At 45.1% G+C, this 72,089-nt stretch overlaps 1 protein-coding gene across 1 annotated transcript; it reads right to left on the reverse strand.

The window, feature by feature from the left end:
* Nucleotides 1–7,870: 7,870 nt before the first annotated feature.
* On the reverse strand, nucleotides 7,871–56,150 carry Adss (adenylosuccinate synthetase). Its single transcript, XM_084583877.1, has 13 exons — nucleotides 55,835–56,150; nucleotides 41,314–41,416; nucleotides 38,981–39,091; nucleotides 37,996–38,053; nucleotides 36,963–37,008; nucleotides 33,472–33,533; nucleotides 30,167–30,248; nucleotides 28,404–28,527; nucleotides 20,071–20,225; nucleotides 18,795–18,919; nucleotides 15,879–15,976; nucleotides 13,119–13,268; nucleotides 7,871–10,352 (listed from the first exon to the last, which is right to left on the reverse strand). Exons 1-13 carry the CDS (start codon nucleotides 56,030–56,032, stop codon nucleotides 10,300–10,302), a joined length of 1,365 nt encoding a protein of 454 aa, XP_084440003.1. The 5' UTR covers nucleotides 56,033–56,150; the 3' UTR covers nucleotides 7,871–10,299.
* Between the last annotated feature and the right edge of the window lie 15,939 nt (nucleotides 56,151–72,089).

Consider the following 72,089-nt stretch of genomic DNA (forward strand, 5'->3'; position numbering starts at 1 on the left):
AAATTTGCAAACCTCTTTCGATTAATTTAATCATCTCAATCCTTCATCACATACCCTTAATTTGGTTGGCCCTCATTCCAGGAGCCCGTTGGCTTTTTCCGTCACTCTGCCAGGTTCAGTAGCAAGCGCTGGTCCACCAGGTGTGAGCTGGGCAGCACTGCCTCTCAATTATTACTTGTTGGATCATTTATTATCGCAGTATCTGTTTCTTTTTTTCTGGCATGCCCATACCTCGTTAGTTAGCCACTCCACCACAGAAGACGCAATGCGGAGCGCGCGGATATTTATACAAGTATTTCATTGAAACAGCCTTGGAATGACCATTTGCTCCATGTTTAAAATTTTGTCTGGTTCAGCGTATAATTTTCATGTTAATCTGGAATGTCGCTGCTGTTTTCAATAGATTAATAACGGCGCTTAATAAATATTGTCCGGAGAATGGTGGGGGACTCTGAGTAAAAACTCTGGGGCAGCGGTGTGAGCGCTTTCGTTTGCAACATCTGCAGATTGCCCTGCAGGGTCCAGAACAATTATGGACTGTAAATAATCTCGTCTACTTTGGAGTGTTCTCCTTTTTTTGTTTTGTTTTTATTAATACTTCCCATGGCATAATCCGGACATGCAGTCATGTGAGAGCTTCTGGGAAATTATTTCCAAAGCAATCGGCGCCTCCTCCGCTTGAGCGATTCCTATGTTGCATCGAACTGACGCCCCATTTGAGCTAATTTCTCTCCCGCATAATTCCGTACTATAGTTACCCCGTCGGCCGGTCTCACCGCACCTAGATAAATTACCTCTTCCATTCATCGTGAGGTTCTCCTAGCGACTTCACCACCGCTCTTCTTTGTTTATGAAATTCCGCAAGCATACTTCAAGGAATGGGCCACACTTAGATTTTGACTCGATGTTGCTCTTCAAAGTTTTCCCCGTCATCCGCGAACATAATGCAAGCAAGTCCTAGTCTATCCAGTACGCCTCTTCCCGTCGTCCTTCATTATAGACGTATCCTTCGTTATATCGAATGGCATTGGACAACCTCGCTTACATTGTTTTAAACGCCCGTGTTTCGTAGCCTTCGTGTTCCCGCGCGTTAACCGTAATACCGCGTTATCTTTTATATGTTCTGCGTGTTAGAGTCTAACCTATTCTCATTTTTCATTTCATATATGGAGCATGTGTAAGGGATCCCGTTGACAAGTTCTGTATTGCCTTATTGATATCTTTTACTCTAAATCTGCGTATTTGGTTTGCTACCCTACTAATTATTCTTGCCACTTGCGAGGTTGTTACTTGCAATCTCCAAATCACTTCCCCGTTATTAGCCGCTGTTAACAGACCTAATATTTTTACCAGCTGTACTTTTGAGTTTGTGCTCTCCTCACAGAATTTAACAATTCCGATTTCATTGTTAAATTCTGTGAGGATGCAATTCAGTCCACGCCCGTATTCTTGCACTGCCTCCGCCTGCATTCTCCCGGTTGACTCTCCGGCTCCAAGCTGTAATCGTCAGCATCCAGCGCATGCCTCATGTCTTGTATGGTGGTCATACACTAGGGCAATCTTGAGAAGCAAAGCGGACAGCACTGCCCCTTGCGGGGGGCACTTTCAAATATGACTTGCTCTGACTTGACCAATACGTTTTGTACAAATGTATTGAGCCTAACTCTTCAGTTCGAAAGAAAAATCGCATAATTGCACGTCCTTTGACCTCAATAGCTTTTCATTACATGTTTGAGCATGATACATGTTTTCCGCCAGTGCTCGGTCCCTGACGGAGCGAAGCGGCAAAACCTACGCGCAGCGCAAGGCCCTTTGTCGAGCCTACGCAGCCAGAAGCGGCCGCACGTGCACACGGAGCAGGAGAAGGAGGAGGGGGAATAGTCGCGTAGAGACGCGCGCAAAGCCGGTGCTCTTTGCCAGTGGGGTTTGTCATTTATTTTTTCGGTTCCCCGTCTGACGAACAGGGTCGTTGGAAACGTGTTTTCTATCGGTGCTTTCGAAAGCGAGAAATTATGATTATGCGCGTCGCTCCAGGTCCTGAAAAATGATCGCCGCGAACATTGTTTTGAAAAAACACTTATTGGCAAGCTCTGAGACAAAGTATGGACGCGAATTCGCCACTCGAATGCGAGAGGCAAGCGACAGGTATTTTAAAGGGCAACTCCGGGTTTTTTTTGACATTCGAATATTCTAATAAAAAGTTTACTGTAGAATCTCCTCTGTGTCCTGACGGATTCTACAAAATTTGGGCGCCGTACGATAATCTGTTCGCGCGCAACACGACTTTAAAATATACTGTTTTCATGGCTTAAGTTGAGACTATTTATGCCGGAAACACTGAGTTTTTGACGTCACAAACAGTATACCGGCGTTACTGTCCACTTCCCGCACGATTATGAACTTGTGAGGCTTATATTGAACTACCTCAGACATTTTATACAATGCTTCATGATTTCCATACTTAATTTTCACCATCCAACGCACGTACGAGTGTTTCTCTAATACTGAGTGTGACGTCACCATTTCGTCACCCGGGACGTCGTTTCTGGCCGTGAAAGCAGTTTCGGTTTCGATTTGCTGTTTTTTTTAATGCTTCTAATTGTAATTTCGAAAAACGGATTTTTGCGTTCGAGTCAGGACGTACCGAGGATTGTAATTCAACCAAAAACACAGAATGATGGACAAAACACCGGAGTTGACCTTTAAGGGTACCGAGGCAGCACCTTTTGTATTGCTAAGGTGTGGGAGAGTAAATAATAATGCGAAAGTCCCGATGACTCTGTCCATGTTGTTCAGAGAATCATTGATACACTCGTAGAGAATCATTGACAAGCGTGCACACACGCGACGAGTACTCCAGGCGCGAGTTGGGGAGCTTCCCTTCCGTTTGTGACTACGCACTTGAAGAGGCCCATTCAACTCTTTGGGGACAAGTTTTAGGTAACCCCCCAAAAAGGTCAACGAAAATAATCATTGCCATCTACGATGACCCATTCACTTCAGCAGGGTGACGACTACACAGGATGCTTCCGTCGCCGCGGTGTCTGTCTTCGGCACGTTTTCGCTTGCTCCTTACAATGGCAAGAAAACACACCACCTTACCCTTTGGCTTTTGCCGACAGCGGCCGGGGGAAGTTCGCTGCTGCGACACTGCTGTCCGAAATCAATGACCTATCTACCTTTAACGATCCCCGGTTCCTAACGACCTGGGTCATTTATCAGAAGCAGGGATATGCCATTCCTGCGGCAGTTTTCTCTTTCCACGAGCCGAAGAGCGAGGAAATGGCTGACGACTTTCCATGCAGACGAGGACATCTCTACACGGAAACCTTTGTCTTCTCAGTTCTACACCTACTCTGCGCAATCTCTGGCTCAGTTATCTCGTCGAGCGAGTGCGCAGTTTTGAGCTTCCGAAGCAGGATAGCGTTACAGAGAATAGCGTATGAGGATAGAACGATTGACATATCTGTTGTTTGCGGCCGATCGACTCGGTTCCGCGATGGACACTGCGACACCGCCAGGGACAAACAGCGGTACGATGCTTTAAGAAAAAGGACTGACAACCACCACGTATACTGCTTACCACTAAAGTTGTACGAAAAGCGCGCCGTAATTTAGCCATTGCGTTTTTTTTCTTTGCCCGCTTGGAACACGGGAGCGGCCAAAACGCGGCAGGAGGAGGGGAGCAACAAACGAGCGCGCGCACTTAAACAAGCGCTCGAAAGTAGCGCAGAGTAGACGACGCGCCCGCGCTGCGTTGTTGTGGCTGTAGGAAGAAGGAAAAGAAAATGCACGGGCCTGCTGCTGGCTCTGTAGCTGAGCCACCTCCGCTGCCTCGTGCAGACAGAAGAGAAAATAGAGAAGAAAAGGAAGAGGGCGAGAAAGATGCGCGCCGCAACAGCCGTCGTCCACCACCGAAGCGGTGGCGGGTGCAATGACGGCCTACAACAGATAAAAATTCGGTGGCAGGCTAGCCCCCGCCGCAAGCGGCGGTGACCTACCTGTCCCAGCCCCATCAGGGGAGATGTCTCCGCGCTGCGCGTAGGTTTTAAGGCGAAAGCCTTACACTCGCTCACACACACTCGCGGCGTAGGTCCGTCCGTGTCTTGGAACGGTGCCAGCTGTGGCCTCTCCCCCACACATCGGCGCACTCCTCTCCCCTTAGCAATCACGTGTGCCGGTGTGGGGTGCAGCTGCGCATAGCAACCGTGACATTACGTGTCAGTGGGCGGGGCGCGCGCGCGTCGGCACCAAGTGCTTTCAGCAGGTGCGGCGACGCTCCTTTACAGACGCCTGGGTGCAGTCGAGTGAGACGCATAGCGCCGAAGCGGCCTAGTGACTGTGCGGAGAAGCGGCGACGGAAACCTGATTCCCCCAACACGAAACGTGAGAAGAAGAATCAGTTTGGTTGCCATCGGTTCCGGCCTTTCCTCCAATCAGAAGACTCGAGGGCAGGGAGACAGCGACACTTTTGATAATGACGCAAACTCGGAGTACGGACTCAGAGACAGACGCAGTAAAGCAGGAATTAGAGGCGTTTCAAACAAACGCTCTCGCCTCATCGCATTTTAGTTGTCTAAAGAGCCACACAAATTTTGCCAAGGTCTCCACGGAGGTGCCGTTAACGCGAAAATCGCCACATCTGCACATGTGAATGACACCACCAAATAATTTTTATTCCATAATTAAACTCAGCCTTCGGTCGTTTTGAGTTTTCTAATCACGCCTTCTGTGTTGGAACGTGTCACGCCATCCGCAAACACTAGTGACGCGTCAAGCAGCATTCGAAACGGTACGCCTAATCGCAGCCGCAGGAGGGCGCGAAATTAAGGAAACCGGAGCTACATCCGCAAACACCAGTGACGCGCCAAGCAGCATTCGAAACGGTACGCCTAATCGCAGCCGCAGGAGGGCGCGAAATTAAGGAAACCGGAGCTACTGAACTGAGATGTACTTTGGAGATAGGTGTTTCCAATCGTCGCCGTTACTGCCATAACACGCACAAGTGCATCTGCACCATTGTTAGTCAGATTCGGGAGTATTATATCCGTGATCACAGCACGGCTCCGCGAGTCGTCCCACGACGCCCTTCCACCAAACCCCTCACCACTCCTACACATCCGGATTAACCAATGCGAGACCACACATTTCCGGAAAACCGAGAATCCGACACCAGAATTATACATGATGCTGGACCGCGCTCTCAGTCCAAATTAACGAGGTTTGGTTTGTAGAATTACCACGATTTTACAATACTGCAGCATGAAAGCATTATCCGAGAAGCGACAGCAGGAGCGCATGCGTACGTGCTTCAAAATAAAGCAAAATCCCAGGGAGAACTTAAGCCTCCTTACATGCAGCAATGCAATAGCATTTCCCTCCTGGGCATGCAGTGGCACCACCGCTGTTACTAAGGCAATGCCTGGCATGCTAAGACATGTCTGGGCATGCAGTGGTGGCATCTACTTTGAGCTGTTATGACATCAGACACTAACCACGACTACGAGGAACCATGACTAAGCAGTGAGTTACTCATGGTCATAGCTATTAACCATACTTTGTCACATAATTAATCGTCACCGTTAGCCATAATCAGTGCAGTAGCCATGGTTAGTCTCAGCAGTCACAGTTGGTGTCATACTATTGGCTTGTCATGAGACTAATTATGACAATAACTGACCATGGATAACTATTACTAATTAAAATTATGATTAACCACAGCAATGGCTTTAGCAATGAAATTTAAATGGAGTTATCAGTTATAGATTTCATTGTTATCAACCTCTGGGTAATCCACAGGTACAAAGGACGTTTTCTGGTCACACCTGACACTTTGTTCACATGAAGCATGAGGGAATGCTATTAAATTAAAATTGCCAAACATGTATATTCTTTTAGCTGGCACATAATACTGGAAATTTTCTGAATTTCATATAGATTATCAAATTTAATTATTTAATTACATACAACACCTTGACAAAGCTCCAAACCCATTTTTGTTTAACCTCTTTAACAAATGGCTTGTCATAATGAGACTAATTATGACAATAACTGACCATGGATAACTATTACTAATTACGATTGACTAACCATGAAAATGGCTCTAGTAATGAATTTAAATTCAGTATTTATCAGAGATAGATTTCATTATCAATCTCTGGGTAATCCACTGTGCAAAGGACGTTTTCTGGTCACACCTGACACACTTTGTTCACATGAAGCATGAGAGAATGCTATTGAATTGGCACTTAATGGGTGAAATTTTCTATGAATTTGATACAGATTATCATATTTAATTGTTTAATTACAGACACCTTGACAAAGCTAAATAACCCATTTTTGTTAACGGCTGTGCACCGTTCTGGGCAGTTTCAGATGGTAGCATAGATTATGGAGGGCAGAATCGGGTGTATTGCTAAAATTGTACACGATTACAGCCTCAACTTGGTCGTTGAAGCAATACGAGTCATAGCAGATGACAACACCAATGGATTTCGGTGAAATTATCAAACAGGATCACAATGAATTTTTATGCAGCTGAAGCGAGCAGCTCTCGCTGAGCTTTGATTCTGTTCCACGAGCGCAAGTAGCACAGCGGTTCTCGCATTGGCCGTAAATAAACCTCTTTTCTGCAAGGACTACCACCATTACGCCTGCCTTTTTGCCACAGGCTGGCAATCATACATGCCAAGCTTGTGAGAACTCACAAGAAAAAATTACACATTTCGACCATGAGTGCTGCGGACTAGGAACGGCCATGATTTTTGCATATTTGCTCGGGAATTCAAAAAGAAGCAGACAGTAAAACTCAAATTGAACACTTATCCACAAACTATATGGGATTTATATTTCAATGCGCTTGCTTTTGTGACAACCGAAATTTAGAAGTGCGGACTTCAGCACTCTCGCCAGTTCATCAAAGACCTTTTGGCACAGGTGGGATGCAAAAGCAAGAAACACGATTCGTAGCAACATACTGAAAGATTTTTCATTAGGCACAGTTGTTCCACCACTTAATCATGTATGCATAAAGGAGGTGGTGGCCAAAAAATATGCCAGAATGACAAATTCATGTTTTGGCGAGGGAGTACATGTTCCCGGCCCTGATCAAAGCTACGGGGAGCGGAACTTCTGTCACGGTGTTACTATACCAAGTATAGATCTGAGATATCTGGCCCCAGTTATGGCTTCAGGTCAACCTTTACTTGAAGTATAGTTTTCAAGCCAACTACGCAGATCTGACCTTGTTTAGAATACCTAAGCCATAAGTGAACATAAATTCGTGGCTAATGACTATCACATGCTGTGTACGTTGCCGGAACAAGTGCATTGCAAAAAAGCGTGCAGAAACCAGCGGGTAGACGCAGAAGCAACTGATGTACTCCCGAGAGATTCCCGACAGCTAGCGCAGCTACTCTCCCGTTTGCTCGGCAGTATGAGCTACACTATCATTGTACTGTAGTAGAATCGTGATGTAATGATATGAATATTCCCGTAGTGATATAGCAGTCCACAGCACAATCCGAGAAATTTATGAAGGGACTATATTCAGTTGCGCAGTGAGCTGATGCGTTTCGGCTCCGTAGATTTGGCAGAAAGTTTCTCAGGAGTATAGGATCAGGCCGCACGCCATATGCCTAGAGATTCCCTTGCACTAACATTCAGGTCATTAAAATTGGAGACATATTGGAGATCGATGCACGGCAGTGGCTGATGATTACTTTTTTTCATCCGGTAGTGAACAACGGCAGCAAGGCAATATGAACTGTGCACGAGAAGCTGATGCTATAGCAACTCTATGACACTGCTGTACATTTCAAAGTCACCTATACCAGTAAAGTGGCTAGTACTACACACAAGAGACATCAAGGAATAAAAGAACAGTCTTTATATACACATCCATCTTTCCACACGTGCCAAGACCAAAGCTTCACAGCACATTTCCCTTAATAAACCCGCAGCACACACAGTGCACCCGATCCTCGCCTCACAACACAAAAAGTAAGCATGAAACGTCGAAAACCTCAGGTCATTTGTATGCAACGAGGACTTCGAAAAAGGCAACCATCACAGCTATTTTGCGACCTCCTTTCGAGGCAGCTGTAAGACGACGACAAGCATTGCATAAACTGTTCACGAGGTAATACTGTGGACAGTTGTTCTCTGAATTGACAAGGGGACTGCCCTTGGCTTTCTGGCCATACACAGTGTATGCTAAGCATTTAAAAGCATAGTGTCTACACCAGGGGTTCTCAAATTGATTTCCACGGAATCCCTGTGCTCTTTGGCACACTTCTAGGGTTCCATGAGCAAATGAATTCAATCAGTTCAACCATCACTCAGGGGCTCACTGCACCCCGATTGCTTACACCAAACAGCTACACTACAGAGGCAGTCATTATTTACTAAATTGGGGTGTTTTATGAGGGATCGAGAATCTGTCCTTTTCCACGTACTACTTATGGCAGAGAAGATTCGCAGCCTTTTGAAAGCCACTGATCTTCCTCCAGAGTTAGAACCAATGGCAACCCCTGGTGTAAACGACATAACTAAGTACCCAGCAGCAAAGAACACTATGGTAGTCAAATGGATGCCACAGGGTCAATGACAGCTCCTAAACAGGCTCTATGCAGTTTCTCACTGCATCCAATGACATCACAGTAGCATGGCAAATCATCTTTTTTTTCTCTCACTTTGACAACAATTAACATCACCTAAAATGGACAACACAAAGTGGGAAACATTGTTTACATGAGTGCAATAATTCGGCAACTGGCTATACTACCCTGGCGCAGTCTTCATAACTTCGTCGAAACAGCTCCTTTTCTTCAGACTGCAAAATGCGTCCAAAGGTTCATTCGTTGGACTGTGACGGCATCATCTTCGAAAAGTGGCAGCAGAACACACCAACACACAACTCCTCCACCAATATGTAGTTGTGGCAGGATGTCTAAAGTAAAACTAACCAAGGTATGCGTGTGCCTCTCCCGTGTCTTGATAAGTTCCGTCTATACAAGCATGACTTCCTCGCTCCTTTTCCCTCCGTACAAAGTCCGACACAAACCCTCTGCATCTTGGACTCGTGCGAATGACTCCGCGCAACAACATCAAACACAGTAAGAGGTAGCTAAGTACAACTTCAGAGATCTTTAGGGACTTCAAAAGTTACTCGAGTCCAACTCCACATATTGAAGAAACGGTAGCAGAAAAAAAAAAAAAAAATGAAAATCCAATTTTAGATCGATCTGTAAATGCCAGCTGTTGATAAAATGCATGCATGTTCTTTGCAATGGGAAATAAAATTTAGAAATTTTGAACAGCCTCTTTGAAATAACATTACATCGTAAACTTTTGCCATGCCTCACGCAAATGACCATTGAAAAAAATTGCAAGCTGCTGATGGTAAATGAATCATCACTTTTAAATTACAGACACCACTAAGAAAGGAAAGAGCTCTTACAAGGTACAAAATAGTAAAAATGAAACGCAGGCATCACTATCACTGACCTATTTCCATATGTCAACAGTGCGGCAAAGACAAGACGGTTTCTTGGTTGAATAGAACACGAAAATAATAACAGTATGCTCGGCTGTAAGGTACGTTTTGCACCATCACAGCTAGTGCAGTTATATCACACAAAGGAAGAAAGGAGCTAAAATGAAATGCAGAGAGTTAAACAAAGCAAACCCATCACACTTATTGTTAGCATCGAAGACAAGAGTTGGAAGCTGTGTAGTAACAAATTTTCATTCAAGGCTTCTCAGAGCAATGAAAGCACAGTTCTTGGCCGACCAATCGCCAACATAGTCATAAAGTGCCCATTAGGTTTTACTACCACCTGACCGATCTGTTCGCAGTGGCCCTTTGAACTGTGGCATGAAAGTTAAAAATTGTTAATCAAAAATGCTTCTAACAACCATTATTGGAAAAATTTTACTGTGAAAATCCTTATGTCAGAATAACTCTGTGTTCTGCGACATCATCTATTCACTGCACCAAAATTCTTTTCTAGGCTGAACACTGTGCAACAACGCCTATGCGTCCGTTCCTTCCAATTAGGCAAACAGTGCGACACTGTTTACTGGCGATGCAAGTTCCGTCGCCAACAGTTTGTTCAACAAGACAAAAGTGGCAAGTGTTTTCTCGTCAACGACAGGGATGGGGGGATAACAATGGGTGGAATTTCATTTCCGTTTAAAACAATTAAAACCAACAAAGGAAACGCAAAACAATACAATTCGCTCTTCAAGTGTATACAGTTCTTGCCAAATGACCGCCTCCTCCGTCTTGTCCGTTCATCAGGGAATAGTGATGATGGCCGCCCGGGATTTTCCAACACCAATCCATTTGACTGAAACGAGCAAGTTTGTGTACCAGAGTTAGAGAGTTGCAATTTTTTTAAAATCACTGTGCAACATAAAACAAGTGTTAAATGGCAAACTGTAACCAAGCACCACAGGTTTCCATTGTTGCAACATGATAAAATGATAGACCATGTTTCCACACAGAGGAGCTCCATCACAATGTATGATACTTTACGTTTTTAGACCGCAGTAGAACCTGGACGACAAGAACGTGGTTGACACAAATTTGTAACATTCTCCAGACAAAGAGCATTGCACAAAATTCCGGGCACCCTGAACACACTCCTGCGACACTATGAATGATTGATATGAATGCGCAAACCCCAATCGCACCCTAGGACACTAATTGCTGTGTGCACACTGCTCAGACCACAATTGCTGGTCGCAATTTATGCATCACGAGTAGGCAGCTATGGCAGCAGCTGTAAACAAGTTCAAGTCAGCCATAAACTGATGCATAAATATGCTTTGCGTGTAAGTTCTGTCCCATGTTAAATAACATAGAATTATGGTTATAAAATATTGCTACATTGTTGAGACACGATCAAAATCTTCATCAACAATCACCTTCGCCGATGTGACACATGCCGACATGGGGAGGGGGACAAGGCTTTGGACAGGCCAAAAATCGCAAAAAAAAAGGTCACTTTTTGCAAGTTCAGTTCAGTTCAGGCGTTCAGTCGTGTCCGAGTCTTCGTGACCCTATGGACCATGTCACGCCACGCTTTCCGGTCTCTCACTATCTTCTTAACATCACATAGCTTCATCTGCAATGCCTCGAGAATGCCATCTAACCATCGCGTTCGCTGCCTACCCCTTCTCCGGCGACCCTCAACCTTTCCCAACATCCCAACAGCATCCATCTCCTAATCACCAACTAAATTATTCCCTACATAGGCCATTATTTCGAGTTCATAAGGTGCGAACGAACTGAATTAAATCCTATCTCTGTTCATTTTCTCAAAACACAGGTTTTCAACAACTTGCTGGTTCACAAAAAGGATATCATTATTATTGCAGCATGCACCTTAATGATTAAACTATACAATGTTAGGAACAGATTTCTAATTTTGTGTGCTCTAATTGAAATGGTTCATAGATTCCTTTTTCCGACAGTAAAATTCAAGTTGTAAAATGACTAATGTTGCCTTAATATAAAAATGTGGTTCCCACATTGAGGTTCTTGTATACTATCTAACCACATGTTAATAATATCTTTTTGATTAGTGATTTCTTCTCTATTGTTTCTGTAAACAAAGGAGTGAAAATGTAGAACATCTTGAAAACTAATTGAAATATAAAAAAAGTGACTACATATCTGAAATCAGCATAAAAAACTGATTAAGAATGTGCATTTTCATTGCAAAATGTAAAGGAAAATGTTCCAACAGACCTGTCTCCCCTTAAAGGAGTAAAGACACCAAAATTTGGTGGCATTCTTTTTGTTAATGATGTGCAAGACATTCCTGTACAGTAAAAGCTCGTTAATTCGAATTTCTTAGCACCGGAAAAAAAGTTTGAATTATCCGATGTCCAAATTATCGAATGGCCTCGATAAAACTGACAAGAACCATTTGAATAACGGTAAATTTACTGTATTTACCCGCGTACCGAACCCACTCGAATAATGAATCTACTCACCCCCTACTCTTGCCGAACAATATGAAAAAAAAAAGAAAGTGTCAGTTGTTAACGCCTCTCTCCGGCATAGTCTACTGCCACTCCAATCATTGGAACGCGCGATAGCAGCAAGCGCATTTGAAGCAAACGATGTTAAAAGCCGGCGTCATGATTGCGGCTGACCGCGTGTTGTCATTGATGGCTGATGGGTGGAAGAATGAACGACTGTCGTAAAAAAAAAATTTTTCCCGCACAACTTGCAGCGCTTGTCCGAAGTCAGCCTTTCATGGCCGTTGCTTAGGACCGCACCAACAGTTCTTATCCGTATTTCAGAAATAACAGGATTCGAATTAAAAAGTATTTAGTTGAGAGTTTAGGAGGTTGCGTGAAAGAAAGAGCAGGCAGCCACCGCCGCCGCCAATCCCTACCCTCCGGCGCCGCCGCGCCGGTCACGGCGCTATTTAGGCTTTACTCACTCTTCCATGGTTTTGCCTGGTTTCGTCTTCTGTCCCCGTTTTGGACGTGCACAGCCTCTAACTGTGCCGCTTTTTCACTGAGGTTTCTTTTTTTTTTTGGCCACGCACTCTGCGCCAAGCCACCCAGACGTGGCAAAGTGTAGTTCGAATTTTCCATAGCTGAAACGAGTTATGTTCGAATTAACGAGCTCTTTTTGTACACAGACCTCTATGGAGCTTGGTCGGACCAAGTAGTGTAGTTCAAATTATCGAGGTTTGAATTAACGATAACCTCGATCTTTCAATGTATATGGATCACAGCGCGATTTTAGCCTATGATCACTAAATAACTTATAATTGAACTTTCTTTTTTGCTTGTTTTAGTTTCAGCAGCCGAGTGATGGCTGTGACGTCACAAGTCTAAGATCACGTGCGGCCTGAGAAAACAAAAGATATAATTGCCGACTGCTCACTTGTTGCGATACCTGTTCTTGAGGCAGGCTGGCGAAGGCATTGTAGTAAATTCAAACGACAGAAGAACGATGATATCACTGTTTTTTTTTTTTTTATCCCTCATGTAACCTAGACATGACTGACATCACAGCCATTGCTCCAGGTCATAGGCTCCCCTGTAAAAGACACGCCTACAAGAGTGCAAACGTCACAGTGCAAACTCACAGGGAACTCCAAGCAGCTCCTGCACAGTCTCAACGTATCGGCGGGCTTCAGCAGGCAGGTCCGCATACTTCCGGCACTCGGACGTCGACTGCTTCCAGCCCGGCAGGACGAGGTAGTCAACCTCAGCCTTGCACATCTCATCCGCGCTTGCTGCAAGACAACAAAAGAGAAGAAGAGAGCCCTTGCGTCAATGGGTCGCAACATATAAAAGGCAATCGCAGCTGTACGGTGCAAAGGGAGTGCTGGAATATGCGGTAATAATAATGTGAGGCATTCATTTATAGCAAAGCCCCCTAGTGAAGTTGGAGAAAAAGATTGAGAAATCTTAGGAGACCCTCCGAAAAAGCATTCAAACACGTGCAAATGGCCACAAATTATTCAGCAGCTAAAGTAGCAACACCGTCCTCCAGGTAACCGCAAGAGATGGTGTTGAAGCGAGGTTGGTTACGATATACGAGTATAGTCAAATCTCAATACAACGAATCATGCAGGAGCGCAAAGAATCGTTCATTATTTTAAAATATCGCAATGAAAAATCTTCGGTTATAAGCCAGGGGTCAAACCTAGGTATGAAAATGACGTACCTCGGCAATAGGCACGTGTGCGGTCAAGCAAAATCTCAAACGAAAACATTGCACTAACTTCAAAGCTGATTTATTTGAAGAAATCGGTTATTTTTCTTCTGGTGTGTGTAGTGCACACGACCACACACTACATTACAGCACTACAGTGCATCTAAAAGCACTTGCTGCTGAGCTAGTTGGTTTCGGCTCATAATTAAATAGTTTTAGGCGCAAAAAACAGACAAGACACATAGGTAGGTGACAGGACGAAGCGCCAACTTCCAACTGATTTTATTGCATGCAAAAAACGTACTTATATAGCTTGTCGTCGCACGTGTAGGTAGGCCACTTAAAGCTCAGGAACGACCTGATAAGGCATGCTCCAGGAATTTTTCACAATTGCACATTAATATTGATCTGTCGCTTACGCACAAGTTACCTTTCTTGGTGTACGGCTCGCCTTTTCTGCACTGAGAAAGTTAGGTGGCCGTTGCTCCCATACCGATCAAGAAAACGTGAAGGAACGAGGCTACGGAACAAAGCACAGGAGATCGTTCGTGAAATGTGCTGAAGGGGTTGTCTATGAAATTCCCGTCTTGCGGGCACTCCTACATTGGTCACACTGGCAGGTGCCTGAATGAGTGAACGAGGGAATGTGAAAGAAACGTAGAGCAGAACAAGGAAGGCACACATCTAACTAAGGACATTAATGAGTGCCCGTCCCGCAATTGTGAGCCATGCTTCACCGATGTGCGCATTCTGGGCAAAAGCAAAGATACGAATGCTAGAGAGTTGATAGAAGCATTTTTTATCAAAAAGGAAGGCAACTTGTGCGTAAGCGACACATCAATATTATTGTATAACTGTGAAAAAATATTCATGGAGGGCGCCTTATCAGGTCGTTCCTGAGCTTTAGGTGGCCTGCCTACGCATGTGACGACAAACTATATAAGTATGTTTCTTGCATGCAGTAAAATCAGTTGGAAGTTGGCGCTTCATCCTGTCACCTACCTATGTGTCTTGTCTGTTTTTTGCATCTTAAAACTATTTAATTATGAACTACAGCACATACTCCTTCCACACTGCGCAACACCTCACCGGGTACAAGACTGCACCGAGCGCCGAAAGTATGGACTTTGCCCATGCGCAAACAACATCAAAGCTGAATATGACCTCATCTTCAGTGTCCCCTGAAGTTTGAAAATCTTGTCTCGGCCTTTCAAAATGATCACGGCAGTCGATGGGGCAATGCTAGCTGTCTCCAGAGGCCGATTCACTTTTTTGCTGCGTCGATTTCTTTGGCACCTTCGCTGACTGCAGTCCATCGTCAGATGCGCACAAACTTTGCAATAAGATAACCCACAACAAAAAAAAAAAACTGCACGTGCGAATGGCACAAATGATTGACTGATGAACGACACAACACAGGAAGAAAAAAAAGCTGGCTACTGCATAATAAACCAGAGCCTCGTGGTGGCGCTAGAAGCTGGCACTAGATGTGCTGATGATGACAGCTACAGCCCACGGGCCATACACACAGATGTTTGTTTCACGCAATAGTTGCAACGCTGATAATTTTAGCCAAATTCGTCATGCTGATGTTCCTGGATTATAGAAGAAAAAATTAAATATTATGTATGTGATCCTGCAATATACGCTATATTGAAGTCCGTAATTCAGAAATATTTTTACACTGAAAACATAGAAAATTTGCCGGGGATATTAAAAAAGATTAGTTAATGTGGTGTTCGTAGTAACTAGATTTGACTACACCAGTTTATGGCGGATTGCAGCAGGCATGAGTCCCGCCTGACAAAAGATGGAGGAAGGAGCATATCACGTAGTGTCGTGTCATGTAGAGTGCGAAAGAGCGTTCTGCACATTTTTATCGTTTCTATTTTGTTTCCACAGTTTCAGTGAATAAACAGTTTTAGTTGTGGTTCAAATTAAGCCCTTGACAATAGAAATGCACCCATTCTCTTTGCTTTCACAGGATGCAACCTCATCATTCTGTGGTGGCCAATTAAAATTTGATTACTGAAGACATCCCCAAAGTAATATGCACTGGTGTTTCTGACATAATGCAAATAATATTTTGATAGAACAGCTAAATATTCACGGTCCAACAAGTCCAATTTGAGTGCACTTTGGTTATGACATATTTTTATTCTATGGTTATAACGTAAAATTCTCTTACCTGGCGGGTACTTGTACACCTTGCCACCTATCCGGTAGGCAGTCCCAATCTTGATCTCCTCAAATGTGTCCAGGATGTCAAGCTTGGTCAGGGCAAGCCTGGAGTTTAAAAGGGAGCGAAAAACAAGAACAAAAGGATAACATCTCAGTATGTTTTTAAACTTCTCAGTCTACAAGGACTAAATGGTTCAATGGCTTCAAATTATCATTCCCGATCAGATACTCTTTGATAATTGAACGACTCACCTTATACGCAGGCCGTGACGCCATGAAACTACAAAAACACAGTGCGATAGGTTGGAGCGATTGCATGCAAAGTGCTTTCTTGCAATAAATTTTTTTCTGGGCCATTTGTTTGCCTTTGTTTGACTAATTCAAAATCCCAACTAATTAGAAATTTGTTTGTGGTCCCAATGACTTCGAATTATTGAGATTTTAATGCATACAGAAAGAAGAATTTCATCTTTCATTAATCAGTTGTGTGCATGTGAACATGACTCCCTTTTTTACATCCTCAAATCTACACCTCTACCTCCATCCAACCTTTTACACAATACCTTTATATAACACCTCGTGGTAAACCCAATTGAAAAGCTCCGCAGTTCATGAAACAATAAGTTACAGGGGTGGACGTAACTCTGAAAAGCATTTAGAGTTCTGTGCCTAGTTCCGCTATGAGTTCTGCACTTCGTCTCTTATTGCCATTGCTTAGTTGACGTTTCTAATGATCGAATTCGGATCAAGTCAAATTTTTGGTGTCCAGAGACCAAATTTTGAGGGTGGCCTATCCCAATTTGGTGGTCACCACTTAATTGTCCACATTTAAATAATGTTCGACATCAATTTGGTCAAATTCTGAGGAAGTCAGTTTTTCTGGGGTCCAGGAGGCAAAATCATAGAGGTTCCCCATTCCCAATCTGGAGATTGCCACTAGACTGGCCATACTCGAAATTAGGCTGGAAATCAATTTCACTCAAATTTTGGACGTCCAGGGGGTTAGCTTTTGGGGGTGGCCTATCCAAACTTGGAGGCCGCCATCGAGTTGGCCACACTCAAATTAGATTACACACACTCTGGTAACACCACTAATGAGTGAAGACATACAATGGATGATTACTAGTTTGTGTGGACACTTGAGGACAGGGTCTGCCCACACCACTCATGAACCAAGAAAGGCTTTTGCATTAAAATTCGGCTCTTTCACAGTGAACCCTACTTGCACTCTGTGGCAAGTGCAGAGCTGTTTGTGACACCTTCTGTCACAGCAAGAGTTTTAATTAAAAAAATGGTCAAGCATTTGCAATAGCCATTATGCTAGTAAATTATCTCAGCAGCAGATGTCTGTAAATTCACCAACTAGAACAGGCTGCTATATTAAAGCCTTGTTAATATGTGCCCGCATACCAAATAATTGTGGTTAAAACGTAATTACGAGGATTCCCCAGCTCAGCCACCATTGAAACCCATGTACTGGCTGATCGCTTAAAATGTAGAGGCTCATGAAGTGCCTACTGCTTAATACGTATCCGCTGTCGCAGTTTTGCTGACTGTGCTGCAACGTGAAACGTGTTCCACCTTTCCGGAAAGCATTATCACATGAGGACTGCCGGCGATACAACACTGTGGCCATTTTGGCCATCCGACAAATGCAGCGATGTCCATGTCAATAGGGAACTCAGGAAGCGTTGGCTACACTGACGTGAACGCATCGCTGAGTAGTACCATCGCCAGCCCTATCGTGGTAACTACCACCATCATACTGCTCACGCGCGGTCGTGCTGCTTGCTTGTGCCAACTTCTCACTGCGGGCAGGTAGTGCGCGTTTTGTGGTGGTGTCTTTTGTTTGGTGCTGTGCGAAGCACTACGCAGTTGTTGCGTTAGTATGTGCGCAAACGGTCAGCACTATGTCGAAGCCTAAAGTTGATCCTTACTTATTCTACTCAAAACAACTACGAAGAGTGCACTAGCGCTTCCATGAAACATGCTTACACCCAGTCTCGCCGTTTTTGAGACTGCTGTTGTTGCTGCACGACTACCGCTGCGGCAACTGAAAATGACTGATTTCTTTTTGGTACCACACCAATACAATGCACGTACATACAAGTATTCGTGGAAAATTTGCTATGCCTGAATTTTTCTTATTTCAGAGTGTGAATAATGGCAAATTTGTACTGGTCGGTTAAGGTGTACTACCGGATAGCGAGTACTGTCGCTGTGTCTCCGCCAACTACGTATTAACGGGGTTTTACAGTAGTATATTTTGTCTGGACGTTCCCAGTGTGCATTCTCTGCAAATTTCTTATTTATCTGTTCAGGATTATCCAGGCAACATCCGATCAGCTGTGTGGTAACGACAAGCTGCCACAAATGCAATGCACCACCACAGCGACAAAGGAAGTGCAAAGGAGGCATCAAATTGTTGCCACTCGGTAATGTGAGGCCAAGCGCTGTAGCTTCAATTAGGTCACTAGAACGTCTCAAGCCCTTGGCGCACATTTTTCTGTCTAGGTGCTTTGTCCCACCTAACGTGCCCATACACAGTTCACCTTACAGTTAGCCAGCTTCAATCCTGCCTTTCTTCGCAACTCTTTTCCTGCGCTGATGCTTTTCCTGTGGGGTGTTGTTGCGGCAACTGAGAGACGCTCTTCGCTTTGTGCTTGCTAGAAGCAGGAATTTCTTTCACTGCTGGAACAAGTTCACAGGCTTCCTTCGTTCGCTCCAACTCGGTTGCGCAGCAAGAGTTGTTCACTGCATCCGAGACACAGTGCCACCCGCCTAATACACACTTTAACAGTAGACACCCCCTCGTTTGTAATGAGCAAGCATTGGTTACATATGTGGCCATTATAAACGGGCTAAACTGTAAACGAAATCCGGGGTACAAAGCAGGGGAGCTGGACGAAGGAGGATCACTTACGCAGTATATCCGTTGATCATATTGGAGTAACGGAGCAGCACAACATCCAGCCAGCCACAACGCCGCTTCCGCTTGGTCGTGACGCCGATCTCGCCGCCGATGGTCTGGAGGCGCTCACCAATTTCCTACACAGTGCAAGGGAGAAGAGCTCCCTGCAACATCTCGTGATCCACTTGTACGACCCCGATCCCTTTTGTTCTCAAGTTGCCACCACATGCATGCATCATCACCATCACCCCAGCGGCCTAATTATGTGGGCCCAGTGTAGGACAGACACATCTCCCATATCCCTCCAGTTGCCCCTGTCCTGTGAAAGCTACGTTGATCTCATGCCTGCAAATTTTCTAATCTCGTCTGCCCAACTCACTTTCTGCCACACCCTGCTAGGCATATCTTCTCTTGGAACTCGCTCTATTATCTTTATCTTTCGTCTCCGCATTACAAACCCTGCCTAAGCCCATTTCTTCTCAATCTCGACTAGAATGCCCTTAACTTGCCTTTGTCCCCTAATTCCCCACCCCTCTCTTCTAGCCTTTTCCTTTCCCAGCTGTTTGCAGTGTCCTGAATTAGATTTTAAATCTTGTTCGTTACTCTCTACATTTTTTCCCCCTCAGCTGAAAACAAGCAAATAGAACTATTACATACCACTGGTACTACGTATTATTCATACCAGTTACACTGCTAAAAAAAATGAAATTCTAGAAGGCACTTTGGACTACTAAAATGTGATGAGGCGAAAGCCATTATAGCACAGTGGATCGTAGCCCTCCACTACAGCACCTCTACCTCCCTCTCTTCCTTCACTACCACCTTTCTCCTTTTCTTTAGGGCATGGTACATGTGTTCACGGAGAATTGGGACAGATATCGCGCTTTTTCTATCCTGTAATCAATTTCGAACGCCGCTGATGCCTGCTGTACTAACACCTCCTAAACATCTGGGTCTACTTCCGTTCGCTGTGTGGTGCTGCATTCGAGGAAGCGCCTAATGAAAGCCACCGCATGGAAGCCTGGATCGGACGCCCGATGGGGTCAGCTTCGTATATGCACGAATCGCCTGGTAACGCCATCACCTGTCGTGATGGTACATCACGCGTCCCTTATCGAACACAACCAGCATTTCATTGAACAGATTAAAGTTTACCAGCGTTCTATAATTCGTTTATAGGAATGTAAAGGCGCAGTATCTGTCACTCGCGGAACCTCGATGACACTGGCACCAAGAAACTTGGATAGGGTACAAGCCCAGAAGAAGATGTATGCCCTCCTTCACTCACATTCTTCTGTTCGGTGGGGAAGGGGCCGTCACCAACGCGTGTCGTGTAGGCCTTGACCACGCCGTAAACATGGCCGATGGCGGACGGGGGTATGCCCAGGCCCGTACAGACACCGCCCACCGTGCAGTTTGAAGATGTGACAAACGGGTACGTTCCTAGGAAAAGAGAGGAAAAAAGGAAGCCACAGATGAGGCATAGACAGACGCGGCAAGCAAGCAAGAAACATAAACAGGAAGTGAAGCAAGGCATTTGACTGTCTTCAGAAACTAAATGAGCAATCAATGTTCATGAACAACAATCTAAACACTGACGACTTATGAGAATTTTGTTCATAGTAAGTACAGAATTCACTCGACTGTAATGAGAGTCTTTAACCGAAGGGTGAAAAGTCACCCTTCATGCCATTCATGCTTGTTACCAATGAAACGCGAAACAATATTCTGCCTGCTGTGATTGTGCTCTAGCAAAATAGACCCTGAAACAAGATCATGGTTGCGGTACAGCCGCGCAAATACAATCAACTTTCCTCGCTCGCTTGGTTTCTAAGGCTTAGAGGAACCAAATGCTGATCAAAATGTGTCACGAGATGGATTATGCTGGAAACAAAAGGGCCTGGCCACTTACTGCATAACCAAGAATGCAATATGCAAGAAATGAAGATTTATAATCTTAACTAAGCAACAAAAAATACACACAAAATGGGCCACCTTGGAGCAAAATGCTGCCATTACAGTAAAACCTTGTTACAAGAGACACTCAAGGAACCTGCAAAACATGTCTCTTGTAAGCAAAGTCTCTTGTAACCAAAAATTCTAAAAGCACTGTGTTGATCGATCAGTTTACTGCACATCAGCATATCATTGCATTCACACGCATTAACAGTAAATTGTTCAGGAAAGCTTAAAGAAGTTATTCATTCTAGTATGTATTTTTGTGAGTGCAAAGTGTATTCCTTCGCAAATTCTGGAGGTAAAGTACTTCACATTGCAAGCCGTCCTGCTGCTGTAATACCTTTGAGGCACTTTAAGATGCTAGTCACCCTCAGATGATTCACAAAGAGAAAGGCATTAAGATTCTAAGCATTCATCTTGTGATCAAATTTTAACAGTGAGGAGTTAAAAATGCTGAATGTCAGTCATGCATTTTGATTTGCTTCGTAGGTAACAGTAATGCGATGCAGTTTTGACTTTCCAATCATGGGGAAGCACTCCTCAGTTCCTGGCATACACAACAAACACTGATATGGAACAGAATTTAGCTAAGGGAATCTGAAGTGCATCATGTACGAGTTGGTATGTTCCACATTCATTGCATGAGCACACCTGGGTTATGTCTCTTCTAAATAGTGATGAATTTACTCCAGAGATCTGAAAAAGTTGTCCTTAGTAACCGAGTGTCTCTTGTAACCATGTCTCTTGTATGCAATGTTGTTAACATGGCAGACATAGGAAAACCAACCAAACCATTTTCAAATGTCTCTTATAACCGAGTGTCTCTTGTAACAGTGTCTCTTGTAACGAGATTTAAGGGGGGACACTGGTCTTCAAACTATTTTCCATATTTACCAATCAAAATTGATGCAACTTGGTGGGTTTGTGTAGTTTTTTGTGCAGATTCCAAAACTGAAATTATTTTCTTTGTGATCCAATTATTTCATGAGGTGATTGCACCAATTAGTCTAATTCTTACAAGAACAATTACAAAATGACCACTGAAGAAAAACTTCAGATGAACACATTGCTGGACACTAGAAAGAATAAGGAACACAATGTTGCAAGCAGTTTTTTGATTGAGCAATTATTTCTTGTTTTATTGCATAACAAAGTTCAAAGTTCAAAATATAGCATATAATGATCACAAAACAAAGCCATTTTAAAAATTCTGAACAAGAAATTAAAAAATCTACTTGCAACATTGTGTGCTCCACATATTTGGCTTCATGCTGAAAAAGAAATTATTACTCTATCTGCAATAGGTGCCGAGATATTAAGGCCGCAGAACTGCAAGTGGTCGACAATGCATGTTTTGAGAAATGAGCAAAAAAGAAACGGGATTATTTAACAGACATTCACTGGTGCAATGTACACATTTACATTTTAAAATGGCTAGAACCTCCAGGAATGTAGTCTCTTTGCTTTTCAACGTCCAAGTGTCGCCTCTTTCATTTTAATTTGCACATTCAGTTGTCACTTTTTCGACTGCGCGAGTCACATGCAGGGAGAGACTTTTTTTTTTACGTACGTCGTTTTGCTACGTCCTCGCATCAAGACCACGGTGAAGAACGTTTATTGCGGAAAAGAAATGTAATTTAGAGCTGTTTGCTGCTTCCCAGTGCTCTGCATTGCACTGGAAGCAAGTGCATTCACTAAGGACTATGAACGAGGTCTGATCGGCGCAAACGCGCGGCGAGCTCTACGAAGACGACGTGTCCCGAAGTTTACGCATTGGAGAATAAGTTTGACGGCGATTTCTTATCTCCGTCCACATTTTTAAATGCCAATATCGCCGCCGTATGTTTTACGTTTCGCCAATCTCGGCAAACTGTTATCTGACGATCGTGAACTCCGCCGCCTCGCGAAGCGGACTGTCCGCCGCACTGCCGTCATCATCACGAAAACAATCCGTCTACCGCTTCGTTGCTGGAGTTGGCGCGAATTTAAGCTTTTTTTCTGTTTTCAGCTTATCTTTCTGCTCATCTGCGGCCTGCGATATCACCGTCGCAGCGGGTGCGACCGCTGGCAGTAGCAGTCTCCCGTGCTGGGGAACGCGCTAGGCCTACTTCAGGCTCGTACACACGATCGTTCGGCGCACGACCTTCGTCGGCCTGAGCGCGCACAGCCGGGGCAGGGCATCACTTGAGATGATTAATCAACTATTGTTTTAACTTTTTTCACGAATTCTTGCCGTGAACGCACCTCGCGGTTCGGAACCAAGTGCGGCCGGCGTCACATCTCCGCCGTCTCCCCACGGCTCGGGCGCGCCGAGCAGACGCCGTCAGCCAGCTCCACCAATGCGGTGACGCCTTATCGTCACGTGCACCCCGAAAGCCAATGGGATTGCAAATGCCACATTTTCTTTTTTGCTATATTTTATGCGACCAATGGGCGAATGTAGACAGCAGAGGCAGCAATTTGAAGACCAAAGGCGGCTCTTTCGAATGAGACCAAGATGGCTACGGTGCCGCGCACAAAATGGGAGCTGCGCCTCACGGAAAATGATTGTTTTGGGGGTCGTTTTCGGCCCAAATTTGGGCGACATCGATTATATAAATTGGCATTGTGACTAAAATACCGACCCTAGAGATGAAAAACTTAGCAGTAGATAAAGAGCTACTGATTTCGCATATCACATTTTCTAAAAAGTGATTTTTTCGCTATTTTTTGGTCCGAAAGACCCGTGTCCCCCCTTAACTGTAGTATTGGTGTAAACTGCCATGTGTCTATATTAAAAGACTCTCCAAAGTGTTCATCAACCAAAATCAATGCTCCCTGCACACTGGCGATGATATTTTGAATTTTCTTGGATAAAGCAGTAACCAAGATCGAGTAAAAACTTCACTGATGATAAGTATGTCTCTGTGCAGTAATAGCCTTGAGTATTAAGATTAAAATCGAAGCTACGCTGCACTAAAGATGTCTAATTACAGTCTGGACGGTAAGATCAATATTAGTTCCTTGTACATAACTTATTCCGTTGCACAACTGTCATCGCCGATTATAGCTTCGAGCATTGGTCTACATAAAAACGGGTACACACACACCAATCGAAAAATTGTAGGCAAAAACTCCCTACACAGTTCCTGTAAACCGCTGTGAATTCTATCTCTTTAGTCAACAAGGTTTTCTGTCACAGCAAAAGGAAAAAAACATTCCCTGTGTTTGTCAGCTCAAGGCATCAGGTGAAGTAAATCAGAAGTTTGAATTCAGTACGACCAATTTTTCGGACACCCACTTTTTCGGACATGCTTGATCATTCGGACTTTTTCCTGGCCCCAGGACATACCTTAAAATTTCGGACACTCTAAGGAGGGCTATTCGATTTTTCAGACCTTCCAAGTGTCAGCCGGGCCAACTGCCACATATTTTGAGTGGTGTCGCCACCATCTTGTTTGTTTACTTTTTCCTTCGATAGCTTCGAAACCGGTGCCAGCCTTGCGTGCCGCTCCTCAGCTAAACTGACACTGGATTGAGGCTATATGATTTGCCTAGCAGCTTCCATTTCCGGGACGTCATTGCCGTTGCTGCTCGTCGCTGGAGTGCTTTTTTTTTTCTTTTAGCGTGATCACTTCAACTGCCTGTTCCTCTTTGTTTGCCATGCGTTTCACGTGCGTTGCCGAGCGTAGCGAGTAGGCCTAGCCGTGGTCGTGCTGATGCGAGAACTACATTCTGTCGCTACTGTAGCTCGCATTTAATTGAATCGGCTTCAGTTGAAGCTGTTTCCGGATTTTATAAGAATCTTTTTTCTTTTTGCGTGCAACGCGGCAACAAGAAGGCACTCAACGGAGTGTGTGTTGTGATCCAGTGGTTGGTGGTTGTGGTGTGCCTCGACATTGGGAAAACCTACTCTGTCGAATTGCTTGGAGCACTTAGCACGCTCGCCGATGCGTGGAAGTCTGTAGCACCCACAACGCTGTGCAACTGCTTCCGCCACGCGGGATTTGTGCCGAATGAAGAGTCTGCTGCCTTGGACGAGGAGAGCGTCGTCGAGCAGTTGTCAGGCAGTGAGCAGCTCATTCACGACCTTCGCACTGCTGGTGTCGAAATTCCATCAGCCGTCTCGTTTTCAGAGTTCACAGACGTGGACCACGAGTTGGAACTGCGCGCTGGGCTCACAGATTTAGAAATAATTCGTCAAGTGCTTTTGGAGTCTGAGAGTGACGACGACGATGACTCACCTGCAGCAGCGCAGCTGACGCAAGCTGATGCAAGTGAAATTCAGGTGGGCCTGTTGGCACAGAAGCGGAGCGTGGTGCAGAAAAGCATTCACGACTTTTTCCGGCCTCAAAGTGAATAATAGGCAATAAATCGAGCTTTTTTTGGTGCACATTTGTTTTTTCGGACTGCCCGATTTTTCGGACATTTTAGTGATCCATTGAGAATCTGAAAAATCAGTCGTCGACTGTAGTATACTGAGGTCAACTTGATTCAATTTTCGCTCTATGCAGGAAAAAACTTTTCATGGCCATGCTGATGTTTGTTGGCAGCTAGTAGACAAACTTACTGCATGAAAAACGCAATTTAAAAGTAAAATATTTCTTCTCCACCCGCTGCCTGATTTTATCGTCAAATTTCTGGTCCCCTCCCCTCCCTCCCAGAGTTTATCATGTCAAATTTCTGTCTCATATTATATGTAGATCCAAATAAATTTCAGCCTAAATTCACATTTCCAGCCTCATTATTTCCAGCGAGAGGAGGCGCCGGTTGACATTCGACGGTTTCCGTTTCCTCACACTGCCACCATGTCCCTCGTGACCACGGCATGACCACTGTGCTCGCGATGCACACGGGACCAGAAGTAAGTCGGTGACATTTCACATGGTGTGAGAATAGTGAAAGTAGCACTCAACCTTTTTCACGGGTCTCTCTACAGAATATGACGGCAGAATATGAGGCAGGCAATATGACGGACAACAACGATCGCGAAAACACCAAACCTGAGAATACTTCCGAGGCAATGCACGTGCCACACACCTGTGCGCGGTGCTGGACGCGAACATGCGTGAGCGCGATGCATACTGGCACATGAAAGTGCGTGGCACTATTCGACACCTGGCGCAGCACTGTTCAAGCCTCCACATGTCGCTATTCATTGCTAACGAGAGCTTATACACTATTATAAGTCAAACGAAAGCGTGCAAGCTGAGACCAATATGGCAGAAAGGATGTGGACCTGGCTTTGGCTGCATGGAGATAAGAAAAATAAGGAGAGAGCGTGACGTTACGCGGCCAATCTTCGCAAGCCAAGCGCCGAGAAAGCCATTCCCTCCCCCGTTTTTTCCGCTCTCCCAGTCTGTCTCTATGTTTTGATGTCGGTATGTTTTAATGCACGCGTATGCCTTGGAGCGGGCGCGTGGTTGTCTGCTGTGGCGAGCATGGGTTATCGCGTCGATTCCCCAGTGCTGCACGCACGGCGGCGATTCGTGCATGCGCGATGAGCTGTGGTAGTACATATCACCACAAACTATCACGTGGTCTGATCATGTGGAGACCGACTTGCTCCCTTTTATTTTTTTTTATGACTAGGCTTCAAGAGTATTGCCACGCATTCCCTCCTTAGTTTTCTTTCCTTTATGTTCGAATGTCTGCTCACGAGCAGGCAACTACGTGTTGCCAGACTGTGCCCAACATTCTGCCAAGACCGCTATATAAGACCAAAGGTATACCGTAAAAACCCGCGTATAATACGAACCCGAATATAATACGAGGTGAAATTCTGGAGACGCGAAATGGAAAAAAAAAGTTTTTACCGCATATAATACGAGAGAGAAAAAACAAGACATTTATTGAAATCGGACCTCACACTTCAATCACTTTCATCTTCAGCAGCGCTTTCCTCGGAAATTTCTTTGTCGGACAAATCATCCCACAGGTACTCATCTTCTGTGCCATCGAGGGCGTTTGAGATGCCGCACTTCTTAAACGAACGGCGCACAAGCTCCTCTGGGATGCTTGCCCACGCGTCCACAATCCATTTGCACAGCGTGGCTGGCGATGCTCGCTTCAGCCGCCCGGCCGGCGTCACTGCAGGCTCACCTGACCGCATCCATTCCGCGTAGCATCGCTTGACTGCGTCCTTGAAGGGTTTGTTGACACAAACGTCGAGAGGCTGAAGTTGTGAGGTCATCCCACCCGGAATCACAACAAGTTCTGTGCGGCAGTCGCTTAGCAGCCTTTTCACCGAGTCGGCCAAATGGCAACGAAACGCGTCCAGCACGAGGATGGATGGAAAGGACAACAGTGCACCGGGCCGTTTGCACCACACTGACTTCACCCAGTCGAGGACAAGATCCTCGTTCATCCAACCTTTTTCGTGGCATCTCACGATGACATTCTTCGGCAGCTCCTCACCTTTCGGCATTGTCTTGCGCTTGAAGATGACATAGGGCGGGAGCTTGCGGCCGTCTGCCGTGCACGATAGCATGACTGTAACCCGCGTCTTCTCGTTTCCAGTAGACCGGATACAAACTTGTTTAGAGCCTTTCTCATGGACGGTGAGGGGCGATGGCATGTCCAGGTAAACCGGCGTCTGGTCAGCATTGCCTATTTGCCCCAGCTGAAAGTTTTTGGTCTTTCGCAAAGAAATCACGTGGCGCTGAAAAGCCACCAGCAGCTCTTCGAAGGATTCGGGCAGCTTTTGTGAAATCGAGGTTCGCCGGCGTAGCGAGAATCCAGCACGGCACATATAGCGATGTATCCAGTGCTTGCTTGCTTTGAAGGCGGAGCTCGGAATTCCCTTTTCCCTTGCAAGCTCCCTAGCTTTTGCTTGCATAAGCTCTACGCTCACAGCTAGATGCGATGCTCGCTGTTCTCGTACGAACTCCGTCAGAGCGAGTTCAATTTCCGGGAATGCGCCATTCTTTGGCCCGCGAAAGCTTCTTCGCATTCCCTTGCACGCGAAAAGGGCTTCTTTCTGTCGTCGCCATCCGCGAATGCTTCCCTCGGTGACGCCAAACTGCCTCCCGGCCGCACTGTTGCCGATGTTTTCAGCAACTAAAATTACCTTTCTCTTAAAAGCAGCCGAGTACTGTTTCCGAGACCCTGGCATCCTGCTCGTTCACTTAAAGAAAAAAGCGTGCACTTTTTCGCGAACCGTGGTTTGCACGAGAGCACATGCGCTGATGCTGTGCGCACTCGACGACTCAACAACAAAGAGACGACACCTCGACGTCGTGGCCACTGCGGGGTGCGGCCACGTTAGGGCAACGAAGCCAAGCCGTAGCCGCACATCGATAACAAAGCCAAGCCGTAGCCACGCGGCAACAACGAAACCAAAACTTCTCGCAAAACTTTGACATTTTGGTTGGGATCCGCAAATAATACGAGGCGGAAATTTGGAACGCTGAAAGTTGGAAAAAAAAACTCGTATTATACGCGGGTTTTTACGGTATATAAGCTTGCCAGAGTGCGGCAATGATGAAATCACTGCGGTCACTAATAGCAGCCTTTTTGTCACTAGGGCCCCGTGACATATCCACCAAGGTAAAACACTCTTCTTCGGTGTCCCTGTTAGCGAGATTCCACAGTAACACAGCAGCAGAAAGGAGAGTAAATAAGGTACTTCCTCACAGTGACATGCTCAGACATACCCTCTAATTGACATTTGGCGATGCTCACCAAAGTCGATGTCCAGGAGGCAGGCATTGGCACCCTCCACCAGGACGTTCTTGCCCTGATGCAGGGCTTCATATAGGTAGGACACGGTGTCGATCACAAATGGCCGCAGCTTGGTCGCCAGTTCCTGCAGCGAGACGAGGCAGCCGAAATGAGACACGACAGCCTACATGAACCACGAAAAATATCCGCGTCGAAAATCCGCACCACCCAGAAATAAAAAAAATAAAAAATAGCTGTGGTTTAGCTTGTGGTTAAACCTGGAGTTATGCGAGAGCAATCTGCATGGCTATGCTTAGGTTCGGCTTCAAAGTAGACATGGCTTTTGCACAAAGTAGTTTACCCTATCGTTTCAGGCTTATTTATGCCATAGGGGAATCACTTCACGTATGGGCCCCCCTTGTCTCTTATCTTATCGTTGACCATTCTCATTTGGGTGTAGAATTCTCATGGTATGACATTGCCTCTACGTCGAACTTCGGGGCACACCGCCGTCACAACATTCGAACGAGCCTTCTGTCCTGGCAACTCGCTGTTGTTGTTCACCTCTACCAACCACTGAGTTATTTGTCTTCTTCTTCGTCTTCCACGGTGCCACGTCGACAGCTTGAAAACTTAGCGCAGTGTAGCTTTCGCTACAAAATTCGAATTCAGAAGCACAGGAAGTGTGTTCGTGCAGGTCTGCTCATGGCTGACCAGATTTATTTACGGCTCAGCAAGCAACTGCAACACTGGCATAGTGCCGCAGTTGCGGCAATATGCCGCAACTGCAGCATAGTGTGCAGCACCTAGGACTTCAGGGCGTAGTCGTGGGGTGCACGTTTGAAACACCTCAGTTTGTGCATCACGTACAGCCTTTGCCTAAAGTTTGGAGTCCAAGAGGCTTGCTTCTGAGCCATACTGCGTGGTTCCTAATGCAACCCCAGTGTTGTAGATGTTTTGAAGGCACAGAAGATTTTTGGTCCTGAACCTTCCAAGGTGCACGTGACATCCGCAAATGCTACAGCAGCCACATTAGACCATTTTAAAGGCAAACCCCTAGGCACTCAAACTTTTGACAAAGGAATGATATTACAGTTCATCCTCAACATAACGAAGTTCGTAAAATTAAAAATTAACATTACACTGAAATTTTGTTGCATCAACATTCCCTGCCTGAGCATGAAAATAAAATTCCAAAACGTGTTGCGGATGCATGAAACTCATGGAAACTTTTTATTACGCTTAAAGTAGTCCATTAGTTTACTGTTGGGCTTTCTTGGCCATCAAAAACTGCTTACACGCCGTTCACAGGCCCACAAGGAAAACATGGCAGCTTTGTTCCTCGCAGAGCCCAAGAAGCGGCTCAGTATGCAAATCTCTTAGACCACAGTGTGGGAGGCGGAGACGACGTCGCCTTCGTCACACCCGTCCTTCCTCGTGGTATGCAGCACCATTGCTCTCCCCTTCAAAGTCTGCAATCACGTGTTCCAAGATTGATTGCGTGGTCACCTTCTCTCTTCTGCCGCATGGGCACAGGAATCACCAAGAACGTAATCGTCTATCATGATGGCTTCCGGCACAGCACTACCACTACGAAGCTACTCCCATGATTCTTCCGTGTTTTCAAGCGAGGACAAACCATCACCTCCTACTTTCATCTTGGAACAAAAACATGCATATTTATGGTGTGTGCCACAAGTGACACTCACCAAGCTACGAAGTTAAACAAACCCAACTTTTACCACTGCTACAAAACTGTCGGAAGACTACACATATTCACAGACCTTGTATTTGGCGAGCTCCGCATCTAGGTCGACCTCCAGGCCTGGAAACAGCCGCTGGTAGGTGGACACTAAACTTCGAAACCTGAGAGGGAGAGGGACAAGATACTTAAAAAGCAGGTATTGAAACCATCTGGAAACAAAGGAGAATGAAAAACTCTATTACCAAACCTAAAGGCTATTGAACCGCACACAGCACATAAAAGTTGCTACCACTAGGGTGAACAATGTTGTCATCGAAGTTCAATCTGGATTAGTCTAGGTTCTCCAAATTTAATTCATACAGGCCACCACATCACTTTGAAAAAAATAACTAAAGGTCAGCTTACCTTTTCCAGACACTTATAATTCAAACTGAAAAACTATTTGACATTCATTTCGATATTAGAAGGGAGCTCTTTTCATATTCACAATCCATTGATATTAAACAATTTGGACTTATTTGCACATCATAAGTTAAATAATATTGGAGCCCTCCTATCTCAAAAATTTTCGCTATTTAAATTTAATAAGCTCCAAAACCTTCCCACAATAGTTAGGAAACAACATTAGTTGAGAAACAAGACCAAATTTACAAAATATAAAGTGATTGTGTTGTCTAATTTTTAGAACACCTTCGTTTCGCCAAGCTAGGTTTGTGCAAAGGAGATGAAGTGAACAACAGAGTATGTGAGTGACGCACAAAATTTATCCTGTCGTACAAAAACATTAAAGAACATATTTTTCATACAGATGATTAGAACAATGGCCCATCTACTGTGTTTACTCAATTTTAGGTACCCTTTTTTTCAGATTCAATTACAATTGAAAGTACTGGTGCTTAGATTCGAAAAAATTTAAAATGTACACCTCCATTCCCTTATTTCCGCGGCAATATCTTGACAAGACCGGCATAAGAATAACATTTTATTTGACAAACAAAACCTCTTATAACTCATTGCCACTTCCTCTAAGGCTGTCGAACAGTCGACACCAAACAAATCAACGCAGGTCCACAATGCCTGCGAAATCTGCCTATCTCTGCCCAATTGCTGCAGATTCTTGCTCTACACTACAAAGCTCTGATACAGCAATCGGGGTCGCTTTCGCTGGCTTCTGGCGTTTTGCATCGCCAGCTGTCGCGTAGTTTCGGAACGAAGAAACACGAGAAGCCGGAGATCGCGATCACCCCTCGAGACTCCGACAGCTCCAGCTTCAGGGGTGCTTAGATTCGCATGCAAATCTTTTTTTTTTTTCAAAACTTTTTCCACGATATTGGGCAGGGTGCTTGGAATCGCAAAAGTACGGTACACACTCCACTTTGCCCAGCGATGATGGCAGCATTACGACCTTGACAGGGCCACTATGCACGGCAGCCAGTAAAGATTGTCAACATTAACTAGTGGTCACATCAACAGAAACACAAGTTTGCAGAATAAGTATCGCCAACGCAATGGCCCATTATGACAGTGACGGACCCACAAATGCTGGCACAAAGTGGCAATAAACAACTCATTCCTTGCAGCGTTACCATGCAATGCTCTTAGCACACGGCAATGCCACACGACATTCTGCCCTCGTTAATGCCCATAAAAAACGAACTGCGCGTAATGGCCACTATTACTAGAGCGTATCTGGACCCCTGTCGACACAGACGTATCTCGGCATGCTCGTTCCTGCAACTGAAAAGAGATAACCAGAGCACGCACTCAATGACGAGTGAGATAAGAGAGCGTGCGTGTCTTTTCTGTTGTGCAACAACAGCAGCAGGGTGTCTGGCTCGCGTGGCGCGCGACAGGCGCTCAACAAGACCTTATCACCAACCTGGCACGTGCAGCCACACAGAAAATACATTAAACATTTGCACACCCTCAGCTTGACACCATTAGGAGGCACACGGTCCCCGCTTGTCAGGTCTGAAGCGTATCATGTCTTTTGTCAAGTCTAGCCTCAGCTTAAAACTCACTACCAATGAGATGCTGCCATGCAACAGGCACAGTAATACAACAGAGTCGCCCCCTCAAAATGTTTCTTTCAGGAACCTTGGAATGAAACCTAGCAGCCAGGGAAGCACTAGCTAAAAACATCACGTAAATAATTTACACTGTTGACTATCATTTGCTTTCTTCATTTCTTGTAAGTGCGACAGACTTCCCTAGAACTGGCAACGCTCTGCGGTTATAGTGATCATTATACGTACTCAGAACCTTCTTAATGTTGTTTCGTCTGCCTGAACTGGCAACTTCCGGAAGGTTGGACGAAGTAAAGGAGGAAGGAGGGGGAGCAGAGAGGGGTAGGACTCCTGTGCTGTTCTAAATGCAGCCACTTTAAACCTGCACTACCTTCGCCTATGGGAACCCACAAACTGTTTTTGAAGCTGCGAACAACAAGGAGAAAAGGGATTGCACAAACGAAAGCCCCACAGCCAGCCAAAACAACCACACCCAACACCGCACTGCCCACGCGACGTCTCCTGTGGCACAGTCTTGTTTTACATTGTTACCTCTACTGTATTCATTTGCAATATTTGCGCTATTCCTAGGCCTAGTACCTCATACATTCCACAGATGGCACCATTTACTCGTGCGCTGCATGCCGCCATCCCATATGCCATCTCACTAAAAACAGCGACCGGAGCCGTACAACACAGGCTGCGGGGACCACCTAACAGCAAAAAGCTCGACTCTCCCATTGCCAAGAAGCTTACAAAGCACGCAAGTGAGCACAGCAGCGGCAACTGCGGCTTTGGCTGATGGCTAACGCTCATAAAACCTGGTTCAGGGATACATGAACCTCCATAATTGTGTTTTATTGCTTTTCATTGCTCATTTGCTTCGCTTTAGCAACGAAACTGTGCCAACCGCCACAACTAAACACACTACTAACAAGAACTACCGAAAGCATGGTCGCAGTGTGCCAGTACTCGCTAAATCCGGTGCCAGCCAAGCGCCGATGAAGCACAGTGCCGCTTTGACTGGCCTGCCGTCAATCTACTGTGTGTGCTATACATTTGCCGTCAAAATGTCAACATGCGGGTAATGTCGTCAAATGTGAGGTGAGAATCGCAAGATACCATGCAAAGAGCACCCCTATAGTTGGCAATTGAGCTTGTATTGCATTAGTTTCTATGGCAGCTAGGCCGATACTGACTGACGACGATGTAGCAGCTGGAAAAATGCAGCGCCAAAAAACGTACCACCAGGATTCTATTGCACTGTGCAGCACCTTCTTCTGCCGAGCTTTGATTCAAAATGCAGTAGACGTCACACGAACGACACCCAAACGAAAAGGTGGAAAAAAAAACCCACCACCACAGACACAACACTTGCCTCTGCCCAAACACAGCGAAGTCGCCAACTAGATCCGCCATCCTCAGGCCCGTCCTCGAAGCCTGCATGGCCAGACACGAAGTGCATTAGACAAGTAGTTAAGGGAATGCCAAATGACAATGCCCAGGCAAAATTTTTGTCTTAGCCACTAAAACAAGGTCAAGGCAGGTGCTTCTGAAATTTACGTGCGAGACTATCAGAAGGTGAAGGAAGATGCCAACTTCTAGCTATATTACGAGGCTCAGATGCTTAACACACAAAAGAATTAAAATTTTTAGATGCCAGGTGCTCTAAAAGCTAGAGGAGAACAAAATTCCCTACATTATTAGGCAGCCCAAGCTGTCATGGTTCCAGGAAAAGGGCTTCAAGCCACAAAAAAAAATTGAGAAAAAATATTGCAGTGCCGCAGATCCCTACAGCTCCATTTTATACAAGGAATTCGAACTCCCTGCAGGACTGTCCAGGAGAAATCACAATACAGACTTTCTTTCGCTTCTAGTAAACAAAACACGGCAGCTTAACTTATGACACCAAAACCGCAAGTCTATAAGCCACTCTTTAACTGAGTGACGGATCAAGCAATTCCATGCAATTACAGACTGTTGTGACATGAATCGGACCAGTGGAGACTGCTCTACAGGATTGCCAATCTCAATCCAACTTAGCAAACAACTAAGTACAAGAAATTTCGCCCTTTGTTTCTCACATTTTCATTTTTGCTTAATTTCTTTATTTGAGCATACTGCAGGCCCAGTGAACGGCTCTGGCAGGAGGGGCAACAAGTAGTACAAAGCAAGATACAGGCAAAGACCCAAGTAAGCGAACAGCCTTGTCTAAGGCACCAATGTCGATGCATGAACATAACGGTCGCTGATTACACTCGGTTATGGAGCGTAGGAAAAAAGAAAACTTGAAGATGTTTGCACTGGCAAAGTAAGGTGTTAATGATCCAGTGTGCCTATTTCTTGTTGCCCTGGACGTCATCGGTCGAAAATACAAATCTGGAGCCAATGACAAGTTTTTCTTTTTCAGTAGCTATAGAAAGTTTAACCTCTGTATTCTGTGGCGATATTCAAGGGACTGTGTGTTATGTTGAAGCATCAGACTACAGTTGAATCCCGCCACAACGAATACCGCCACAACGAAATTTCCGCGACAACGAATAATTTTTTATTCCCCGCGAGTATCCTATAAGAATTAATGGCCTAAATTTCTCTGCACAACGAACCATTTTTGCAGAGCGTTTCCGCTTCAACGAAATTTTCCCGTTCAAAATCGAAACCGAAACTAGTTTTATTGGCGAGAAGTCCAAGTCAAATCCAAAGCCACATTAAGCATGAAATCACGTGATTGCAGTTCCGCCATTTTGGCTTTGTGTCGTGGTCGCGTTGTTCACTCGCTGCCTTTCTCTTCGACAACGACGAGTTTTCATCCGCAGGACACGATGGCAACGCAAGTGAAAAAACGCAAAACTCTTTCCCTTGAGCAAAAAGCTCAAATAATCGCACAAGCAGAAAGCGGAAGGAAGAAAGCGGCAATTGCTGAAGACTTCGGAATTCCTGCAAGTTCGCTGTCAACGATTCTAGGCAATAAGGACAGCGTGAGAATGGCACTTGCTTCAGGCACATCCTCGAAGCACAAAAAGGTGACGCGGCCCCTCCATGAAGAGTTGGACAAAGCAGTGCATGCGTGGTTTGTGGAAGCACGAGCCAGCAACGTCCCCCTGTCCGGAAGCATCGTCCAGCAGAAAGCCTTGAACTATGCATGCCTACTTGGCATTGATGATTTTAAAGCCAGCATTGGCTGGCTAAACCGTTTCAAGGCCCGCCATAACATCGCTGGAAAAGTGTTGTGCGGCGAGTCAATGTCAGCAGACGTGGACGGAGCAGCTGCTTGGAAGGCGAGTAACATGGCCGGAATTTTAAGCAACTTCGCGCCTGCAGACATTTACAACGCCGACGAGACCAGGCTATTCTACGAGATGTTGCCGGCTAGGACGCTCGACTTCAAGGGGCAGCGCTGTCACGGCGGCAAACACAGCAAAAAACGCATCACAGTGCTGCTTTGCACAAACATGGATGGCTCGGACAAGCGTCCGCCGTTAGTCATAGGCAAAAGTGCAAGCCGCGCTGTTTTAAGGGAACTCGTAGCCTACCTGTGCAGTACAAGGCGAACAACAAGTCATGGATGACCCGCGCTATTTTCACTGAGTGGATGATGGCATTCGACCGCGACATGAAGCGGCAGGGCCGTAAAGTTTGCTTGCTTTTGGACAATTGTTCAGCGCATCACTCCGACGAAGTCAAGCTCACTAACACGGAGCTGAGGTTTTTCCCTCCCAATTGCACGTCTGTCTTACAGCCTCTCGATCAGGGCGTGATTCTTAGCCTGAAGCGCGCTTACCGCGGGAGGTTAATTCAGCGGCTGCTTTTTAACACTGAAACCGGCCGAGACACGAAGGTGGACTTGTACGTGGCACTGCAGATTATGTCTGCTGCCTGGAGCACACTGGGGCGCTCAGTAATTGTGAACTGTTTCAGGCACGCCGGATTTGCCGAAGGTCGACCCGTACACTCTGCTGGCCTAACACCAGGCGTTACAGACGACGACGAAGAGGCGTCACCGGCTCCGGGGATCGCGGCCGCCTGGAAAACGCTGGGAGAAATAGGAACCGTGCCGCCTAATCTCGAGCTCGACGAATACATCGGCGCTGACGCTTGTGTTGTTGTTCACGAAGATGTGAGTGATGAGCAGATCATAAAAGCTGCCCGGAATAATAAGGACTCTTCCGATGAAGAAGACGACGACGTACAGGAAGCGCCGGCTGCGCCAACCGCCGTACAGGTGATGGACGCTTTTGATGTCATCAGGAATTTCGTTGCTGTCCGAGACGACGATGTTGCAATGGGTTTGCTGACCGAGTGCGAAAATCGCGTGACGGCGTTGCTCGCCGTGAAGCGTAAGCAAACCAAGCTTACAGATTTTTGGCATTAAACGCCTTTGCTGCTGCTTGGGCAATTCTTTCTGCGTTTCACGTCAAATTTTTGCGATAACGAAGTTCCGCGAGAACGAATTTTTTTTCGTGCACCGTGAATTTCGTTATAGCGGGATTCAACTGTAGACGGTGAGTCAGTGGTGCAATGTATTTAGAAAATGTAAACCAAACAGCCTTGGGCGGAATTTTTCCTAGCACATTAAAGTTAGTCTGTCGTGTATAAATAACAAAAACGGGAACCAGGCTACAATCCATTACACAATATCGCGATTACTGTGAAAGCCCCATTTCGCCTTAAAAAGTTGTCATCAGGCTTTAACAGTACGCACGAGATACCAAAGCATATTCCCTCCTGCGATGAACACGCTTTCCTTCCTTAAAATTTTTGCGACTTTTCTCTTTCTAACCAGTTCAATCACTTCAATCAGGCATTTCAAGCTCCGCTTAAGATGCGCGGCAACAACAAGCATGAACCAAAACAAAAGCTTCCACTCACCTTGCAAGCATAGGTGGGTCCGATGCCCTTTTTAGTGGTGCCAAGGCTGCAAAGGAAGATGAAGCGCCCAAGTCAGACAGACAACAGAAAGAAGTTGACAATTTCAATCCTTTTAAACAAGCCCCGTACACATTCACCTATTCAAAGTACCTTTTTACAGAGTCTTGTGTTACTGCGTAAATATCATCCAATTTGAAAATACTTTTGTTCTTTTTAAACAATACAATTTACTTTGCCACTTTATCACTTTGAACTGCGTCCCATCAAGGGAGCCAATAAACGTTGGAGCAATAAGGTATAAGGCCAACACTGCTGTACCTCTGTCTTTGTTAAACGCTGTTGCAGTGTTTGCATATTGACAAGGATCAACTTTTATTTTTGTTCAGCGGCTATTTCAGTACCCCGTCCACATGTCCAGGCACCTCTTGTCCACAGGAAAAGACGTCGGTGAGAAGCAACTTCACAATGCTTCCGAGCCTACGCCTCTGAACAACTTAGCTTGACAAACAGTGGCTAACAGGAAGAGGAGTACAGGAGACCAGCCAAGTCTGTTTCTTACTTTCCTAAATCCCTTGTAGGAGGCCTGCCCTATTCCAAAGTTGTAACTCTGCAATTATTCACTACAAGACCTTTCCACCGCATGTTCACAAAAAACAAGTGTACAAGGCCGAAAAAAAAAAAAAAAAAAGGCATTTCAGTTTGCATCAGGTAGGCCAGGGCCAAGAAAAGTGAGCACAGTGGAACAAACTTCACAGACAACTTTGCAAACTGCAGCTTAGTGAAACATAAAACTAATCTTGTACCAGCCAAAAGACAGCTTAATTAAACCAAATATTAAACCGTGTCAAGAAAACACTTCTCTTTTCCAGACTTCCTACGGCAAAGATCCTAACTCGTTAGGTAGGAAGGCAAGTAAAGTTAAATAAAGTCGTTCATATCAGATTGGAGATCACATCATCAAAAGATTGATACAGCTAAAAGCTTTTCATTTTCTTTCAATTCTAGGAAAATAAGAATCAGACAATGAACTCACCTCTTGGAGCCCTTTTCAATTTCCTGAAGGCCATCCACAGCTTGATGGAAATCAAAGACTGCGAAAAAAAAAAAAAGAAAAAAAAACGATTGGTAGGACAATAATCAAGCTTGGTGCGAGAAAAGTGCGATGTAACATCTTGAATTTGTACTTGACAATTACTTTTGATACTTCTAAAATAAATGCTTTTAACTTTAATCCAGGACTTTCACGCACAGGCACGCACACAAAGTGCTAATTCTTGTGGAAGGTGAAAGTGGAATGGGTGGGTGGGAAGCTCACTAGCACAAAGGGATAGCGTGGGGAGGTTAGTGGTGGGCAGTGCTCCCATAGCTCAGCAGGCTTTCTCAATGCACAACCAGATGCCGATTTTCCTGTCGCTTTTTCCCATCGTTTCTAGTGGTGAGGAGAGCAGAGTTGATGTAGGTGCGTTTGCACCTAGTATGGTCTAATGAAGGCTGGAAGATTCATCTGCCAGGATTTCACACAGACAACGCCGACGTTTTCACTAAGTGCCAATAGTATTGCTACTGCAGTAAGTATGTTTTGGAAAACAGAAGCAAACGTCGTCAATAGGCAGCTTTCATTCTGTGTGCAAAAGATAGATACACGACAGACTTGCATACGTGCAGGCACAAAATTTCTCCAACACAACTCCTACTGCTCCGAGTCTATTCTATCTGCTCAAGTTAAGACACCAACGCAGGCCTCAATTCTGCATTACTAGTTTAAAAAAATGGTATGTACTGTCAACATACAAGCGTTCAAACGTATGGGGGCATGACTAGCCCATTTCGTGTCAACACACCCATGCCATGAGCTGTACATGTGAACGCACTGTCAAGTCATAAAATCCCCTAACTTTTTCTCCACAAGTCCGCTGCTTTGCAGTTTATGACTATAGATGTCACTATTGCTAACTTAACAAATGGTCAGTTTTTAGCTGGTAGTAAAGAAAACAGGGGCAAAAAAAGGCCCCACAGACCTATGTGCGACCGGTCCGAGATTAGTAGCCGTGATGAGATCTGGAGACCTTTCGCCTCGTTCGCCTTGATCTCGTCGAAGAGCTGAGGAACATTGATGACCACACCATTGCCTGCAACATAAACGCGGCAAACGTTTTCACAAAATGTACAGCTGTCAGCTGGCACCAGGAAACGAGAGCGCACATGCCTCAGCCCGAGCATTTCTGCCCTGGACACCCAATATGGACCTCCTACCCCACTGCTAACGTACACTGAAATATTTCAGCACGTAAGATTATCTCGCCAGGTCTACCCTCCATCGGCTAAGACACTAGACAAAGGGGAGGAGGTACACCTCCACAAGCTACAGACCAGCTCTTTCAACAACCCCCGAAGACTACACGCAATAGATCCAGAATCATTTGACTCACAGAGTGTAGTTGAGTCTAATTGGAGTAGACTCCCCGCACCACTAATGTATATGCAAATTCTGTGGGGAGAAGGCAGACCTGTACCATATGGTGTGGGCCTGCCAACGAAATCTGGCTGTCACTATTAATAACCAGCCAACGCAGGAGGCAGCTCTGACCAGCTCGGACGCAAGGAGTCAAAAACTTGTTGAAAGAGCGTGGGCAACAGCCTATGTCAGTGGGATTCCGGACTGAGGACTCCAATCGGCACTCATCATCATCATCAGCCTGACTATACCCACTGCAGGGCGAAGGCCTCTCCCATATTTCTCCACTTAACCCGGTTCTGTGCTAGCTGCATCTCCTTGACCCCTTCGAACTTCTTAACCTCATACGCCCACCTAACTTTCTGCCGCCCCCTGCTATGCTTTCCTGCCCTTGAAATACAGTTTGTTGCCCTCAGCGACCAACGGTTATCCTCTCTTCGCACTACATATCCTGGCCATGTCCATTTCTTCTTCTTAATTTCCACTAGAATGTCGATAACTTGAGTTATTTCTCTGACCCACTGTGCACGCTTCCTATCTCTTCCAATCGCCACTAAAGCCTCCTAAACATTTTCATTAATATATTTGCCCCACCACCAGCTGGCACAAGCTGAGGTACCAGCCCCTGTTTTCACAACCACTAAATTGTTTCCCAATACTTGTAGCCCTATTTGAAAAAGTGGAGGAGTAAAAAAAGAAAACTTTTTTTTCCCAGGACCAGAACAAAAAGTATGCCCTATGCAGCTCGAAAAACTGAGCAGCAGAGCCAGGTTGATAAACGCACACATCAAAGCTTATCAATGCTTGCAGCTAGTCACCCTGCCACGTAAAGCGAGCAAATCAGTTGAGCCGACGCCGATTTGAGGCTAGACTTCGTGAAACGGCAGGTTTCGAAAGATATACTAAAGCAAAGCTTCAAATCAATTTCGAAAGTGATTCGAATGACAACAGCAGGAGCTAAATGCATTCCACAATAAAGAAACATAAAAACATGGGGTGTACAAGTTAACTCTCAGCCAGCTCTGTGTCCATATAATAACTGGATTTTAATCAGCAAAAGGCACAGTTCCCACTGGGAGACAAATACATGCCTGCAACCTGGTGGTGGGTATAAATTGGATAAATTTTTCTTCTCTCGCACCGATTGGGGGAAGGAGGGGTAGCCCAAATATCCAGGTAGTGCCCAATGAGTAGTACTTTCGCACGGACTATGCAATAGCGGACTTTACTAGTTTTAAATATCTGTCAGAGCACTTTTGTTCAAAGTACAACAGTCTCGACTGATGGCGATTCACCAGCTGCAGATGTTGAAGGGTTCCACAGTGCGTTGACGAGAGAAATTCAGTTCTACTTTCGGTTTTAAATCCCCTTTGCCTGTGCGAGAAGTGCTGACGTCACATGAACGTGCGGCGCAATGTCCTGAGGCTCGGAGATTCGGAAGTGCAAGAGTGCAAAAACTTCCGTACCTTTTCTAGAGCTTTGACAGCGCCATGACTTTAATCACGCGATTACTTAGTACAGCGGACAGCACAAAGGCAGCCTAGCCAACTCTAAACGTACACACAAGCAGCTGCAACAGCGAACATTAAATGCAACTACCTACACCTCCTTTGGCTTTGATCGGCTGCTTAGCCAATGATGATGATGGTGCTAACGTGACCATCGATGGCAATGCTACCAATTACGACGTATTTGCAGGTTTCGTGCTGCCAGTTTTGCAAAAACCATCCTTGAGAAGAGGGCAGAGACAACTTGTCGATATAGGACAGTGAATCAATATAGGAATCGGGGTGAATCAAAAGGGTTGATAGAAACGCAAACAACCCGGGCCTTTCCATAAGCGTAACAGTAAACAGCGAGAGATGATGCCAAGGCAACTGAACACACTCCACTCACCAACAACACCTGTGCACTTTGTGTTGGTCAGGCCACTCGGTAACAGGTGGAAGTCGTAGCAGACGCTCTCCACAACAACCGTGTGGCCGGCATTGTTGCCACCCTGCAGTTGCGATGAGACATTTAAGACATTTATTATTAAGAATGAAGGTAATACAGAATGTTGAGGCAGGACAAAAAGAGGGAACATGTCCTCCTGACAGGGCCCCGACCTCAGAGGGAAACGAAGATGAAGCGGCAGTGACGTCAAGAGCAGTTTCACAAACAAAAACGCAGCTTTACATTTTTTTACTAGATGCACATAACGTAACATATAGACATATCACAATTCGCAACTGTAATTTAGAGGGATTTCTGTAGTTGGGTTGGGTTGTGCAAGAGGCAAAAGAATTAATTGTGAAAAACAGTGAAAAAGCAATAATTTATTGTGAAAGGGGGAAAATATTAATATTTAAAGAAATAAATAATACCGCGTAGTACTGATCAAACGTACAGGGATATAAAGGTCGAACATTCATGCTTGAATTTACGAGCTGTTTTAGTTTTCTGCGCTATATCAATTAGTTTAGGGTGTGCATTTACAGATCAACATAAATTGATAATCCACTGTTTCCTTTCCATTATTTGTATGGGGACGTTTTATTAGAACTGAGGTGCGCCGCAGAAAGTGAGCAGTATCTCTGCTAAGGTGACATTGATGAAAATTGTTGTAGTTTTCTGCTTTTTTTGTAAAGACTAAAAGACCTAACTGAAGAAAGAAGAAACTGAGAAAACACTGCGCCAACAAAGTATTACCATCAACCACATGCTTCCCCACTTCTGGCTTTGGCAAACGCAAAACTCTTTCTCGTTGTTTTAAGCACAATCAGTGAGCTCGAGAACAGCTCATCTGCCACGACCACTGCAACACTTTCCCCTGAATATTCCCAGTCTCAACACTTCCTGCTGCTCTCAATTACTCTTTCGCTTCAAATCTGGTCGGTTAACCTAGAAAAGCTAAATTACACTTGGGCAAGGTGCACTTCCTCAGCACAATTTATACGAGGATACTGGTTTTTCAAGCTTGCTCTATGAACCATGCTACTCCCCCTTCCATCTATTGATCCCTCTTCCTTCCTGTAGTAGCTCAATGCATTGTCCTTAGTTTAGTTTCAAGCAATTCAATAAGCCTCAAAGTCTCAGCACCATAACTGAGTATGGCCAGATAGAGCTCTTTGTGTATGCTTTCCCTTCAATGCTAATCACAGCAGAAAAGCCTCAGCATTGATCCACTCAAATCTGAGTTCACAACAGGTACAAGATGTTTAAGGGTTTGAAAGTCTAGTGACCTTCGCAACACCATATAAATGCCCCCTGTCAAACCAAAATGCACTTAGGCTTCAGAATGTCAGCACAAACAGAGGTCACATGGCCTTCACGCCAACGTTCTCCGTCAGAGCCCACTCAAGGGATCCCCCGAGAGGCAAAGCTGCCAGCCGTCAATACATTGAGTTGCATAAACAGGTGACGCAAAAATCTTAGCGCCTTGCATCACCTGAAGAGGCAGGGAGTTAGTTGCATGCCAAGGAAAACAAAAAAACAACAAGAAACAAACAGTGCTAAACAAAATGCCATTGACAGGTGTCCTCGAGCAGGGTGAGAAACGTGCCAAGTTTTTGTTCAACAAATACACTCCAGAGCCAACAAACCCCTGCGGTCACGGCAGTTTCACAAGACAACAGCCTACCAAGTACAGTTGGTCGCTGAAAGGGTCGCACCTCAAGTTCGCAATGCACGAAGTGGCCCAGAAAGACTAAGAACACGAATGAGCCTCTTATGTAACCTTATCAGCAAAAACGACAACCTGTCAGGCTGGCAAATCCAGAGTCCACAGAAGCCATACTCTAGAGGTGTAACATCGTCGCACAGTATATGGACGTTCCCCTCTATTGAAACGCGGCTGCCACAGCAAATTTTGAACCTGGGTTCTGTGGCTCAGTAGCCGAGCGCTTAACGACTGAGCCACCAAAGCGGGTCTGCAGTTGTCTTTGCCTGGCCTTGATGTACCACCATATTTTATGCCTCATTTTGAACAATGAAAGAGTGTTACAACCTACACGACCATCACATTTTATTTGCTCATAGCTTTGTTGGTACTTTATGTTGTTATCTGTCTACCAATCAGAAAAGTGTGTATTGCTGGAAACACCATCCATTAAGGTCATAAACGTGCCCTGCATTATGCAGAATTTCCATTGGGCCCTCTTATTATGCTCCCAGCATAAAATGTATTTGAAACCGATAAAAAAAACGGCACACAGCAGATCCTCCCAAAAATGCCCGGCATGCAAAGGCTTAATGTAACATACCACAGGTTCTTACTTGGCCCAACGTCACAAGCTTACTATTGCTTGGCAGGCAGCCATGACCAATGTAACATGGCTCCTTGTCACATGATAGACCACGTGGTGCTTATATTAAACCGTAACTTCGTGCTGACAGCCTCCAGAGATCTCAGATGGGGGGCTGGGGAGCAGTTTAACTATTAACTATAAAAGAGCCGCTAACTTAACCGTCCTAATGTAACTAATCCCTTTCCCCACGTCAATCATTCTGACCGTGAAAGGCCGACTGTCCCTGAGACTGAAGAGCCTAGCTCTCCCCCACCCGACACAAACACAGCTAACACCACATAAAAACAAGACAAAAAGTGACAAAAACAAAGGGGCCTAGAAACGATAAAGGACGGGAGGTGGGGGACTTGGAATAGAAAGCCGCAGTGGTGAAAAGTCAGGGGCACGCTGAGTGGCACGAGATTGTACGCACATTCCATCTCCTCCCCCTTCGACCCTGCACCTCTTGAATCACCCCCTCCCCCTCGAGACCGAAATAGACCCTGGCAAGGTACAGCCAGATGCGTTCGTGCTTGTGAGCCAACCCACAATAGGCTGAATCTAGTAGCAGGGCAAGTCCCAAAATCTGGACCGGCTGCCGGCCAGAGCAATGTAACTCGCCGAGGAGGAAAGAAAACATCAGTTCAAATGTTTTGCTTGCTCGGACCACGTGCACACACAAACATGGGAAACACTAAAACCCCCGTTCTCGTTAGTTTCACTGGTTCATGAGCTTAGTTTGCTAACATTGCCTAGAAGTGGAGGAGGTGAAAGGCACGCAGCCAGAGTCGCTTTGGGATGCTGAACTCCACAAAACCAAACCAAACTAACAGCTCTGTAGGCTAATTTATTTCATCATCATCATCATCATCAGCCTGATTATACCCACTGCAGGGCGAAGGCCTCTCCCATATTTCTCCACTTAACCCGGTTCTGTGCTAGCTGCATCCACTTGACCCCTGCGAACTTCTTAATCTCATCCGCCCACCTAACTTTCTGCCGCCCCCTGCTACGCTTTCCTTCCCTTGGAATCCTTGGAACTAATTTATTTAGTTATTCATATTTATGAAAATCCCCTATGTAAAGGTTTTGCAAGAAAGGGTGGCTTCACAAATGAAGGCTCTTGACAGCTGTCTTGAAATTGATCGAACTGGAGTGGTACACAACTTCTTCAATGACGGTACAATGCATAGTGGTACTAACACACCATGCCACTCATGAACACGTGTGTCAGGTCGTACCTTTCTTTCTACCAATTCTTAGAAAAGACAAAAGCAATACTTGTGAGGGTTTGAACACTAAATTCCAAGAAAGAGAGCCTGTTTTCAGAAACAATGTTTCTAGGTTAATTAATCAAAGCGGTTGCTATTTTAGAGCACACACATTTTCCTTGTTGCAAGGAAAGGAGAACACTGACTGAATGAATGATTATAATGCTTAACAGCATTGAAAACAATATCAATCTGTATTCCTAACAAAACTTCCTAGCCGCCCTTAACCCCTGCAATACCAGCAAACGCGAGCCGGCAAACTTCCACATCATGAAATCTGCCACGGCCATAGCACGGCACTCTCTCGCAGTTTCGCTTTCACTTGTCTTGTAACCATCGTTAGACGCTCCAAAATATCAGATTATATGTTGCAAAAGAGAAGAGTTGTTTCCTGGCATGATGTAATATCTATAACAAAGTCAACTGAAATGGTGTAATCCATCAGAGGTTACATTTTTTCTCAAGCACTTGTGATAAAACAATCAGACACATTTTTTACCCTCTACAGCTTATCACCAGCTAAGAGCTCTCCAGTGCAAAGCTATCAGCTGGCACCCATGCTTCTGATATGACGTTAGTCCCGTGTAAACTCCTAGAGAGCTAACAAGAAGAAAATAAATGGAAACGCACATCACAGGAAAGTTCACGTTTTCTTCCCCTCTTCAAGAGTTCAAGGAACTGATCCTGGCACGTGTCAAAAGGCAAAGGACATCAAAGGTCAACGGAACTTTTATGCACCCTAGGACTGATTACAACCACGTATATATATATATATATATATATATATATATATATATATATAGAGAGAGAGAGAGCCCATGTGCACATTTGCGTATGTAAAAGCAGATACCTCAATGTGTACGAGCTGGTATAGTTGTGCTTTTACATACGTAACACAACTATACCAGCTCGTACACATTGAGGTATCACGTTAGTCGAAACTGATCCTAAATACTCCACCTTGCTACCTCTTTTTCACTCCGTTTCCATCCATCTCTTATCCTGTCCCATGTGGCATGGTCAAGACGCTCACAAAGAGAATGACATGTTTACTGCACCTTTCCCTGCACAATAGCCAACTTTCTTTAACACGTTATTGCATGCCAGCCATGTCAAAATAATGTGCCACTACTGCTTCAGAGATTAAGGCAATAACTGCAAGCGGCCAGGAATTTCACAGATACTTACGATGGAAAAAATCTGCAGATACTACTACTATTTTTAAAAAACATGCACCATTTCAATAATATTCATAACAGCGAAGGCACTGAAATTATCTTGAAAGACAAGACAGGCATATCCAACATCAGTTACCTCAAGCATGACGCAACTGCATGCGGACTCTTATGATTATACGAATTCTGAGCAGGATCTCTCACCGATGCACTACCAGCAGGCAGGACTATCCTTTATACCAGAGAACACCTGCTAAACCATCACAAAGCAAGCCTTTCAACAGTCCCAACAAATGTCCACAGGAGCAAATCGATAACAAAGCTAACGAAGCAGGGGTAGCACATCCTGTTTACGACATCCAGATGGTTGCACCAGACTAAGAGCACACTGCAATCTTGTGAACACAACAACCGCTTCCTGGCATGCGCTGTCTGGCCAGGTGGCCCGGTGAGATGAGCGTCAGCACACGATACAAATGGCGTTCACTTGCCTCACTCCTTTTGAGAGCAGTGCGATCTGATAATAGAGCAAGACACAGCAACAATGAGTTGTAACCCCGCCTGATAAGAAAACAGTTGCGGCCACCGCAATCTAGTTGGGAACTCCCTAAACCGCGTCACCGGTCACCTCACAACTGAACCTGTGTTTGCTTTATGAGTGTGAGTATCACCCAACAAGGAACCGGATGAGATAGTCCTGTGACCTAACCAATACTGGAAACACTTCCCTGCCAGACAAGTACATCAAATTTCAGGATATAAGGCGCATTCACAAATAAGTGCACGAAGGGCAAGGCAAACGATCTTCCAACGATTTTGAAGAAAATAATGCCAAAGAGGAAAAATTGTACTTCAAATATATGTCACGTACAGTGCACATTCAACAAGTTCACTCCTCAAAAAGCAACTTTGGAAAGCAAGCCTAAACAAAGTGGTGTAGACCACAACCTACTGTCTATGTGCAATTCTAGGTTTACATGTCTCTTGTAACCAAAAATTCTAAAATCACTGTGTTGATTAGTTTATCGCACATCAGCATATAAATGCATTCCCACGTATTAACAGGAAATTGTTCAGGAAAGCCTTCCTGTTCCTCTAATACCTTTGAAGCACTCTTACATGCTTGTCACCCTCAGATGATCCACAAAAAGAAAGACATCAGGATTCCGAGCTTTCATCTTGTGATCAAATTTTGACAGCAAGGAGTTAAAAATGCTGGATGTCATTCATGCATTTTGATTTGCTTCGTAGGTGACAGTAATGCGATGCCAGTGGCTGAAACTGCGGGGTCGTTTTGACTTTCCAATCATGGAGAAGCATTCCTCATTTCCTAACATATACAACAAAAAGGACACTGACATGGAACAGAATTTAGCCAAGGGAATCTGAAGTGCATCCTGCACGAGTTGGTACGTTCCAGATGCATTGCATGAGCACACCTGGGTTGTGTCTCTTCTAAATAGTGAAGAATTTACTCCAGGGACCTGAAAAAGTTGCCCTTAGCAACCGAGTGTCTCTTGTATGCAATGTTGTTACCATGGCAGACCATAGCAAAACCAACCAAACCATTTTCAAATGTTTCTTATAACCGAGTGTCGCTTGTAACCGTGTCTCTTGTAACAAGATTTAACTGTAGCTGCATTCTTAAAATCAAATAAGTGTTCAAATTTGTATGCACATTAGAAGCGGATTCAAAAATTTAAAAAACAAAAACTAGGAATTCTTCAGACTTATTGATGCAAAGTATAGCTGCACAATACAACCCAGGGCAGCATTAGAATCGCAAAACAACTGCATTCCTTGAGCATCAAGTTAAAGTACAAAGTCAGACACGACACTAAAAAATTAAAACGACCCATGTGTGTGAGGTCAAAAGCATGCTATGGCTATAACAAAAGCCAGACGGCAGACTCGTCACTTGCAACAACAGGGCATGCGTCAATGAATTGCGAAAACACAAAGGCCACAAGGTCACCGGGCAGCAGTAACTGCCTGGCAAGCTGTTTACAGCTGAACTGCAGACACGCAATTTCTTGCGCCACGCTGAAATACCTCGCGCACAGCAATCAAAATTACTGCAAGTGGCAACTATTATTCAAGGAACAAGAGATAAGCACAGGATGCTTGCACTCCGCAGAAAGTTGCAGACAAAAAGTGAATCAGGAGGTGTACTATTCTTGCCGAGTCACATTTTTCGGTGCTCATCCCCAGTGATAACAGAATGTCCCCTCTATTCCATGCAGTTCTTTGCCAGCATTACAGTGGTGCAAGACATGGTTCCGTAAAATGCACAAAGCAATTTATTGGGACAAGAGTCAGATACAGAGTCAAAATATAATCTCAGTTGACCGAGAAAAAAAGTTTCCTAGTATGGCTGGATCCTCGTGCAGTACTAAATAAAAAATCCGAGCACAATTCTCATTAAAACAACAACCTGTGCACTTGCATAAAACTAAAATAAAAGCCGCAGTTAAGAAGTTAAAGGCTGGCAAGATCAAAATTTGACACTTATGAGGAAACGCTGGTCTTGAGCTTCTCTCTTTTAAAATCAGATTAAATTGGATTTGCTTGCTCCATCGATTGCAACTATGCGCATTATTACAGTGTGAGGTATTCAAAACAGTATAATTCTAATTATTTATGCAAGCAATAGGAAAATAAGTATTATGCTGAAAGGTTTTCCTGGCACATTGCCACAGACATTGTAAGAAACAGAACGCTTAAAAAATTAAAATCAAAATTTCCAAAATGAATTTGAAATTTTATTGCTCTTGATTTGAGCACATAAATGTTTCTCGAAAAAAATGTGTGGCTGCTTTGTGACCTGGTGTGGAGATGGAACAGTCTTCAAAAGTGTGCTACCAATATGGCGTGATCCAAATATTCACCTGCCTTTTAGCACAAAGGCTATGGTTGCCTATGCCTCGATAGGTCTTTTTTTTTTTTTTTAACCAGGATTAAATGAGGCATGCCCACACCTATATTTTTGACTGAAAGGAAGGAGGAACTACACTTATTCTTCTTCAACAGAAGTACAAAACTGTTGAACTGCAAAGCGCCGTGACCAGAGGAGACGATCACAAAGGCACGATCACTCAACTCGACTCCTCCACAGAGGCCAGCTTCAACAGAGCACTCGCTCCAAAATCTCAACGCGGCACAGAATGCCCAACAAGTGGAACCTGTGACCCGGTTCGTGCCAGACACGCGCGTGCAGGAATGTTTCCACCCACTGCTCTGGAAAGGCTCCAAGTGGAAGAATAAAAAAGAGCCCGCAGCAGGCCCGCAGGAAAACCCCCCGCCCACTCACGACAGCAGGCATAAGCAAAACGGACGGACACGAGAGTGGCACTCTGAATGCACACAGCTGCTTGCCTGTCTAGAGGGCAAGGGTAGAGGAGCGTCCAAGATAGTGCAGCATTTGTGTTGATAAACACGCCTGGCTCGGTGCAAAACCACAGGCTGCACAATAACGCCTGCCAGCCAGAAATTTGGCCCCAATATATCGAGAAAGGCAGCACTCAATGCCACTGCTGTGGAAGGCCTTTAACTCGTGAATTGCCACATTTTCTTTTCAAGTATCCCTGACACTTTGCTGTTTTAGCTAGAACAGGTAGACGTTTCAATAAACTAAAACCACACATAGAGGCAGTACAACCTTTGTGTCCATTCCGCTTCCACCATTGTTCTTTTTTGTCTATCTTGTCATCCAATGTTCCTCCCCTAGCCTTCCTCTTCGCTACCATCTACAAACTGTGCAATAATCTAACACTGCCAAAAGTGAAATGCCAGAATAGGCTGGTTTCCTCTCCAAAAATTCTCCCCAAAAAACACAGAAGAGCAAGCTCACTAGCAATTCTACAGAGAAACAAAATGATGGCACAAGGTTGACTTAGACTTAGGAACTAAAGGAGCCCCACTACAGTACTGCTGCCTGAAAGCCCTCAAGTGGTCCAGCGTAATGCAAAAGAAAAAAAAAATCTATATAGCTTAGAATATTAGCACAGTTGTATGGTCTTCAAGCTTCCAAGAAAGCCCTGTTTGCAATCAAGGTCAAAATAAATAAGTTGATGGTCTTTACCTTCCATTGCGCACAGTTTTGCGCTGGAAAGCAAATTTTCTTGCGCACAAAGTCTGACACTTGTACCAGTTTCAGTAGGCACATTGGAATGGCATATAGCTGCCTCTATACCATTTCTACATCAAGGCCAACTCGCTCAGAAGTGCCACTTCTCACCAGCCATAAATGGTGCAATGGTCACAAAGCTTTGAGAGCAAGAAGTGTCTATTGAGTCTTCTTACACAGTCTGTCCTACTCATAAGTACATTAACGAATGCAACATCAGACCTCCATTCCTTTCACTCTATGGTAGCACCAGATTCCATTCCAGAAGTCATGCCCAGTAAACACAGAATCCAAATTTTACCTGACCTCTGGCAGTCTCCTCCAAACTGCATGGCCTGCCCACCACCAGTGGCAGAACTATGCAAAAACTATCAACAACCAACTGTGAACTGCTGTACTATACTTTATAAAATGCACTTTCAAAAGTAGGCTCATGAACTATCTGTTCGATATAAAGAAAAAAATTGGAGGACGCTTAAGCTTCGCCTTCAAGAGTGGAACGCGATAGCGTTATTGCACCTAGTCGAGAAAACTTATTAAACGCAAGGGTATTGGGGCATCCTCACACCGGTACCCGCGCGGCCCGAAGGGGAGAAGCGGGTGGGCGAAGATAGTGATCTAAAGAAAGGAAAGACGCTTGATTCTACAACCCGTGAGGGCGCACGGCGAAACGTCAGGGGCGAGCAGCGCGCCACGTGTCGGGGCAGCGCCGCACATAGCGAGGAGGGGTTATTCTGTGTTTGCCGCAAGATGGCTCTGCATGTGCGCAGAGCGCAGAAGAAATGTAGCAGAAACGTACTTCGCTACTCGTGTAACTGCGACTTCTGTAAGTAACATGCTCATAATTACCGATATACACCGCAGTATAACGTTCTACGGCACGTTTCTAAGGCAACACCGCATTCACTAGAAGCGCTTTTGTACCGCTTTCAAGCATCGAACTCGTGGCTGAGTGGTAGCCTCTCCGTCTCACACTCCGGAAACCCTGGTTCGATTCCCACCCAGCCCATCTTGGAAGTTGCTTTTTATTTATGAAGTGCATGTTTATTTATGAAGTGCATGCCGGGATTTATCTCTCACGGCCAACGCCGCCGGCGACACCGGCTTTTCTGCGACACGAGCTCCTTAACGCTACCGCGTTAAAAATCGTTACACTGAATAGAGATTTATTCGAGCACCTCACGACACCCTGATCAGCACCAGTAGAAAACCTCACAAAGGTAGCTAGTAGTTCGAAATCATGAGGAAAACGACAAACGCACAAATGAAATAAGGATAGAAGAAAAACAAACAAGACGAGAAAACTTTCTAATCGGACTTAACAGAGCTCCCACGTCAGCACGCATACGTGCCCACTGTGCTAACAAAGCAACCACCTGGTTGAGAGTCTGCAGCTGTGCTTGTTTGTCTTGTACCCTCGATGTCAACACATTTGCCACGTGACCTCCCGAGTCTCCCCTTGCACGCTGCCTTTTCTGTGCTATGCGAACATGAATGCCTACAAATTTATAAGGATTTTTCTGCTTTTGTGAGCAGGAATACCCATTAATAAAACAAGTAGCCACCAGATTAACTTAACGACTTGCTATACTGACACAAGCCTCCATAGTCCACAATCACCATCTTAAATGGCGGAGATAAAATGGACAATAGACAGCTTTAGTTTTTTTGCCTATTTTATTACACGAAACAATCACCAGAACCCAACTAGGTAGCTCCAATATAGTGAGGGGGGGGGGGGGGGAAGAATTGGACGTGCAGAAAAACACGGCCATTTCCTTTCATGTCAACAGGTACCTAAGCACTATTTCCTGCAGCCCTGTTATGGTACATAAAGTAAAAGGGCAAGTACATTCTTGAAACAATAACAAATAAAATTTTGGACGACCAGACATCCGATGTGACAATTCTGCAAAAGCAGTTCGGTTTGCCCTTTGTGGTTACTTTGATGTGTTCGTTCTAACCAAGGAGTCAACACAAGTGACAAATTTTCTGAAGGGTGAGTCAGGGTTGAGAGTAGCAATGGGTGGATCGGCAGCCCCTGTGTGGGGTGGGAAGGTGGCTGGAGGGTGGCACTTCTTTTCTGGAAGCGCACCCCCCCCCGCTCCCTTTCATCGCTGGATTCAGTTTCGCTGTCCCGTTTTTCCTCCGCTGCTACTCAGATTTAATGACAATCACTGTTGGCTGTTATCTTTTATATCACTATTGAAATTCCTCATCAAAATTATGTTAGCCTGAAACAGACAGCTGCCCTTTCAGTTCTTCCATGCGATCATAACAGCCTGGGCCATAACTTCATCACCTGCCATCTGATAGTCTGAAAAAGACTGCTGCTACGACAGGTCTAACATGTAGCCATAACGGTACTGCTTATAACTTTATCTCCGAGCTGCAGCTCTCTGCTCTACATTTAACGATATTATGTGAGCAAGCTGCGAAGGACCTTACTCAGCCAATGTAACTGGCCTTCGTACAGGGATACCACATTGGGACGTTAGGATGTGGAGTGAAATTAGTCTGAGGCATGCGAAAACATAACCTTGGTAAGATAAAGTAAGTATACTTCAGAGAGCAGATTGTTGGGGGAGTTGGTGCATTGCAGACACGTTCAAGCCGGTACGAACAAGGATGAGAGAGATGTAGACAACATGAGCACTATAACGCTCGTGTTGTCTACATCTCTCTTGTCCCTGTTCGTATGCGCTACAACGTGTCTGCTTCGGAGAGGTCACCTTTCATTTTGCAGTGATATGCCTGTTTCTTTTTTTTTTGCATGTGTTTTGATGCCACGCACTACTAAAAGGCTCCCAATTTATTTGACGCCCCCATGGTTCGTTTCTTGAACTCAGACAACATCACACAGGTGTCCTCTCCATTTCATATTCATTAAAATGCAGCCGGTATGAAATCCAGTCACTTTAGGTACCACTGCCGAACGTTAGAGCCGCTGAAGTGGGTAATTGCCATTTTCAAAGCCACTCGCACAAAATTATCCAAATTGAGTGATTGTGTGTCCTTCGCATTCATTTGTTCATTTTTCCCCCCAAAAAAATAAACAATAACTTGCTGGAATGATCTGCACAACCATGTTGCACACCAGCAGATTAATTTTGATATTCACTTTGCTTGGCTTTAACCTCAATGTCTAGCTTGAACCTGTACCCTTATGATCTCGCATATTTTCACAAAAATCTTCAAAACATATACGCAACGTCAATCATGTGCTGTGTACCGGAAACGGGACGAAATTTGTAGAGCAGGCACCTGTTGTATATACAATCTGGTGAGCTCATACAAGGATGTAGAATCAGGGTTTGTACAGATTCAGAACGGGAAAATTCAAGAATATTCAAGGAATTTCAAGGCCCAGTTGGAGTATTTTCAAGGACTCAACACAATGCTACAAGCAGCAGTTTTCAGTATCAGATACCAATTTTACTGAACAAAATCGAAAAAGAAGCATTTCAAGGAACAGCTTGTATTGCCCTAAGACAACATTGTACTAAGCTAACATAATAAAGCCAGTGTTGCACTAAGCCAAAATAATTATAAAATGTTCAGTCTTGAATAACACCCTGCAATGCACTGCACCAATGTCGAAGAGCAATCCATTCTGCAAAACTGCTAATGGCAACTTCAGGGGAGCTCCTGCTGCTTTTCCTGAATCTTCTCATTGAGGCTATACAGTTCCTCAGTATTCCTTCGTGCAATCTTCCCCAGACTATTGGATCTGACAATGTACTTCAGAACATTAGCTGCCTCTGCCTTCTCAGCATACGCACCTGCTGAAGCCTGGAGGTCAGCTATTGTTGCCTCGTGTTTCTTTTTTTTTTTCATTGCGTCGATCTCTTCGTCGATGCAGCGCCTCTTTGATTCCCTCACATCGTCACATTGCTTATATTTTTGGCTTCAGAGCCAAGTGGCTCCAACATGGCTATATTAGCACAAACTGATTTCTTACGCCTGAAACGCAGATACTGAAACACGATATTGAAAATACAAATATTTTAACCACGTTTTTTATCTGATTATTAACCATTTGCTTGCACTACGCTAGGAATTCAAGGATTTTCAAGGGCCTTGAAAATGAAATTTTCAAATTCAAGGGTTTTCAAGGACCTGTGCGTACCCTTAAAATCTCTGTCGGTAGAAATAAAATAGACAGCTTGCCACATAATGGCAAAACCTGCTTTGGTTTGGTTTTGTGGGGTTTAATGTCCCAAAGCGACTCAGGCTATGAGAGACACCTTAGTGGAGGACTCCGGAAATTTCGACCATCTGGGGTTCTTTAACGTGTATTGCAGGCTTTGCCATTATGTGACAAGCAGTCCATTTTAATTTTACCGACGGAGACATGCACTTCTTGGCACCTACTTTATTTCTATGGAAGTTTATTTCTAGGAAGTTATGAACTTTAAGGCCCCAGAGAAAGTTGGCACCTATGGCATAAAACGTACATTTGTCGCACGATTAAAGTATGTTCTTAATGCAGTGGCTTTACACAAATGGATCGCCCATAGGACACGCATTAATCATGTCTACCTATCGACAACACCAAATGACACTCGGGAAGCACTCGAAGAGGATTCTCAAACTGGTACACTGGAAGTAACGAACTCTGCAAATGCCCTTCACGGTCAAACCATCCCTGGGCAATTTGGAAACAAACAATAATCTGCCGTTTCTGACCACTTTTCGACCGCAAATCTGGCGCCTAGACCCAGCCAATCTACCCCACATTGGGGCAATCGATCGCTTCCCTATCGCGCAGCGCGATCACGAGAAAACATCGCCGCCTTATCGGCGAAATATATCGTCGCGATGCGCGTGTTCTGTATGTTGTCCAAAGCTTGAACATCTATCTTCCCGCGCGGCTTGGCATGCCACAGTTCCCACGCTTTTTCCTCGACAGAGGCAAAACGAATGGCTTGAGCGACAAGCAACTCGGCCGTAGAAACTCGATAACGGCATGTAGCACAGAAAGCCGGCGCCTTTGATGGCGAGCCGGCGAATAAAATCAAGGTCACGTGAAGAAGTCATGAGCTGGGACCGCCGTTTCTTTAAACGCCGAACGATTTTCCACAAGAGAAAGGCGCAGGAACACCTTTCTTTTCCTGGCAGACGGATAACAAACCGATAAAGGGATAACCGCGAGCGATGTCTGGCTGTTAACAGTCAAGTAAGTCCGAACGCGAAGAAAACGACTGCCAACGGGTGAGCTTCCGAGCATGTCGCGCGGCACCGCGCGCGCCAAGCGAACATCCTCAACCAACAATTCTAGCAAAAGAGAGCTTGAATGAAGTACAGAAGGCAGCAGACGAGACACGTTCTAAAGGACCACAAACAACGACAGTTAAGGCGATATGACGGCAGCTATCGCTTCGATTCTGGTTTTCACCGGCGAAAAGCGCGCGACAAGCACCTAAGGAGCCGGTGGCTTCGACAGCCAAAACGGAGCGAGTGAAACAACTCGCGACACAGCCGGATCTAAAAGAGTGCGAAAACATGCCGAACTAAGAATGCCACGTGTATCGCTTAATGTGGAAAGGAAAAAGGCCAACGTCAGTCCAAACTCACCTGACACCGGCACACGATCTGTGCGTCGCTCGCCAAGAGATCGACGATTTTGCCCTTGCCTTCATCTCCCCACTGTGCGCCTAGGACAATGTTGGCGCGGCTCTTGGGCTCGGCCGGAGACCAGGACATGCTGTGAGGTATCGTGCTGTTACCGTTGACGCCGTTCGGGCAGCCGTAGTTGTGTATGTAATTCGACATGACCGTTGTCGCTGCCGCAGCTCGCTGCTGCTCGTGCGGTGCCTAACTAGCAGCCGACCTCTCCGCGCCAGCCTCCTGGCAAAGATGGCAAGTCGCGTGGAATTCGGCCAGATGGAAAGCGAAGGCACGAGTCGCACTTTCGTAGCGTCCGCAACCACGTGCCCACGCCGCCTGCGCCTTTCAGGCCTGAAAACGTTTGTTAACTCAACTCTGCATTTAGACTAGCACCCCCGTTGAAAATTTATTCTGGAATTTCTTGCTCTATTCGCGTCAAATATCAAAACCGCTTCTTAGAACCTTTTCTTTTTCCCAGTGGCCTGTTAACCTAGTAAAGCCGCATCGCAATCATTATAAACGTCACGTGACACCGAATATTAGGCGCGTGTTTCGAACGTTAGTTTTGTTAATATTCCACCTTTCATTGCCAATGTACGAAACAAAGACATCGCGAATTGAATCCATTCTCAAAGCGCACAACAAAGACATATAAGTCCGTATACGATAAAGAATAAGCATCATTTCGACATAAATTGGACCAATAATGCGACACTGAACACCATTACGACAGGCTCAGCAGTGGTGTGGCCGGGTAAAACTCAACAACGCAGCAGCAAGTAGCTCTTCGATGGCGTGAGATCTCAGGCGGCTAGCGTTATAATGTGGGTCGGCAGCATTCGCTTGGAGGCCACTTTTGAGGGCCTATTTGGGGCTGCGCTCTTGAATTCTACCCGATGGAAGAGTGCGCTTTCTTTCTTTTTCTTTTTTCTTTTTTTGCTTCTCAACGCGAGTTATATCTGCGCAATCTAAAGAGCTTGGATGTGTATCAGTAAATCGAAATCCTCGACTTTAGAGGTGCGCTGTAGCAATCGATTGTCATCGTCGTCGAAAATAAACCTCAAAACAAAGATCAAAATAAGCTTTACCGCCTAAAATTGTACGGTGAAAGCATGGTGAAAGCCACCTCTGCACATAGGTTATGCGGTCACGTGAACACGAATGGGACGGCCACATGAACACGAATGGGACGGCAATGGACAACATCAAACCACCTAATTAACTAAAGTACGGCAATTAACTTTTTGATTGCTGCGGCCAGCGTGATCGAATTTCATGTAAACATAATAGCTGCCGCATTGCTATACGGCTGCTTTTGTTAGAATTATTCCCACAGCACGCCACGATATTAGTCCCCAAAGTTTCAACTGATTTCATGCAATGACGCTTCCAAGTCGGTGGCCGTCGACGGAGAGCATCTCCCCAGTGTGATGCAGCTGGTACGCATGGCGTTTGTTTCACAATAGCCGAAAGTAAAAAGAAAACAGCTGTCAGAGTCTCAGTTCGAACTGCGCAGTTGGCAGACACTTTGATCAATGCCTGCATGAGAAATCACGTGTATCGAGCTGAAAATTGGAAGTGAATATTTCGTAATACATGCGGGTGAGGAGAATTCAACTAAACGAGATTGTGTAAGAATAAGCTACTGCCTCTCCAGTATAGTAATGCCCGCTAACTGCTGCATATAAAGGTTAATTAGTCAATTTAAGATTAATTGTTACCTACCACTTACACCTCATTTTGTATCCAAATGGCCGGTTAACACATGTCAAGAAGTGGATATCTCGTAACACTCAGTGCCTAATTAAAAGAAATCTGCCAAGCGTATTTGTGATAATCTCGAATGCCATCTCGAGTGCTCCTTAAAGCAACCACCAATACCCACCATACGCGCTCTTTCCAAGTCGAGAACAAGCAACATATGCTCTAAAACTAGCAGTCCAGAAAGAATAAGTGAAATACTGGTAGTCAGGCGCCTAATTCAACTTCCATTAGGTGGAGGAGTCTGCTAATTTTAATTCCATCGGCGTGTCTTTTAAAAATGAAAATTTGCTTCAAACGCACGAGGGCCATACGCTCACTTTTTTCTGATCGTTAGTCGCCTCCTTTCGGGCATTGATCTCTGCTCGGTTAACCAGACGCATTGCTATGTTGCAGCCAAAATGTTTGTCTACTTGGATGCTCTCTCTATTATAGAATCAACGACGAAATATACTGAATCAGAGCAGTTCCTTTTGCGCGTTTTCTACTTATGAACCAGAAAAATCGCAAGTACCTTTGAGCGCCATATGAAAGATAGAAATGAAACCATGCTGATGGTAACGCTTTATTTACCCACATCCCAATACTGCCACGCCGACATTAACGACGGAGAGCAGTGAACCAATTAATATTATTATCATTAATAATTAAAACTGTGAAGATATTTAGCCAGTTAATTTGGCCGTTACCTACAGACAATTCAGTGCCAACTTAGTGAAACGAGTCTTCCTCTATACTACTACTACTACTACTATTACTACTACTACTACTACTACTACTACTACTACTACTACTACTACTACTACTACTACTACTACTAATAATAATAATCATTATAATAATAATAATAATAATAATAATAATAATAATAATAATAATAATAATAATAATAATAATAATAATAATAATAATAATAATAATAATAATAATAACAATAATAGTAATAGTAGTAGTGGTAGCCTTCTCCTGCGGCTATGTGGACACCGTTTGTTAACTGCAGAACGTTTTCGGGCAGAAAATGTGTGAGAATCACTCCGGCTCTAGTTTCCGAGCTTTGGCTCATTAATTCTAAGGCAGTTAATTACTGAAAAGTTGCCGCTAGTTCTGGCCCATTTTTATTAATGCATCTCCATATCTAATGCAATGTATTCACAACCGCTGCCACGCAGCGCATTTTATGTCATTTCTATCCAAAGACAGTCGCTCAACATGGCATTTGGTTGCTGCCACACGAGAAAATGTAATTACGTACGATTGAAACATTATGTAACGAATGAACTCATTCGTCTCCGATCATTGAGGACATGTGTGTTACCTCGACAACAGCTTCGGCAATAATAAGACCAAAATGAACTACAAAAGTACCACAAGTATTATATACTGCTGATATGTGTGCATAATTTTGTAGCCGATCATTACTGATTTTATTAAACACGCCAAATGGCATCGCAAAAAAGAAAACTATCACCCTCGCTACCAGTGAAGCTAGACTAACGTAGCCACCTTCTTTCCCTGCGCCACAATCACGAAAGCGTGCTGATTAATCGGTTGATTTCCTAAATAATACGCAGTTAGATGAAAGAATGTCAAAATATAATCCTTACTGAGGATCGCTGATACGTAACGAGTCCCTGGTAGGTGTGGAGTTTCTGTTCGCAGCCCCATAGCAGCCATGCAGAGCAGCTGCCGTTGGTGTGGCGTAGTTCATCCGATCTCGTACTCTAGCTCTGCTGTTACGGGTTCCGGTAAACAGGTCCTCGGGAAAAATGTCCCCATAGAGAAAGTCCCTATTGGTGAAGTAGGAAAAAAATGTCCCCCCACTGGAAATGCGTTTCCCGTAGTCAGCTGCAATGATGCATGCTACAGCGCTTCCACCTGTCAGCTTGCCATGGATGTGACCGAACATCGTACTGATGCGGGGCGTTCATAACAAAAAATAAAAAAAATGAGAAGGGTTTAACGCATGCTGAACCGAATGTGGAGCGAAAGCATTAGATGCGGGTGAGGAGCGTTCTACTTCTTCGTCTTCTTCTTCGTCATCGTCTTCTTCATCTTCCACGGCGCCACGGCAACGGCTTGAAGACCTAGCTCAGTGTAGCTTTCGCTACAAAAAATATGGCAGTGGTACAGGTACAGTGACAGCTCTTCGTCTTCGCCTTTTTTTGCGGCGAAAATGCGAGCTGGCCATCGGCTTTATTGGACCAGAAGCTTGGAGAGATGTGTTAGGGTGACATTAGCCAACAACCGGTTAAAGGACCATAGACACTAAATTTTTGTGCATTTTCTTCTTGTTAATGATGCGTAAGCCATTCCTGTATATAAATCCGCACGCAGTTTTCATCCGCGACTGCGAAATAATTTACAATTTAATTTTGTTTTCTCGCCAGTTTCGGTTTCAGCTGCTGAGAGGTGTCTGTGATGTCACAATCATGGCTTGATGCATGGCGTGAAAAAAAAAACACAGATAATCGCTCATTCTTCACTTGTAGTGATTCCTGTTCTTGGGGAAGGCTGTCTCTATCATTGTACTGAATTCAAGTCCCCGAGCAACAATTCTTCACCCTTGACATGACCTAGACTTGACTTTGACGTCGTTGTTTTGGTTTCAGCTGCTGAGAGATGGCTGTGACGTCACAATCATGTCTTGATGCATGGCGTGAGAAAAAAAAAACAGATATAATCCCTTATTCTTCACTTGTAGTGATTCCTGTTCATGATGAAGGCTGGCTTTGTCATTGTAGTGAATTCAAACCACAGAGCAACAATTATATCGCTGTATTTTAACCCTTGACGTGACCTAGACATGACTATGACGTCACGGCCATCGCTCGGCATTGAAACCGAAACCGAAACAGGTGAGAAAAGAAATTCGATTATAAATTATTCAGCTGTTGTGTGCGAAAATGACGCGGTGACCCGTATAGGCATCATTACAAAATATAAAACAGGAATCGAACCGCCTCGGCCTGCTTTAGCCAATACAACATATTCATCACCATCGCAAATTAAGCAAGCATTCTACACCATCATCAAAGGAAGCAAAGCAACGATGGGGGCTTGTTGAACCTCGTCATCGGAAGGTCTTCGAGGTAGTTTTAGAGAAGCCTTCTGTTTTGGGCGGTTCCCGAAGACTACAACACTCCGAGCCGCTTGTACCTTTCTCAGCGGGTAATAAAACCGACCTGATTACCCCTGCCTTAATGACTGCCGAATGAGCTGAAGAGCTCGGAACCACGCGACGTATCAAAAGTCAGATGGCTCTTCACCATGTTTTTTCGCAGTATATGTAAAAACGTCAGGTGCCCAGAGGACCAATGATGAATACATTTATCGCAAGGACAAAAAAGAATGAAACAAAATGTGCTTGTTGCGATTGGACTTTCGGAATAATTCATTCTAGGTTGTATTTTTGCCTCGGGGACTTTTCCTAGTGGCCGCTTTTTCAGAGCCGTTTTTTCCGGGGTCGTTTTTTACTTCACCCCGCTGTTACACCTTTCTTTTATTTTGACGCAGTAGCATTCACAGTAACACAATTCCACGAATAGAAATTTTACTACTTCGCTTAAATCATTTCCAAAGCGCCGTCCGCTGCTGTTTCGATGAGAAATGGTTTACGTCTTGGTCTAGCGACGACGTAGTGCACGCGGTGAGAGCGACGTCTTCCGCCGCTCTCAAGGCCACTTGTGGCCATCACCGCTGTGGTAAGCTCAGTAAGCTCGCGGCTTCCGGTGCGGCAAGCGTGGCGTCGCACCGGAATATGTCGTCTACTTTCATGATGAGTCTGGTGTCGGCATTTTTCGACGTATACTGCTTAACGTACTGGGTGATTCACTCTTAGGGTGAACGTGTGGGCATGCAGCCGCGCTCATGCTTTTAACATGGCCACACATTAAAGCAAAGTGGAGTGCGTGCAGGATGATCTGGAGGGGGTGCTTTACATCACGTGCCCAATAACTTTTATGCGCAGCCAGGACATATGCACTGGCACTTTGAAGAGTGCGGTCTAATACTTGCATGTTCACGCTAAGAGTGGATCCCTCTGTACATTACGCTCAGCAAACGATCCTGTGGAGGAGGGGCGCGGGGTTATACGCGCCGTCGGGTGACACTCGAATGTATCAAAGGTCGCATAAAAGCACCGTCAGACGGTACACTAGACACGTACTGCCTGCTTTAAGTGTTGCTCTTGAAACTTACTTCAGCGTAATAACTGTACATTGCTCGAACTGGCCAACTCGAATGCTTTTCGCACCAGGGCGCCGACGCACACCTTCCGTGCCCTTCCACAAATAACGGCGCAGCCTCCTAACTATGGATATTCGTAATAAACGGATTGTTTCTAAAGCACGTAATACAAATTTAAAAGCTGTGTTCGTTACCAACGCAATCATTTTCGCAACGTATTTAAGAAGCACCAAAATTTGTGTTATGCAATTTTTATCCGTGGCAATTGCCATCATTTTCAAATGTCATTACATTTGGCTAGAGGAACATCCATGTAGCGGAGGACGAACTGCAGCCAGTTAGAGGCGTGGATGTATAACCGGCCAGCGGTCACCTGCTCGTAATATCTTTTTCCGTCGGGCGGCCATTCGCGGCGCGAAGTGTGTAGCATAGTTACTTAAGCAAGGGGGATGCGCAAATAAAGATACGGACGAGAAGAGCATATATAAGGATCGATGACTGACGCAGTGGAGTAGCCTCACCGGGGGAGAACGGGGGGGGGGGGGGGGGTTCGCCCAGGCACTTACCGTCCGAAAGCCTCAGTTTACCGCCATCCACAAGGCTGCACATCCACCCGAACAACTCCAGGAGCCTCCCAAGCCCTCACTCACTTCGCCCGCACTACACGAACAGGTTGTCGAGGTACTGCACCTTGGCATTTGTTTCGGAGGTGCAACAAAGAAACCTCAATAAAACGCTATTTTTCTGAAAAAAAAAAAAACACGTACAGGTAAACTGCGAACCTTCTCAGTGCGGTCAGTGCAGAATTAAATCGCGCAGCTGTAGCCGCCAGAGAAGCAAATGACAGCTGGCTCTTCGATGCTCAAGCTACTCCACTCGTTGACAAGAACAGTGCCTGAGATCGTCAAAGAATTTTAACTGTCACGCTTACAACGAACACCTACACGCAGTATGACACGCGTCGACACAATTCAGGGGTGCTCGGAAGAAGAACTGACGTGTTTCCCGCGCCAACTGCCGCGAGCATGATCATCCATCGCGGCTGGTTCATGACAACACTCAATGGGATGTGTTCGAAAATTTTTTTAGCCGTTCTGCCTGCTGGCGGCAATTGATATAGGCTCAACACAGCTGGCTGCAATTTATTAGAGATGCGCCTAAGCCAGCAGGCGACCAGGCACCAGGCCTGCAAACGACTGCTCGTTATATATGTCCATGTGCCATTTTTCACGTTTTTTTTTCTCAGACATGCCCAAAGCGCAGAGGCGCGATGGAGAAACATAAACAAAAAGTAAATTGGAGTCATAAGGAACCAGAGAGAGAGGTTTGTTTTGGGAAACATTTGTGAATTACAACAATGAAAAACATAGCACCTCATTTCCATCCCAGAAAGGTAAGCTCAGGACCAATGTTTTTCAACTAGAAATGGACAGTTTCCGAGAAGCGAGGATGTTTTGCCTTTGCACATTTCTTTAACAGTTAATTCGCTCGAACATCGCAAGGAGCCGAAACACGAAGAAAAAACACAGACACAGGCGCTGTGTCTGTGTTTCTTCTTCGTGTTTCGTTTTGTTCCCAGCGCTGTTATTTAGATATGCAATACCAACTAGCCCGACACCTCGCTACCGGAAGGAGGTTGGCATCGCATCTCTCTCGGCGCATGGCGTCTCGGCCGGATCGTCGCCTCACAGTACTGCAGGTCTATACATAACTGGTGGTCTCCTAGCTCATGCCTGCCAGGCCAAAATGCTCTAGCTGCTACTCTCGCGGACTAGAGTGACCATCATATGTCCTTAGCATGCCACTGGCTCCATGGGCTCTTAATGCGGAGATTTGCTGTCCGCGTGCTGCGTTTGTGCTGCATGGGGTCGCCCCCGTACGTCGTAAACTATTGTGTGCTCCACGTCTTCATCACTGGACACCGGCCATCTTGGGCAACTTTGCAGCCCCCGGCGTCCGTTGCTGTTGTTCTTGGGCTGTCGTGGACTTCGTTGGCTTCACTGATTGTGTGTGAATGCGCGCTGTGGTTGTCGGAACTAATGCAGCGGCGGCGCATTGCACCTCCTTCCAGCAACCTTACCGCCCTGCGATGCCACTCTCCTTGTCAATTTTAAGGTGTCCTTTTTTGAGGAAAGGTTAAACGAGGCCCCTAGTATAAGCAAGGATACCAAAATATGTCTAGATGCATCGAACTTTTTGTAGTTCCCAGAAGCCCACCTGGCTTAAAAGCTAATTATGCATTGATTTAGTACATTGGTTTACACTACTGTTGTTTGGGGGCACTAAATTTAAGATGAACACACGATTGGCGAGAAAGATCACCGCGTTGCATAGAAGATTGACATTCGTTGGATCATACATACCCGTATTCCTTAAAACAAAATTTGTTGAAGATAAAACAAATATTTGAACTATAAGTTGAAATTCATATAACAATGAAGTTATCAGATATCATGTTTATTTTTCTGCTTCATATGTGCTTTGTAACAAAACGTACAGGTAAACGGAGCATGCTTTTCAGTTCAAATTGAAATCACGGATTCTGTATTAGAGATACGAAAACATTATTTGTCATACTGAAAGCGCACTGGTGTCTAATGCCAGTCTTCACATACCACGACTGCCAGTTTCAATTATGCGACGCGTGAAAAATGTTAGAAATAAATTGCGTGCACCGCTTACTTTTGCCAGTACCGGTACGTATTCTGACATAGCTGTTTGAACTGCCTTCGTTCAGAACTCGCTATGGTGATGAGAAACTTGCATTTAATCAATACCTGAATAAACAGTCAGGCTTTAGGAAATTTTCACATCAGCATTGAACGTTGTAAAAATGTATAAGCTTACCCCCTCTCTTTATTTTCCAATAAAAACTTCTCTAATTTACTCTGGGAAATATTTGTCTTTTCTGCTTGATTTCGTTATGGTAATGTCTTTTTTGTTTTATTTCGTTGTAAAATGTTTTTAAGTACACCGTAATATTGTCTATTTTCCTGCTTCTTTAGCTTTTCTTTAATTTCATTTGTTGTATACCTTGTATTGCTAGATGCACTATTTTTGTCATCCTGCTAAGCAGTTGACAGATAGGTGTTGGGGTTTCATCATACAAACATGAAAAGCCTTTCTGCCCTGTCACATCGGATCTTGTTTTTCTGAACAAAACTTTAATAAGTTGCTGAATAGATATGAAAATATGCTGTTCCTGCAATAATGACGAACGGGCACACATATTGAGCTAGAAATGAAATTAATATACATTATACTGCCTCTATCGTACGCGATACGTCAGACACTGAACGGTCATATTTCGCGTATATTCTCCGGATGAACATTCCATTTGTATGCAACCGTCACCAGGGTTGACGCACTTCCGCCAAAGATGACGCATTTCCGCCGCCGGTGGTCTAGTTGTCTCCGCGCTTACCGTCGTAGAAGAAGCACGACCACATATCCCCATATCTCGCGGCACGAGAGCAGATTGTTTCCCCGGACGCAACGTACGATGGGTTCGCGTAACGTATTTGAGAAGCGCTCGCAAATGTAATGCGCCATTGCTGACGTCAGAAGCTGGCCTCGACCACCTCGATTTCAGCGACAGAAGGTATACTGCTCACACAGGGGGCGGAAGGTGTGTGTGTGTGTGTGTGTGTGTGTGTGTGTGTGTGTGTGTGTGTGTGTGTGTGTGTGTGTGTGTGTGTGTGTGTGTGTGTGTGTGTGTGTGTGTGTGTGTGTGTGTGTGTGTGTGTGTGTGTGTGTGTGTGTGTGTGTGTGTGTGTGTGTGTGTGTGTGTGTGTGTGTGTGTGTGTGTGTGTGTGTGTGTGTGTGTGTGTGTGTGTGTGTGTGTGTGTTGAAAATTTGTCGCCTGGCGCCTGTCCATGCAGCAGTTACACGCGATAAATTTTCGGGCATATTTTTCGTTTGTATCGATGCGGGAGTGCATACAGTAAAGCGCATTTGTGGGATGAACGCAAATGCAGGGACACATGCAAACAAAACCAGCGCTCTCGTTTATCTAACATTTGCAGTTCAGCATGCGTGTAAGCTCGCTAATGTGTTGCACTAAATTTTAAAACAAGGAGGAAGAGGAGAAAAGGAGAGCGGAAGGCAGGGATGTTAACCAGAAATTATTCCGGTTGGCTGCCTTGCACTGGGGAAGCGGAATGAGGGATTAAAGAGGAGGGTAGAAGAGGAGAGGAGGTGAGAAAGTCTTAGTCTGTCAATCAGGCTAACCTCTCTTAAAAAGCGAAGAAGTGCTTTGTATGCTTTGAGCGCAGATGACTTTAGTGGCCATGGTCCCAAGATCTTCCCTTCCGTTACGGGGTGCGCGTCCAGACAATCCAATGCAGTACGCAGCGTATGTCGTTCCGTTGCAAAAACAGGGCAATCATAAAGGAGGTACTCAAACGTTTCATCAACGCCACATCGTTGACAAGCAGGGGCGTCAGCCATTCCAATCAGGAAGGTGTATTTGTTTGCAAAAGCAACGCCAAACCATAGGCGGCACAGTAACGATGTTTCACGACGTGTTGAGTGGTGGGGAATACGCAGGCGCAGTCCGGGGTATTTGTGTATGACCAGATATTTCTGAAATGAATGTCTCACCTTATGTTAGTTTGATTTTTGTTTCAAAAAGCCACCATGGCTAGGTCGTAAAAATTCAACACAAGCCACTTAAGAAATAAAGGATGTAGTACAATCCAGAGGCAGTTAACCACTTCTTACATTTATTAATTTTAGCATCGAGTGAAATATTGGCAATGAAGCATAAAACCCCAAAGTGCTGCGGGAGACTTGCATCTTTCAGCCGCAGATGTCACTTTGGCAAGAGCCTAAAAACAAAGCATTTTACCTGTAAAAGCATCCTTGGGCTGACCTACTCGAAGAACTCATAAGAGGTGATCGAAATTTCCGCAGCCCTCCACTACGACGCCCATCATGGGATCACCGCCTAGCGGCCTGCTCGAGCAACTGTCGATACAAGTTCAGCGCACTGCAGTATTACGCTCTGGTTGTCTGTAATCCGTGCGTTGTTAAATGGCACCTCTTTTCTCGACTGATAGTGAATACCGTGGTGATATTACCTCAACTTTCCAAAATTATCATTCACCATTCAAATAGTTGCACAATTATTTTCCCAAATGATTCATAAAAACTAAAACATTACTAGTTAACATATTGCTAATGTTAGTTTTAATCAATATTGGCTTATGATTTGTACATTACAGCGCCTAATTAAATTTCTCATGCGCTTTTCTGCTCAGCAGCCTGCCAAGGACCTCGGTTATGGCAGTGTTGATGTCATAGGCAGCTTTGTATTTATCCCATAGTACTCATAGCTCATTCATTTGATTACATTCCACTTAACAGTAGCCGTAATACAAGACGTAGTACGCCCGCCCTACGAGGGTGGCGCTGGTGACTCACAATGGAGGAAAAGATGGTTGGTTGGTTTGTGGGGTTTAACGTCCCAAAGCAACTCAGGCTATGAGAGACGCCGTAGTGGAGGACTCCGGAAATTTCGACCACCTGGGGTTCTTTAACGTGCACTGACATCGCACAGCACACGGGCGCCTTGCTTTTCGCCTCCAACGAAAAGCGGCCGCCGAGGCCGGGATTCGATCCCGCGTCCTTGGGAACAGTAGTCGAGCGCCGTAACCACTGCGCCACCCCGGCGGGGTACAATGGAGGAAAAGAACTAGGAAACTAACTAGTAAGTATGCTAGTAGCAAGGACGGAGAAATAAAGAGCATTAAGCAACAGGTGAAAAACACAGAAGGTAAGAATTGGATAAATTCGATGGAAAAAAAGCAGAGTGTGGAATTATACCGAAAGTGGAAAATGCAGATCAGGAAGGAAGATTTCTTTGATAACTCAAGAGGCAGTGCCCTACTTTTTGAAGCTAGATCAGGGTGCCTTAGAACACGCAGCTACAAAAAGAAGTTTAACAATGGAGATGACGCATGTGCTGTATGTGGAAACTCCAGTGAAACTATTGACCATATTATACTCGAATGCAATGGTATCCATCCGGAAGTTGATGCAGGCGCAATCACTGTTCCTGAAGCTCTGGGGTTTAGAGATAATAGTGGCCGGGTGAATAAACCGGCGGTGGAAACTAGCAAAAAACGGCTGGAAGATTGGTGGCTTAAAAGCAGAGAACACACATTATGTTAGTAATGTAGGAGAAAAATTCAATAAATAGAATGATGGTTTAGTTAACCATTCTAAATAAATAAGATATATGGAGAAAAATGAGCATGATAGCTACTGCTACCACCCAGTTTCAAAGGGGACGCTCCTATATTCCATCCATCCATCCAAGTAGGGTGCCTCGACTGACATCGAGGCACCCTACTCCAAGGCTTGGTTACATATCTACAAAAGCCAACGGTTGAGCATCAGCTGCTGTAGCTGCTCTGGTAGAGCACTGTACGAGAAATTACGAAGTCGCTGGTTCGGATTCCACTAACGGAATGAATTATATTTTCTGATGTGACGTACATAATTTTGCTAGTCATCGATTGCAACCCGTGCCAGCTCCCGGGAAGTGCTTTGTTGAGCCGCTTTTCCAAAACGGAATCGAATACGAAATGAGTATACCAAAATGCGAATCGACTGCGAACTGAATAGCAAGAGTATTAACACTAATATTTGAGGCTATAGACACGCGAACGAAAATGTGAGTTGCCGTGCAAAGAGGCAATGCTGATTTCAAGTAGGGTATCATGCCACTGTCATTTCACACGCATAAGGAACTCATTTTATCAATTAGGACTTCTAATCAGTTAGCTTCATATTTCGGCTGCAGAAAGAGGCTCGAAACAAGCTACCGCGGTTTGGTTACCATTGCAGCGGTTTCTGCATAAAGACATACTCTGGCGCGTCGCCGTTCTTGGAGCCAATGAATAGCATTTATATACACGCTGCGACATGTGTAGAGCACGCAGCGACGCTCACTGATCTTCCTGATGTTAGAGCGGTAACACTGTGGTCACTGATGTTAGAGCGGTAACATTCTGTACGTGCTATGTCGGAGCGAGTGCTTCAAATCGGCCGTTCAGAAATATATGGCGCTCCTAATGCCAATTATGTAATACGTATTCAAAGGCATGAAAACATAATTGAATGGTTTCATATATTTCGCAACCTGCACTGCATTATGCCCTGGACAAATGAGAAAAAAGATATACCAAATGCAGTTGGAGTAATGTTGTTATATAGATCGGCCATGGTTTTCGTGGGCTGACTGAATTACCACCCTATGTACTATAGCTAGGCATATCGTTCTGCAGTTTTCAAGAGTAAAAAATCATATCAATCGTTTAGATGTCCCGCGCGTATAAAATGAGCTGCAATGCTTGTCAGATAGTAATTATAGTTTGCACGAAAAGCAGTCACTATGGTTTTCGACGTTTCATTCTTGTCCGTTCTGAAAGAAACACTGTCTTGTTTGACAGAAGTGATGACCGCTATTAAGCACCACCCGATAACGATACCAATTAAAAACTGAATGAAAAGCTCTTTAGATGAACAGAGTCACTGACGTAGCAAGGCACACGTAGGATCCATAAAATCGGTGTCCTATTGCATAGATACACATCATTACATAGTACTACGATAAGCGACAACTATCACAAAAGAAACATTCATCCCAACGAGAAGCCAGTCCATAACAGACCAGTTCACACTGAGCTGGGTTAAGGTTGCCGTAGCACAACCATGCTGTTAGATTGTCGGCTAAGGTGCTAGCGTAATTCCCTTTGAATGCATTGAATATGCTCACTGCTACAGTGATGACTCGGCAATGTAAGAACGATGCTTTAGGCGGTTTTGTCTCTGTTGTAGGCGAAGAAGGACAAACATGGCGTCAAGCTCATCATAGCGGACGTCTGGCAGTCGAATGCATCGGCAAACTCGACCATGGTATGGATTGGCACGAGGCACCGAAGCCGGGACTCCAGGCCCACGTTTCCGACTTCGCAGGTCATGAGACAGAACCTCCGGAAGAACGTCTGCTGCGCGGCGGTCCATACGTCGTCGAACCACTTCCGGTCCTTGATTTCGTCATAGGCGTCCTTCATTACGTCGTAGGCGATCCTCACTGCACGAGCCCACGCGAACAGCTCAACGCCTTGGCTAACGGTCACTGTGGCCGGGCCCGTAAGGGAGGTGGTGAAACGTTTAACGCACTCGACAAAGTTTTTCACGTTCTGCGCGTACCAGGGCTGGGCGCTCGCAGGAGGGGGCACGCCGGCTTGAAAGACCTCTGCCGACAAGAGAACTCCGATGGTGCCCATATTGAACTCCAACGGGACCTTGGTGGAATACATCAGAGGCGGCCTTTGCACTGCTGGCGGAAGCAAGACTGCGTTCAGCAGGCCGGTGTAGATGGCGTATCCTGAGAAGAGAGAATCACCGAGTAGAACTTCTTCGAGAGAAGGCGGGTCCTGCAGATGTCGCTTCGCTTGAAGTGCTTTGAGGGACGTGTAATAGCCTGCGAAGCCAGCCTCATGGCCGGAGAGAGACTCGGTCGAAACGTTCGAGGCTACTACTAAACGTTTTGGCTCGTAATCCGAAAGCAGCTTCACTCCATCCAGAGCTGACCGCACGGCCATCTTAGCCGCGTCGTCCAAGCCGGAGTCAAGCACGTTCTGCGCTGACAAGTTGCGGACGTTGGCGAAGATATCCACCACGCGTGACGGTGTCGACATGAGCTCACGTGTGAGGCTGGCAAACACGTTGAACCAACCGGGCCCCATCGCTTCTTGGCTATAAGTCAGGCACATTAGCTCGGTATCCGTGGCAAATTTGGTGCTGTAGTAGAATCGGCCAACGTCAGCTAATATATGCAGGAAAATGTAAAGGAGTCCTATTTGGTGGTTTCTTGAAAGATACTGGATTGCTTCCCTGATGAGATCTAAATGATGGCTCATTACCGGTGATTGTTCTCGCAGCTTGAAATTTGCAGACAGCAGCGAGTTCACGGACTGGAGCCAGTCTCTGACGTCTGCTTGTTGAATAAGCCTGGCGAACTGTGACGCGTTAATGTTATCTGTGGCTGGTAGGCTAGCTGCAGCTTCGTCGGCAGAGATTTCACTGTCAAACTTGAGTAGCTCGTATATGGTGGCATCAATGTTCGACTTTTGTACGGTGGCTTCAGTTGTGCTTGTTTGTTCGAGCGCCTCCCTGATGTATGCCGTCAGCGTCGAACTAGAGGCAGCATCTGCGAACTTCTCGGCTAGGGTTTTAGCCGGCGAGACGTAGAGAGCGACGCCATCATGACTGATTCTCACGATCCTGACGCGGAACAGTGTGGATATTCCTCTGAGTAGTGACATATGAACAATCCTTCGCAGAGTCGCCGTGGTGTCCGGGAGGTGCAGAACGTCGACGTCATTTTGGTAAACGCTCGCAAATGGCCGTGCAATAACTATGCGTGTCGAGGCCGCGAAGTCGCTGCAGGCCACGTAGAAGCGGACCATGAGATCTTCGGCCTGCGAAGCTGAAGAAAATATCACACACAATTATCTTATTTCGCAATATCAGCCGCATCTTGTACCGCTTTTTCACGCTCTTCTTAACGCATGCCTGTAGTACCCTACGTCTAGGCAGGCCAAGTCTGCTAGCTAGCTGTCAGTGCACGTTTAGGAGCTCCGCATTGTCGATATTTGCGGAGCCCTGCACCACGGCGTCCCTCACAGCCTTTTTGTTGTGGCATGGTAAACCCTGTATTTATTTGATTTATTTGCCCTTGAGAGCACATGGACACATATAGTTCAGAGGGGAGGGGCAGATATTTCCAATAAGAGAAAACGAGAAAAATAAAATCCGTGCCACAAAGAGCAAAATCAAACAAGTCATGGACGTAAAGATTTCGAGGCAGACACTGCGGCAATAAGTTACACACTGCGTTCTTGAAACGAATTCAAGATATTTGTTTTTGATGGTTTCCTAAGTATCTAAGGTAATAAGGGTTGCAAGGGGCGTTCTAGTGGAGTGCTTTGAAAATTTCGACCTCCTGGGGTTCTTTAACGGACATTGATGTCCCATACAAGGGCGTCTTGCATTAGAGCTCATTTAGACATACTAGCTTATCAGGTGGTTTTGCGATCTACGTCAGCATTAAAAAAAAACCATTAGTCTCAATGGAACTGCAACTGCAACTCAATGCATCTGGAAGAAATCATCTCCCATATTTTCCAATTTGCCTCTTCCTATATTTGCAGTTACCCTATATCCCCGTAAATAGTTTAATTCGCTTACCTCCCTGCCGCAC

Source organism: Amblyomma maculatum, chromosome 11 (assembly GCF_055883805.1).
Source record: "Amblyomma maculatum isolate TAMU_Amacu chromosome 11, ASM5588380v1, whole genome shotgun sequence".
Classification (NCBI taxonomy): Eukaryota; Metazoa; Arthropoda; class Arachnida; order Ixodida; family Ixodidae; genus Amblyomma; species Amblyomma maculatum.

Excerpts from the sequence above, each read along its gene's own strand:
- Adss (XM_084583877.1), bottom strand. The coding sequence starts at position 56,032 with ATGTCGAATTACATACACAACTACGGCTGCCCGAACGGCGTCAACGGT. Across the intron at positions 41,417-55,834 it reads AGATCGTGTGCCGGTGTCAG|GGTGGCAACAATGCCGGCCA; the intron begins GTGAGTTTGGAC and ends TCGCAACTGCAG. Across the intron at positions 38,054-38,980 it reads CTCGGACCGGTCGCACATAG|TCTTTGATTTCCATCAAGCT; the intron begins GTCTGTGGGGCC and ends TTTTTTTCGCAG.